At 34.3% G+C, this 72,089-nt stretch overlaps 4 protein-coding genes and 1 pseudogene across 5 annotated transcripts; 4 read left to right on the forward strand and 1 right to left on the reverse strand.

The window, feature by feature from the left end:
* The first annotated feature begins 17,816 nt into the window (after positions 1 to 17,816).
* Positions 17,817 to 20,670, forward strand: LOC145630987 (protein WHAT'S THIS FACTOR 9, mitochondrial-like). Its single transcript, XM_081683099.1, has 2 exons — positions 17,817 to 17,936; positions 18,650 to 20,670. Exon 2 carries the CDS (start codon positions 18,846 to 18,848, stop codon positions 20,079 to 20,081), a length of 1,236 nt encoding a protein of 411 aa, XP_081539225.1. The 5' UTR covers positions 17,817 to 17,936; positions 18,650 to 18,845; the 3' UTR covers positions 20,082 to 20,670.
* Positions 20,671 to 24,746: 4,076 nt separating this feature from the next.
* Positions 24,747 to 28,063, forward strand: LOC145630988 (G-type lectin S-receptor-like serine/threonine-protein kinase SD3-1 pseudogene; annotated as a pseudogene).
* Positions 28,064 to 33,185: 5,122 nt separating this feature from the next.
* Positions 33,186 to 34,266, forward strand: LOC145633105 (protein MAINTENANCE OF MERISTEMS-like). Its single transcript, XM_081685398.1, has 3 exons — positions 33,186 to 33,563; positions 33,641 to 34,057; positions 34,138 to 34,266. The coding sequence occupies exons 1-3, from the start codon at positions 33,186 to 33,188 to the stop codon at positions 34,264 to 34,266; spliced, it is 924 nt and encodes a 307-aa protein (XP_081541524.1).
* A 1,113-nt stretch (positions 34,267 to 35,379) lies between these two features.
* On the reverse strand, positions 35,380 to 36,804 carry LOC145633106 (protein FAR1-RELATED SEQUENCE 5-like). Its single transcript, XM_081685399.1, has 2 exons — positions 36,733 to 36,804; positions 35,380 to 36,300 (listed from the first exon to the last, which is right to left on the reverse strand). Exons 1-2 carry the CDS (start codon positions 36,802 to 36,804, stop codon positions 35,380 to 35,382), a joined length of 993 nt encoding a protein of 330 aa, XP_081541525.1.
* A 17,861-nt stretch (positions 36,805 to 54,665) lies between these two features.
* LOC145630989 (nuclear transcription factor Y subunit A-4-like) lies at positions 54,666 to 59,150 on the forward strand. 2 transcript variants are annotated; one of them, XM_081683101.1, is made up of 5 exons: positions 54,666 to 54,870; positions 55,498 to 55,747; positions 56,233 to 56,354; positions 57,735 to 57,896; positions 58,670 to 59,150. In XM_081683101.1, exons 2-5 carry the CDS (start codon positions 55,528 to 55,530, stop codon positions 58,793 to 58,795), a joined length of 630 nt encoding a protein of 209 aa, XP_081539227.1. In that variant the 5' UTR covers positions 54,666 to 54,870; positions 55,498 to 55,527; the 3' UTR covers positions 58,796 to 59,150. The 2 variants fall into 2 exon arrangements, with proteins under 2 accessions (XP_081539227.1, XP_081539226.1); XM_081683100.1 differs by having other exon boundaries at positions 54,666 to 54,866.
* The last annotated feature ends 12,939 nt before the right edge of the window (positions 59,151 to 72,089 follow it).

Raw genomic sequence — 72,089 nt, forward strand, 5'->3', positions numbered from 1 at the left:
ATCAATTAAACTCATAACCCAGAAAAATCAATTAAAATTATTCCCAAAATTTTCGAAATCAATTAAAACTCAGAACCCAGAAAAATCAATTTCGAAAATCAATTAAACGCAAAAAAAATTCAAAATCATCCCAGAAAATTCAAAAATCAATTAAACCCATCAATTTCGAACAATATTACAACAATCAAACCAAAAAAAATCAAGGCATTTACCAAAAATAATCAAACCCAGAAACCCTTACCTCGAATATTAAACCCAGAAACATGCAGGTGGCGGCGGTGGTTAGTAAACCCTTACCTCGAATAATAAACCCAGAAACAGTAGGTGGCGACGGTGGTTAGTAGCGGTGGTACGGTGGGAAAAAGACAGAAGGGAGAAGAAAGGTCGGAGAAGAGGGGGGGAAAGAAGAGGAGAGCGAGATCAGACAGAGAAGGAGGACAATAGAGAAGAGATCTCTATTGATTTTTCGCGCGTTGTGGTCGGAGAGATCGAGAAGGAAGATGATAGAGAAGAGAGGAGAGAGAAGGAGGAGAGAGGCAGCTAATCAATAATAAGGAGAATGAAGCTGAGTTAGTTCTCTAGGGTTAGGAATACAATTATAATATAGATAAGTTGACCGTTTTTTTTTTTTTTTTTTTAAATCTAACAAGGGCACCGGTTCAAACCGGTGCCTTTTTGATTTTTGGCACCGGTTCAGGCTGAACCGGTGCCTTTTCTCTTTTGGTAAAAACCCGCCCAATTCTAGACCGGTTTTGGGCACCGGTTTAGGCTGAACCGGTGCCATATGGGGGGTGCCTAATGCTTTTTTTCTACTAGTGTATTATGGAATTCTTATAATCAATTTTATTCAAACACAAATTTTAAAATGGTTTAGACAATATTATTTATTACTCCATACGTCCCCAAAAGAACGACCCATTTGGGTTGATTACGCGGGTATTAAGGAAATTAAATAAAAAGAAGTAAAAGTATATTGAAAATATAAATTTACATGGGGTTTGTAAAAAAATAGAGAGAGAAAGTAATAAAATTACATGGAAAATCAAATTTTTATATAGGGAAGCTAATTTTGCACAAATATTGTTGCAAATTGGTGGGTGTTTTAATGCAAATGGGTCATTCTTTTTGGGACTAAAATTTAGGCCAAATGGGTCGTTCTTTCGGGGATGGAGGGAGTAGGTTATAACATCTTTACATTGATAAAAGTATATAAATATGTTGGGTGTGTTATTTCAAAACATTGTCAATATAGACTAGGATTTTGTTGGATACATGTCAATTTATTATTTTTATATTTCTTTTGTAATAAGTATATTGAGATATTCAAGTTTCAGTAGTGTATTGAAAATTATGCAGAAAAAATAAACAAATTAGACAAATAAAAAGAAGGAAAAATTGCGGAAAATAATACAACCTTTGGCCCGTTTTTTTTAATAATACAACCTTTTGATTAATTCTTAATAATATAACCTTTGGGGGGTGTCAATTTTAAACAAGACAAAAAACTTGTAACCTTTAAAACCGGTTACCCATGACACGTGTTGTCATGTAATTGGTCTGAATATTAATTTTTTAAAAAAAATAAATAACTTTTAATTTTTGGTTTTTAACAAAATATTTAAAATTAAATTAGTTCCTAATTAAGACAGTAATTGTAATTTATATTATTTAAGCAAATTAAAAAAAAAACCCCACCCATCCCCTTCCTCTTTACGACCCAGCCAACCACCATATCTCCCACCCTCGAGCCACCTCCTCTCCCCTTCCCCCACACGCAACGACGACCTCATCGGCGCCGCCCAGCACCATCCCTTCCCACCATCCCTTCCCAGACACACGAGCCTCACCGCGACGCGAACACCACACTGATGCAGGGGATTTTTTTCGATACAGGGGAAGTGGAGGGGGGCGGTTTTCGAGCAACGAAAGGGGAGGGAGGTGGTTATCGGGATCGGGGAAAGGGATCGAGTGATTTTTGTGGTGTTTCAGGGGGTTTTGTGGTGGCGGCTGCGTGGATTAGGGTGGTTTTTGTGGTGGTTGGGAAGGAAAGGGGGTTAAGGGGGAAGTGGTTTGCGTCGGGGTTGGGTGGTTTGGGGTTAAGGGGGAAAGTCGGGGTTTAGGGAGAGGGGAGAGGAGGTGGCTGGGTGGTGGTGGTTGGGTGGTTTGGGGTTAAGGTGGAAATTCGGGGTTAAGGGGGAGGGGAGAGGAGGTGGCTGGGTGGTGGTGGTTAGGTGGTTTGGGTTTATTTTTTTTTAAAAAATTTCTTTAATAATAAAAATTATTTAATTTATTAATTATATTGAAAAACCAATAAAACAATGACACGTGTCACAGTTACCTTCAAAAACAGGTCACCAATAGGTAATGTCTTGTTTAAAATTGACACCCCCCAAAGGTTATATTATTAAGAATTAATCAAAAGGTTGTATTATTAAAAAAGAACGGACCAAAGGTTGTATTATTTTCCGCAATTTTTCCACAAATTAAGGTAGTAAATAGTCTATATACAAATAATGTCACAATGTTTATTTTTACCATACTCTGTATTACTCCGTAACTTTTTGTAGTTTCTAGCAACATATTATTAGTGATCAATATTAATCATCAAAGTTTACATTAAAATACCCCTCGTATCTTACCTTTAAATAAAATTATCATAGTTTTATTTTGGTAATATAACAATTTATCACATTTAACCTTAAAAAGGGATTAGCAAAATTTTGAAAAAAAAAAAAAAAAAAAAAAAAAAAAAAAAAAACCCAACCAATTTGATTTTTGATTTTTATTTGATGTCGGCATAGCACATAAAATAAAGAATCTTAAAGGTAGAATAATTAATTCCAAATTTTGGATATTTTTACTCCAAAACTCCAAGCAACTAAACAATCTACAAGCTAGTCTTGAAAAATTACTTTACTCGATAAAAAAAGAAGAAGTCGGTAAGTAGGTCATTTTATGATTTAGTTAAATAGTTTGGTCGAGCCGTTTGATTGGATGTATATGTATAAAAATAAAAATAAAAATTTGGTTAGTACAAACAACAGTTTTTTAAGAGCCAAAAAGTTCTTTTGTTTCATTTAGTTGAATATAAATGGTATATTGTCTGTCCAATAGAATTAGAAGACATGATAGTTTATATATAATTTTATATAAATAAATAAAAATTTGTTTAAGCACGTATGCAGTTTGTCGTTGTCGCTTTCTTGCATTAAATTTTTTAAATCTAATGTGTATTACTCCCTATATTTTAATTTTTATTTTATTTTCTGGTGAAAATCTAATGTGATTATGTCTACATTCTGAGTTTGTACCAATCACTTGTCGCATGCATGCGTATGATTGAGATAGATTAATTCAGTGGCTACTAGCTAGTTTTCGGCTCCGAGCAATACCTCATATAGTCATATTACTAGTTTAGGTACGTGCATATTACTAATAAAATATATGAAAATAAAATAAGTTTTATTTTATGTGACATTTAACTTAATTTTTTCTATATAATTTTTCAAGAAAATAGACCAGTAACTTATAAATCAAAATAGACCATTGAAATTTGTTAAAAATGGAAAAAAGACCTATTGAATTTTTTTACTTTACAATGATTTTATTATTTCAATAGAGAAATAAGATCTTTAAAATTTGTATGCATAAGATGTACTACCTTCGTTTTTTTTTTAAGTTGACACCGTTTGACTTTTACATTATTCACACACTACACTTTGACTCGTTTTTGTGATTTATAGATACGATATAATATAGTCGTGTGGAATATTGTTTGAATCGTCTCAATGTATATTTTATTAATATCCCTTTTTTTTTTTATAATTTTACAATGTTGATAATTAGAGATAGTAAACGTTAAAAATATGTGTTGGCAAGCGTGATAATAGAAATGTGTCAATTAAAAAAAACGGAGGTAGTATATGTTTGTTTCCATTTGCCATTCTCATAAAATTGTCTTCATAAGCAAATTCGACTAAAACTTGAATAACAAAGAATATTAACAATTGATTGTATCATGCCACCCAAATACATAAAATGAGAAAATTATATACTTATAGTGGCTCAATTTTGATTATTTATAATCTATTATTATAATTTCATAGTAATAACAAAGAATTTTAATAATGGATTGTATCATGCCACCTCATACATAAAATGAGAAAATATTAGTAATACTTAAAATATTTTTATAGCGGTTCAATTTCGATTAGATTATCTAAAAAAAATCTTAGTTATTTTTCCCAAATATTCCCTACCACATACAAATACGATAAATAAATATGAAAATATATGTTGAGTTGTTAAGGAAGAAATATGGTTGCAAAGTAGCACAACTTGTTAAATGCAAAGTATTTTCTAAGAAGTCTTGACCCAAATAAATTGTGTGAAAAGATATGTCTAAATTCATAAATTGTACAATACATTTTTCCAAATATACATCATACTATATAATATAAATGATGTGAATAATATAAAAGAATATTTAATTTAATATATATGGTTAAAATACATATGTCTGTAAAAAGTAATATAATATTGTGTGTATATATGTAGAATATATATTTTCTCAAAAAACTCGACAAAATAAGATTTGTCATATCGTTTTTTAAGGAATAGTTACTATATTTTTAGATTCTCTAATATTTGTATCTCAGATTTTTAATTTTAATTTTTTTTCTTCATTTGTCTAATTTGTTGGTGTGTATTTTAGTATATAGTATTACATGTTCATTGCTGGGTGTATTTTAGTATATAGTATTACATGTTCTTCATTTTCCGTTTTCAAATATCATTTGTAAGAGCTTGTTGTGAAATAAAATTGCGCACTTGCTCTAATATACAACATAGCTTATTGCATAATTTTCTAGTTATTGAACTTGCGGTTGTAGATTCAATCCTTGTATTAAACCATTACAAATTATAAATTTAGTGGTGTCAAAATACTCAAAAGCTGAATCGAAATTGATTCGATCCAAATTTTGAATTACATGGACATTGGACATGATTATTAACTTATTTTTATGATCTTAATTGTTCTTGTTGTTTTTTTTACTAAGATCCTATTCTTTTGAGCTTATAGGCAGAGTAGAGCAGGAGTTAGCAGAACAGAGCAGATTAGAGCCAAGTCGAGCAGATTTGTTTATTATTATTATTATTATTATTATTATTATTATTATTATTATTATTATTATTATTATTATTATTAAATTATTATTATTATTATTAAATTATTATTATTATTATTATTATTGTAGTAGTACTATTATTATTATTGTAGTAGTACTATTATTATTATCGCATTATTATTATACAATCCATTTTGCATGCACCCGGTGTACACTATTTTTTACTATACATCGGACATTGTGCACGTGCCACTCATTTACTAGGTTTTTTTTTTTTTTAAAAAAAAAAAAGCAAAATCGCGAAATTTAATACCTCAAAATTAAAAAAAACGCAGACAACAATGGAGGAGAGAGAAAGTGAGAAAACGCAGCTCTTGATCATGAACTGAGGAGAGAGAAAGTGAGAAAACGCAAAAATTGTAGAAATCGATCATCAATTTAGAAGAAAAAAGGTGAAAAACACACAAATTAAAAATTTCGATCATCAATTAAAGTAGAGAAAGTGAGAAAACTTACAAATTGAGGAATTCGATAAACGCAAAAATTGGAGAATTCGATCATCAATGGAAATTCGACTTTCGATACCACAAATTGTAGCAATCTCATCCACGAATTGCTACAAAAACAGAGGCAAATTGAAACTGAATTTGAAATCGATTTAAATCGATCGATTATAGAAGAAGAAGAAACAAAGAGTTTTGGAGATGAATTCGTACCAATACTCAACAATATAAACAATGTAGACGATGCAGAAGAAGCATATAACAATGCAGAAGAAGCAATTGAGAATGCAGAAGAAGCAATTGAGATTGCAGAAGAAGCAATTGAGAATGCAGAAGAACCAATTGAGAATGCAGAAGAACCAATTGATAATGCAGAATATCAAGTGGTTCCTGGCAAATCAATTGATTCAAATTCAGAACAAACAACCAAATCAAATGCAACTGAAGGTAATTTCTATAAACATTTCAAATTGTATGCAAAAAGTAACCTTTTGTATGCCTTAAAGTTACCCTTTTAACAACACAAAGTTACCCTTTTAACAGCACAAAGTGACCCTTTTAACATCTCAAAGAGACCCTTTTAACATCTCAAAGTGACCCTTTTAACATCTCAAAAAGACCCTTTTAACATCTCAAAGAGACCCTTTTAACAGCATAAAGTAACCCTTTTAAGAGCATAAAGTGACCTTTTATATGCATAAAGTGACCCTTTTATATGCAAAAAGTTACCCTTTTAACTGAAAAAGTTACTCATGTAACAACATACAGTAACTCTTTTAACAACATAAAGTCACCCTTTTCATGCATAAAAGTGACCCTATTTTCGAACAAATGTTACCATTTTGTTTCCTCTAAATTGAATTATATGTTGCCTCTAATTATAATCTGATATATCTGTATTAAATAACAGATACAAATCCAATTCATGCTTCTGGTTTAGATCTTAGAGGTTCATTTTTTGGTGTGGTAAGAGAAACTTTTGAAGAAATTTTGGAATTGTATGAAAAACATGCTGCTATACTGGGGTTTTCAATACGAAAACATACAACTAGATACCAAACACACACAAAAATAGTAACTGAGAAAAATTATGCGTGTTCTGCTGAAGGAAAGAGAAATTCAGGTTTCAAGAAAACAAAGTTAGTTGAAATGGTTAATGAAAAGGATGTGAATGTGAAAACAAGAAAGCCAAGACAAGTAGCCATTACAAGATCAAATTGCAAGGCATGCATAAGAGCAAAAGTGAATAAAGAAGGAAAGTGTGAGGTAGTGGCTCATGTTATTCAGCATAACCATGAGCTAACAAGGTCACAGTGGCATTATTTGCATCGTTTTGAAAGAAAAATGACAGAAGAAAAAGCTGAAGCAATAAAAACAATGAAATCTTCAGGTCTAACTACAATGGACACTTACAATTACATGGCTATAGAGGCTGAAGGAGAACAGAATATAGGTCATAGTGTTGTAGATCATCTGAATTTTTGCTCAAGGTTAAGAATGGAACAAATTGAGGCTGGAGATGCTCAAACTTTAGTGAACATTTTAAATCAGGAACAATCAAAGGATCCAAAGTTCTTTTTTAGAGTTAAGTTTGGCAAGGATGGAAGAATTTCCAATATCTTTTGGAGAGATTCAATGATGTTAGAAAACTATAGGATATATGGAGATGTGCTTGTCTTTGATACAACATATAGAACCAACAGATATAATCTTATATGTGCTCCATTTGTTGGAATAAATAATCACTGGCATAATTGTATGTTTGCATGTGCTTTTATTGGGGATGAAAAAACAGATTCATTCGTTTGGCTACTAGAAACATTCTTGAAAGCTATGGAGAATAAAAAACCAACTTCAATATTCACTGATCAGGACCAAGCAATGGCAAATGAAATTGAGCAGGTAAAAGATTTATATTTACATTTTACAGATTTTAAATTATGACAATAATGTTTTCCTTTTCCCATAAAGTTACCCTTTTAAATGCATAAAGTTACCCTTTTAACAGCATAAAGTGACCCTTTTAACAGCATAAAGTGACCCCTTTATTTTCAATGTAGGTGCTTCCTAATACAAGGCATAGACTTTGTATCTGGCATTTGGAACAAAATGCTATAACCAGATTTGGAGCTCTTAAAAAAGACAAAGAATTCAAGTATGCATTCAACCAGTGTTTAAAGATGTGTGTGACAGAACAAGAATTTGAAGCAAAATGGCAAGCAATGATGCAAAAATATGAGTTGACAACACACTCTTGGTACCAAAGAGTGTACGAGTTGAAAGAGAAATGGTGTCCTGCCCTTAGTAGAGATTTCTTTTCAGCAGGAATCTTATCGTCACAAAGGAGTGAAAGCACTAATCATGCAATAGGATTCAGAGCAAGTAAAGCAACTACCTTGACAGAATTTTATACCATATTTAAGAAAACAATCAATCATTGGAGAAGCACAGAGAAATATGATGAGTTTACCTGTAGCAAGTCAATAGCATTCACTTCATTGCCACTGTCTGGAATGCTAAAACATGTTGCTCAGGTAAAAAGTTAACTGATAAGTACATAATTTACACATAAATTATACCAGTTTAAATGTAGCTAAACAATTTTGGTGAACAGGTTTTCACTTTGTCACTCTTTAGAGATTTTGAAGAGGAGTTTGGATATTCTATGGCAACAACTGTTCAAATGATTGGAAGAAATGAAGAATGCCTACTCTATCAGGTAGCCCTGGAAGACAAGCCATGGTCTTCACATCAAGTAAACTATATACATGAGAGCCGGAATGTATGGTGTACTTGCAAAAATTTTGAAGCATCTGGATGGTTATGTTATCATTGCATCAGAATTCTACACTTGCATTCAGTAACAAGAATACCAGACAAGTATGTTTCAAAAAGATGGACTAAGTTTGCAAAAACAGAGGCATGGGATAGGTTGAAGAATCAGGATCCTACACATCAATATATTCCATGGAGACAAACAATGATAAGGAAATACTACAATCTAATCTTAAAGAGTCAAAAAAATGAAGAAACAAGAGAATTTATGGAAGAAAGTTTCAGAAACAGTCTTAAAATGGTGGATGACTTACTTGCTAGTGCTGCCAGAGAGAAAGTGCAGAAGCTGCTTCTAATGTTCCTGATGTGGCAGACATCAATCACCGCAATGATGATGTTTCTTCGGCATCGAGTACAAGCACAAGTGTACCAATAATACTTGATCCACAAAGGGCTGTAACAAAAGGTAGAAGCAAGAGAGCAAAAGGAGGTCTTGAAAAAAGCAAGAGAAAAAGAAAACCAGCACTGCCACCTCCACATTTAGAATTTGGATCTAAAACACCTAATTTGAGACTCTTTTAGGAAATTTTTTAGATCATTTTTTTAAAAAAAAAATTAATGTAATTTGTATTCTAAAACTATATATTTTTTTTTACTATGTGACTAGTTTAGTGAATATGTGATTGACACTATTATTAGCATATCTTTATTTAGTTAAACGTTTAAATTAAGAGTGACCCTTTTAACAAAAGCAATGAACCTTTTTTAAGCAAAAAGTGACCCTTTTAACAGAAAAAAGTGAACCTTTAATTTACTGAAAAAAGTGACCCTTTAAACATAATAAACCATTTACATAAAAGTAATTCTTTTCATGAATAAAAGTGATCCTTTTTCTAAATAAAAGTGACCCTTTTCATAGCTAAAATTACCCTTTCTAAAAATAAAGTCTACATTTTTCTTGTTTAAAAGTTACCCTTTTTCTGCATAAAAGTTACCCCATAAAAAACAGAAAAAAAACCCCTGTCCCTTTTAATTTACAGAAAAAGTGACCCTTTTCACATAATAAACCATTTACATAAAAGTGAACTTTTTTATGAATAGAAGTGACCCTTTTTCTACATAAAAGTGACCCTTTTCATAGCTAAAGTTACCATTTCTAAAAATAAAATATACCTTTTTCTTGCTTAAAAGTTACCCTTTCTATAAATAAAAGTTACCCTTTTCTGCATAAAAGTTACCCCATAAAAAACATAAAAATAAAACTTTTAATTACTTTATGTATTCACATACATCAGAATTCCAAAAACAACTAAAGACTTTAAACTAAGTTTAATTACATCGTTGAACTTAATGTATGCACATACATTAAGTTTTTTCATTGTTTAAAAAAAACCCCTGACCTAATCAGCTAACAACAATAAATTATTTCACTATTTAGAAGGAGTAAACTTTTTTGCCTTTTTTCCTTTGGTCTTTTCCTCTTCTCCCTCTGCCTTTGCTTCTGCTTCTGCTGCCATTTTTCTTTCTTCTGTTTCTCTCTTCTTCTTCGCAGCAATTGCAGCCTTTAATCTTTCTTCAATTCCATTGACATAAGCATGATCTTTCTTCTTCTCATTGAACTTGTGTAATTCTGACAACACATCGTTCCTAGATTCATTCAAATCACACAGCACCAGTGTGGTACAAATCTCTCCTCGTAAAAATTTCCTTCCATTAATCTCACAACAGCAAAAAAAAATTATCAATATGTAATTAATAAAAGCATTAGAAATGAAAAAACTACAGAAACTATATAGATAATTACTGTTTTGAGTTCATTTAATTTGAACGATTCGCCAACAAAATGGAGCATGTGATACATGACAAAGACCCCACAGTCCAAATTGTCAACCTTTTCTTTTCTCCATTCCAACTCAACAACTTCAAAACCATAAGAAGGTAGCTGAGAACTCTTTGGATGATTTCTTTTGCCAAGAAAAGCACCCATTTGAACACACTGACATAAAATATAAAAGTTTAGAATACATTAAAATCAAAAAAATTAAAATGGAAACAATGAATCAACAGTAACATAACAAAAAAACAAACACAAACATACCATTTTTGAACACAGTTCTTTTGTATAAACAAGAGCAGAATCAGTCCAGATAATGTTGTCAAGATAATATACCAACTCTTTTGTATGATCAATAACATACAAAATGTAGTGATTCTCAATAAGAACAGGAAAATAGATCTGAAAGAGAAAAATTAAAAGAGATTTAAACAGAGCATATCATAAACAGAACTCTTTAAAATTTATTACATTAAGTTTAGAATAAATATACCAGATCAGCATCCATTATATCACATTCTGGATTCTCATAGCTAACCCAACCTTCCCATAGGCCGTGCAAATCCTTAACAGCACTAGAAATGTTACCTTTGCCAATATTGTCACAAACATGCAAGAATGCAAACTATTAAAGTATAAGATCTCAATAATATATATATAAAGTAAATGTGTTAAGATATAAAAAAAAAGAATGAAATAACTTACACTCTGCCTAACACCGAAGAAGAATTTTCGAGGACCAGTAGCCTGAAAACATGCCTTCTCATTCAAATACAGACAGAAGCAATCAATAACGCACCATCGAATCCTGAGTGGAGCAACAAGGGACACCATGTCTTCTCTTGGAATTAAAAAGTTCATTCCAAAAGTAACAAGGCTCTCACTGAAACAATAAAAAATAAGATCAGCATTAAAAAAAAAACAAAAAAATATAAGAAAAAAAACAGATAAAAAAATAATTATAATAAAAATGGACACTTAAATTCCTATCCATTGAAACATCCTTCAGCAAATAATAATCGAGAATTTCCAAATGTAACTGAGGCAAATTCTTGAAAATCCGAGCATTGCTCTTTACAAAAAGAGTTACAAAAGGCACCTGCACACCTACTGGTCCACAGTCCAGAGAGCATAGAGATTTATTTGCTTTGAAGATACGTCGAGGAGGTTCATTTTGATCAATATGCCCGACAGGAATATTTTCAGTAGGACCAGGAATGATAGCAGAAGGTCCAGAACCATTAAGGCCTTCATTAACTATTTTCCATGACCATTGTCATCATCCTTAGGAATATTTTCATTGAAAACTTGTGCAGGTTCTTTTTCAGGAACAACATCTTTGTTACCTTCTGTAGGTTCATAAAAACCGCGAAACAAATCATGTACAGACTTCATTTTATTACATTCATCAATTAAACCATCTAAAATCTTCAGATAATGAGGATCATATCAGAGAGTAGCAGTTCAGTTTGAGAAACTGAAACAGAATCATCAGAAGATAATGAAACACTTCCGCGAGAAGTAATCAGATCATTCAAGGTTTGAAACCAGTTGGCTGAACAAATAATAAAACATCCACATTTCTTTTAAACAAAAGAAACGTTTCATGAACAACCTACAAACATATGAACAAAGAAAAAAAAAATGTTACAAATAAAAATAATAAAATAAGTAGGAAATCTAAATATATGCTAAAAGTGACCCTTTTAAATGCATAAAGTGACCCTTTTAAATGAAAAAAGTTACCCTTTTGTATGAATAAAGTAACCCTTTTAACTTAATATTTAAGATAACTTTAATGCATATAAAGGGTAACTTCGTTGCAAAAAAAGGGTAACTTTGGTACACAAAAAGGGTAACCTTGGTACACAAAAGGGTAACTTTTGTACACAAAAAGGGTAACTTTTGTACACAAAAAGGGTAACTTTTGTACACAAAAAGGGTAACTTTTGTACACAAAAAGCAATAATAACTAAACATATAAGAAAACAGAACACTTACATCAGTTGAAATTTTTTTAATTTCTTCATCAGTCATAATACCTTCTGGAAGCTCAAATGCAACAATGCGACCAGTGGTACCACTTGTAGAAGCACCCTTATCATAACACAAAGTAGGAGCTGGCTTAAAAATAGTTTCCCTAAAATTAAGCTGTGACACAGGATATGTAAAAGTATCCAACGGTCCCTGCCCATAACCACCAGCTTTGATCTCTAACTTAATCCGCTTCTTAATCTTTACATCCGTCCAATGTTGAATCAAAGGAAGAGTACTACTTTCCTTTTCACCTTGAAAATTTAGACGATGAAAATACATAATTTGCAAAGCCAGCAAACAACCACTAACATTTTGAGCAGTTTCATCATCCTTATACTTCTGAACAGCCTTCTTTAACTTCTTCAAAACATATGAACACCAATCGAAAGTTTTAATTTCATCAACTTTTCAACAGCTTTCAGCAATTTTAATGAAACAGTCCTATTATTAGTAGGAGCTAAAAAGCTAGACATAGCTTGAAGAACAAAACACCTCTTAAATTCTTCCCCTCCATCAACCAAATCAACCATCTGAGACTCCAATTTCGACAAATGAAGAGGTTGCTTACCAGAAAGACCATAATCAGATCTCCATGCCTGAATAATACGTTTATCTACACTTTCATCTTCAGAATTTTTATTAAGTTCAGGAACACAAATATCACTCAAAGGCAAGCAAAACACATCGCATATATCATTTCTAGTAACAACAAATTCTTTACCAGTAGTGATGGTAAACATGCAGCTACCAGGATTGAAGTTTTCAACAAGCCAAGGTAGCATTTGACGATTAAGAGTTTTCAATTTAAGATGTAATAAACCTCCAAAACCAATTTCTTCAACAACCTATTTTTGCTCAGGACTAAAGTTCTGCAGCAAAATTTCCAATGAATAGGGTCTACATCTTGCAATCAAGCTTCTTTGCTCCCTAAATAGAAAAAAAAAAAGAAAGAAAATGTAATTAAAACAATATAAAATAAAAACAAAATATAATTAAAAATGTAAAAAAAAAAATATGTATACTTACACAAAAGATTCAGAATCAGAATCAGAAAGCATTTCATAATCAGAATCTTCCACTGTATTAGCTTTCTTAGGTACAATTTTGGCCTTCTTAGGAACTATTTTGGCCTTCTCAGACTCTGGTTTGTCACTCTTAGAAATAATTAAGCCCTTCTCAGAAATTTTAACAGCCTTTTTAGGTACTGCTTTGCTCTTCTCAGGAGCTATCTAGGTCTTTTTTGGTACTGGTTTAGCCTTAGCAGGCTCTTTAGGCTTTCCTTTTCCTTTTGTAGGCATTTTATAACGATAACCACCTATTGAGCCAACTGTATTTAATTATTACAATGAAATAATTACAAAATCAGAAATTACTCATGGAAAAATATAGAATAATGTGCATAAATGACACTTTTAAATGCATAAAGTGACCCTTTTCACAGCACAAAGTAACCCTTTTAACAGCACAAAGTGACCCTTTTAACATCACAAAGTGACCCTTTTAACAGCATAAAGTGGCCCTTTTATATGCATAAAGTGACCCTTTTAACAGCATAAAGTGACCCTTTTATATGCATAAAGTGACCCTTTTAACAACATAAAGTGACCCTTTTAACAGCATAAAGTGACCTTTTATATGCATAAAGTGACCCTTTTATATACATAAAGTGACCCTTTTAACAGCATAAAGTGACCCTTTTATATGCAAAAAGTGACCCTTTTAACTGAAAAAGTTATTCATTTAACAACATACAGTGACTCTTTTAACAGCATAAAGTCACCCTTTTAACATCATAAAGTGAACATTGTCAAAGCATATAAATGACACATATGCAGATATGCCTACTATACTCATAATCTAACTAAAACATAAAACCTAAACCAATAATCAGTTTAATTAGCATTCTCTGACTAAAACCTAACATACAAAATTTGAAGAATAATAAGCAATGAATAAAATAAAGTTCTGAAAACAAACATGCAAAATTTGTTTCACATATAACAACACCACAACACATGTATAACAAATTTTGAACCAATTATATACAATGAACAATAAAATAAAGCAAAATTAAACATAATAACTTCAAAATTCAAATTCAATTGATTTGAATGGGCCGAGTCTCCCGAGGTACATATGGCCGGCCCTTCGGGTGTCTCGATGATACAAAGACGAATTCCAATCACATCCCCTATTATCATAATATGCATAAAAAATCAACTGAAAACTATAAAAAATAACATGCAATACTAATTCGATATATATAAGCGAAAGTTCAATTGAAAAATTTGAAAAAATGATGAAAAATTTAAGTAAACACACCTTCTTCAGCATCTACATCCTTCTTTGTAATCTTCATCTTCACCATTGCAGAATCAAACACTACGAAAATCGAAAACAAAATCAAAATAAAAAAACCTAAAAATCGAAGAATCAAAACAACTTAAACTAACAAAAATCTCAAAAAAATAAGTAAACGAACCTGAATTAAGCAAATAACAACTTCACAAGTGGAAGAGAAGAAAGAAAAAGCTCGAAAATCAACAATGGAGGAGAGAGAAAACGCTCGAAATCGGAAGTATTAGAGAGAGAAATCGCCAATTCCGAGTAAAAACGAGGAGAGAGAAAGAAGCTGGTGAGTGAATGAATGAGGAAAAGAGAGAAAGTGCTTTTTGTTGGCAGTTTTATTTTCGCAATCATGAGTTTGCACGTGCGGGACCACATAATTGGCAGTTGTTGGTTTCCACAACTTCCGCCATTCACTAATTTATTGTACACCGGCTTTAATTAAACATTTGTGATTATTATAATAATTAAATATTAAATATTATTATTATTAATAAATATTATTTATTTATTATTAATAATTATTATTATCTTTAAATATTAATCTTTATTATAAAATCAATTATTAATAATTATTATTATCATCACCGTAACCTCACGCCACACCCAACCAGCCACCACCCTAACCTCACGACACCACCCAACCAGCCACCACCCAACCTGTAGTTGTCGTGCTACGAGCCACCTCCCCTCCCTTGTTGCTGCATGTAGGTCACCACCCCCCCCTACGGCAGCTCTGCTACGAGCCACCACCCATCCTCTACTGCTGTCCTGCTACAAGCACCCTGTAGGGGTGTTCAAAAAAACCCGACCCGATTGTCCCGACCCGATTTCCCGATGACCCGGTAAGTACCCGATGGGAAATTCGGGGAAAAAATCTATTTTTCCGGGACGGGTACCCGACCCGAGAAGATTGTCTCTTATCCGGGTCGGGACATGGGGCAAATTTTTTAATTATCGGGTACCCGTTACCCGATAATAACTTAATTTTTTTTTTTTTTAAAAAAAAAAACCCTCCTTCAAAATGAGCCCAGCCCATTTATATTTTACTAGTTTATTAACTTAGGGTTCCTGATCTCTCTTTTCAATTTTCACGCCACTTTCATCTCCCCCTCTCTCTCCTCCCTTATCTTTCTCCGCCTCTCTCTCTCCTCCCCTATCTTTCTCCGCCTCTCACCGCCCCTATTTTTGTTATGCGAATCGAAGCAACAACAACCGCAACAACGTTCTGCAAATCGAAGTAACAACAACCGCAACTACAACACCGAAGGGGAGGTGCGGTGGTGTATGTGCTTGCTTCAATATGGTGGCGGCTCCACTTTCATCATTCATGCTCAGATCTACAAGAAGATTACAAGTTTCCAATATTAATAATGAAGTATGTTTGTTAATTAATTAGGGATGAATATGTATACCCATTTTATTGTGGGTTTTAGTGTTTTACAAGTTAATTAGTACTAAATTATTTTTAATTGTGTTTGGAATTCTGGATTAGTATAGTCATTCATGGATTTGATAGTAATAACGTGATAGTACTCTTTAAATTGGGTTTTTGTTGGGGTTGTATAACTTGTTCTTATTATATTATACTGATAAGAAAGTTGTTTTGTTATTTGTTTTTTTTTTAATTTATTTTATACAGCATATTGTTTTTTTTACAAGAAATACTAGTATAATTATACGAGATATTTTATACTGGTATACGTATAAGAGAAATAAACATTAATTTTCAGAAAGATAAATAAACCTTTAAAAAAAAAAAAAAAAAAGATCCGGGTACCCTATACCCAGACCCGAATAATTCGGGTACCCGGAACCCGGGTACCCGAGATATTCGGGTCGGGACATGGGACAAATTAACAAGTACCCGAAACTCCGGGTACCCGGGTTTTCGGGTACCCGAAAACCCGGGTACCCGGATTTGAACACCCCTAGCACCCTGCTCAGCCATGGCCAGAAGCGCAACCAGCCGGCAGGGAACTCCACCGTACCAGCCACGTATTGCTTTAAATCTAGGGTTACAATCGTCGATCGTCATTTCCTTTCGCATGAAACATTGGGTGCAGACGTCCGCACCCAATAGTTTGTGAAAAAGTTATATGCCCCTAGGTTCAAGATGCATCCAAAGGTATTTTCTGCTCATTTGATATTTTTTTATTAATTTTAAATATTAAAATAAGCAAATAAAATAAAATAAAATAATCAAATGAGCAAAACAAAAACTACTCTAGGTTGCACTTACCTCTATGTGTACCCATGTATAAAAGGTGTTGGCATTTTCCATTTTAAGAATTCCCCTTTAATGATTACGTTTCAATTATATCTTTGATTAAAATCATATTTTATTTGCACATTTCTCTCATACATGCAACTTCCCATGCAACTATACGTACCCATTTATCAAAATATTTTCATAATTCAATGACCAAACATAATATTTTACCTACTTTCAATGCAACTATTCTCATTTTCAAAGTTAATTTTAATGTCTTAATACTTAATATATCATATATGTGACATTTAATCATTGCTTTTCATAATCTTATTTTCTTTACCAATCATGAAAATCACAAGCAAACATAATCTTCTTTCAAGAACGGAGGGAGTGTTTTTTTTAAAGGGTATATGTAAGCCATTAGGGCTATATATAAGCATTAAATATACATTATAAAATAGAATTAAGTTAGGAATTCACGACAAAATCACGCGCAGATCGGTGTAATTAATATTACTTTACCCTCAATATTTCTGTAGCTTCTTATACATAGCCTTAAGGGTTATGCTTATAGTATCATTTTTCTTTTTTTAAAAGTGAAACTACTTAATGTAAAAATTAAAATCTCTAATTCTCTCTCTCTCTCTCTCTCTTTTTAAAGAGAATTCTCTTCTCTTAATTTAAGGTCCGTTCACTTCAACTTAATTTCAGTTCAGTTTAGTTCAGCTTCAATCAGTTCAGTTACGTTCAACTCCTAATTTCCTTATCTCATACAATATTCATTTCAGCTCTATTAAGTTTAGTTCAGTTCAATTCAGTCCAGCTCCAATCAATTCAGTTCAGCTCCAATCAATTCAGTTCAGCTCAGCTTCCAAAACATGATTCGAGTATGAACTAGACCTGACATAATAAGACTCAACCCAAATCCTATCCAACGACCCGAATGGGCACCTCCAGACTCGAGCTGATCATTTTGGCCCGACTCGAGCTGATCATTTTGGCCCGACCTAACCAATTTGCGTTTCTACCCCCTCTTTCCTCCATTGAAGCGTACTCTGAATTCTTCATTTCTCTCCTCCATTGAAGCTGCTTCTGAGGTACGGAGTATGATAGTTTATAAATCTAAATTATCGAATATCAGTTTCACAATCAGTTCTACACTTTCGTTAGTTTGATTAATTGTTAGTATAGTTAATTTAGGGTTCGGATTATTGAATAATTACCCGACCAATTTAACTTAATTTTTGGAGTTTACTTTGATAACTAGGTAATTCATATTTTGTTGCTAATATGGTGTAAGCTTTTGTTGATACAGGCCTTTAATATCAATGTTTTGGTTTTGTTAATTTTTAATTGAATTTACTGATTTGAGTTCAGACATTGTATAATGTTTATTTGATAATTTGTTCTTGATTTTCTTATTATTTGAATAATTTTTTTTCGCAATACACTATACACATAATGACATAAATGTTGTGAAGTGGGTAGATTACTCTTATAAATCAAACATCTTTGAATTAAATCTTGGTCAGTTTGGGAGTAGGAATTTCATTTCAAATTATGGATTTGGATTAATTCATTTGTTTGGAAAATTCAAGAATTTGCATTTGTATTTGCTTCAATTCCCTGACATTGAAAATTGCGACAAATTTAGTGGATTTCAAATTCTTTGTGAAATCCTGTCATTTACAAATCTCGTTCCATGAGTTTAATTTCATTTCTTTCCTTACTAAGATGATCTTAATTTGGTGTCAAACTAATTTGTACCTTTAGAAATGATTACTTCAATTTATTTCATTTGTTTTGGCAGGAGATGGCAGAATTTTTCTTCAGGAATACGATAGGTGAAATTAGGCCAACAATGTTTTTGAGTAAAATATGTTTGTGGGTTCTATCACTTGCTTCAGATTTAGTTTCGGGTTAACATGTCCTTTTAGCCCAGATTGCATTGCATTGGTTTTGATCCTGTACTCGTAAATGCCTCACAAAACCCTCGGTACAAAAAAATGTTTTCCAATTCTCTCTTTTCCAAAATTATAAAACAATCAAATTCCTCGTTCTTCCATCATCTACTCCCACAGTTCACACTTCACAGGACATTCATTGATGCCAGAATCAAATGGGTTCGAGATCCATTCCTCGATTTTGCAGTTGAGCGAGAGAAAAACCTCCGCCATTGTTGCTCCCTCAAAAATCTTCTCCTTTCTTCCCCTTCTTACTCTCTCCCTATCTCCCTTGCCTCCCTCCATAAGTCTCGCTTAAATCTCCCTTCACACACCACTGCACTCTACTTCTTCCATCGATACCCTTCTCTTTTCACTCTTTCTCCTCCCAATGTCAAGCTCACCCCTCAATTTCTTACCCTTCACAAGGAAGAGCAGGAGATTCATGATTCAATGTTGCAAAAAGAATCCGCTGTTCAGAGGTTAGTGAGATTTTTAATGATTGCTCGAAGTTGTAGAATTCCTGTTAGTGTTATTGATGATTTGAAATTTGATCTGGGTTTGCCTGATAATTATGTTCTCGATTTTGTTTCGTATTTTCCCGAGTATTTTAGGTTGTGTAAGTTAAAATGTAGGGAAATTGGTGACGTGGGTAGTGATAATTGTGAGAATTTGGGGGGTTTTGAAGTTGGATTGGAGTTGATTAAATGGAGGAAGGAATTGGGGGTGCCGATGATTTTGAGGAAGGAGTTTGAGGATGATTTGGGGTCTAAAAAGAGGAGGATTGTAAAATTTCCATTAAATTTTCCACCAGGATTTGATTTGCAGAAGAAGGTGAAGGATTGGGTTGATGAGTGGCAATGTTTGCCTTACATTTCACCTTATGAGGATGCATTTCATTTAGCGCCTCGAAGCGATCAAGCTGAGAAATGGACTGTGGCTGTGCTCCATGAGATTCTGAGTCTATTGGTTTCGAAAAAGACTGAAATGAGAAATATCTTAAGATTAGGGGACTATTTAGGTTTTGGGCTGAGGTTTAAAAAGGCAATTGTTCATCATCCGGGGATATTTTATGTTTCAAATAAGATTAAGACCCAGACAGTGGTTCTTAGAGAAGCTTTCAGGAAAGATCGGCTGCTAGAAAACCATCCTTTGGTGGGTATGCGGCACCGGTATATTTACCTTATGAACAAATCCAGGAAAGGAAGAAAACCTGTTAAAAACTTAAGTTCTGGATACGGCTTGCAGATGAGTAGGTCTGATTCTGACAGAGGCACGAAATGTGTTTCAGAAGAATGAGAACAACATCAACACATGTGACAAATGTGTTTCAGAAGAATGAGAACAACATCAACACATGTGACAAATGTGGTTTGAATGTTGGATATTGGTTATTTGTTATTGATGACAATTTTATCAACACAGGGGTGGGAGTGAGGTGGAGTGCATAGAGGTGAACATATGCGATGACTGTGGTTTGAATCTTAGATATTGGTTATTATGCCAATGTTATCGCCGCAGGAGTGGGGGTGGGGTGGTGGAGTGTATAGTGGTGACTGACGTAGATAACATGGATGTTACAAGAGGCCTATTTACTTATGGAGTGTAAGGTGGTAGTCAGTTATGCTATGGCCCTGGCCTGAATTGTTTACGTCTGAAATGGGCAGTTTTTTCTCGATAATAGGGCATGTTACATACCAAGTTTTTGGTTTTCTGGTCATAGATGCATGTCCATTAAAGTTACATTCAATACACAATTACTACCTCAGCTTCTTGTTTGTTGAACTTTTGTACAGTTTTTAATGAACACCTTTGAACACAACTATCTTCAAGTACGAATTACTGTATACAAAAACAAAATTAACATTTTGAAAGCAAATGAAGAAAACCAAACATGATTATGTTACTACATTCAATACATGGTCTCTTGCTTGCTTGCTTGCTTGAACGCTTTAATCCCAAAAGTGGGGTCGGCTACATAAACCAACACGAGGACTTTTCAGGATGTCATCCATCCTAGTACTATTCTTAATCGTTGTGGCTCATGTCAAGTGATGTGGCAAAGTTATACACTAACTATTAGCGGCTTACCCTCCTCCTTTATTCAGGATTGGGAAAATTCACTGACGGAGTGGCTTACCCTCCTCCTTTATTCAGGCTTGGGAAAATTCATTGACGGAGTTATATATGGTCTCTCCTCAAATAAAGATAATGGGACAAACAAAGAAAAGAGAAAGTAATAGTATAATATATCGTTGAAATTATCTAATAAGAATAGCTTTAATTTTTTTTATTAACCTTTCCACTTAATTAGCACCATCACCATAATACGTTAATGGTAGATATATTCTTAAAATCTCAGACAGTGGAGGACAAATCACTTATGATAAAGCACAAGTAGATCTTAAACATTAAGAATCGATCTCATTAAGGTACAAGTACAACTTACATACAATTAGTAGTTTTTTTTTTTTTTTTTTTAAAGAAAGGAAATTAAAGCATATATTTTTCTTGTTTTGATGATAAAAAAAGTGGCTTTTACTTTATATTAAAATCCATAATCAGTACAGTACTAAAAATTTAGCATACGAGATTACAAGTACACACAATGACTCAATGAGAACTTTATTCATATTGTCAACTTTTCTCAACCGATTGTATGGGGTATATTCTCAAATGAACATGCAAGCCATTCACAAAGAAGTCTCTAGGAAGAAACTACTCAAGAAAAGGAAAAAGGTTATAGATAGCCTCCTTTTAGTACACCTACTATATTATTGTTCATAAGGGTGTGAACACAATCAACAATGGAACTTATTTATATGTATGCCCATCTTATTGTACTACTTGCCTCTAAAGCTGAGCAGGGCCGGGGTGGGTCACGCAGATCTATGTGTTATTCCTAAACAGATCAAGGACTACATGTCATGTTCGTGGTTTAACCCAGTGTGTTTGTGTCAAACTTCGAAAAACTAGTCATGCATGCACAACCCATAATCCATTGCCGCCTTACGGTTTGTGCTAGACTTACAATGAGTTCATGCTAAGTCAAGCTAATTTCTTGTTGGGCTAAGTGATCTGCATGCTACAAGCTTGATTCATATCCAACTCTACTTGCCTCACTTATCATTTTCAGTTTGCGTTTACTTCACCTTATTATCTTATGTAAGGTATGATAAGGGTTGATATGTGTAAATAAGAAAATATAAGATAAGATAAATACTTGCATACAATTATCACCCTCATTAAACATACAAGTATATATGAGAAATGTTAAAGCTTTTTGGCTATGAAAAAAGCCATTTCCAAGAGCAATAACCTCGGCAAAAAAGGTTGAGCAAGATCTAAGATCTAATACTTGCATACAAAAAAGGTTAATTCGACTAGCTAAATGGTCACCCAAGTGGTCACTAGTGACTACCCTAACTGCTCTGAGTATGAACAAGCATCTTTCCCTCTAACAAGCTTTTTACAAATATGGAGTGACATCTTTTGGTATGAACAAGCTTGACGTCTTCTCATGCGCTCACTTTGTTGTATACCTAATGGTTTCAATAAAAAAAAATAATAAAAAAAAACCTACAGAAATTCTAAATTATTGCCTGGAGAGAAAATTAATAGACATCATGAGCATACCCAAAAAAAAAAATAGGAATCAAATTGGGAGAAAAAGTCAAAAATTGAAAGAAAAAAGAAGTTTGAGCAAACATTTTGTGAACTTTAAAACAATCATTCCCTTTTCATTTCTTATCATAAATGGGCATATGACTAGTTGTTTGAAAGCTATCAAAACAGGGTATCTTCTTTATCTTGAATTACCTCAAGATCAGTTATATATAGAGAGATATAAGCATTAAAATCATCCCTTTTTCACTTCTTCTTGATTTCAACTCACAAACAACAATTGGTGACTCAGTGTGTTGGATCAACGGTGTGCTCTAGCTAGGAAAGGCTTGTGCTCTTGTTATTGTCGTGCAAAACCTCTTTTCTTGGATCCTACTAGTCTGAGATCTGTATTCGACAATTTATGAAGGGGTTGTTTAATACTCTAATCTCAATAAATTTATAGAAAATTTGTCAAAAAAAACCTTTTAAATGCCACATTCTGTAAGAAAAAACCTTTTAAAAGGATCTTTGTTAAAAAGAAAAAAACCCACCGCGATCACAACTTTTTTGTTTAATGAAACCTCTCCCCTCTTTTCCGACATTGACTCGAATTTTCAGGCGTTGACCCCTCATTTTCCCTACTTACATCCAGCTCTTTTTGTATTTGCACTCCCTAGTTTTATTTCCTTCTTATTTTCCCTCAAAAGTTGATGCCCTCTATATTTCTCTCCTTCCTCCATGGATGCTCTCCTCTCGCTCCTTCCTCCATTATTACTTTGCTCTACAATCACATCAATTTGGGTTTCTATATATCTCTATGTCCTTTGGTGCAAGCCATTAATGTTGCTACAGTAAACTACGGTAAGAGTTAATAACATAATTCAACAAATTATTACTGCAAGTAGTGTAAAAATTGGGGCTTTGAACTCATTTAATTATTCACTATGTAAAGTCACATCTGCAATAATTCTTCACCATTTTACCTGCAAAATTAGCAACAACAACACAAATATTGGAGAACAGAAAGCAACGCACAAGAAGAGAAGTATTAGAGAAGAGAGGAGAACGCGATATTGAATACTACAGTGGTGAAGTAAGCACTGCAATTGTGGAAGAAATAGATTAAGAACCCTAATTTACCTTTCAATTGATTTGATTTGGAAGAGATTTGCCCTAATTTTTCATTGGAGTGATTTGGGGAGGCTTGCCTTAAGTTTAATTACCCAACAATAGGTTGCAAGTAGGTAGAATAAAGGGTCAACGCCTGAAAAATCGAGTCAATGCCGGAAAAGAGAAGAGAGGTTTCATTAAACAAAATAAGTGATCGTGGTGGTTTTTTTTTAACAAATATCCTTTTAAGGGGGCGTTTGGTTCGCAAACTGGTATGAGGTTGGAATCAGGAATGAAACCATAGTGGTATGGGTTTAGAACTTGATTCTTAGGGCCTGTTCTCATTGACTGAACTGAACTGAAATGAATATTTTATAAGAGAAGGAAATTAGAAGCTGAACTGAACTGAACTGAATTGAGCTGAACTGAGCTGAGCTGAATTGAACTGAACTGAGCTGAGGTGAACTGAACTGAACTGAACTAAACTAAATTTCAACGTAAGAGAACAAACCCTTACTACCATATGTTTGGTATAATTATAAAATGCAATGTTTTTCTTTTATTTAATGCATAAATGTATGAGAATGAGTCAAACCCACCTCCCCCAAGGTTTCTAAACCCCATACTTTGGGGGTTTGAGGTATGGGTTTGAAACTCATAAAATCATAAAACAAACATAAAGGTATGAGTTTAAACCATTCTAAACCCATACCTTATACCTTAATTATGTGAACCAAACACCCCCTAAAAGGTTTTTTCCTTATAAAATGATGCATTTAAAAGGTTTTTTTTTTTTTTTTTTTTTTTTTTTTTTTTTTTACAAAATTTCCTGGATTTATTTTTAAAAATAAAATGAAATAATCTAATGTTTCAAATATCCAAAAAAATCTTTTAAACAATCAAAATTCAAAGTGAAAATTACTAAACATCCAATTTGAAAAACCCAAAACATAAATCCAATTCGAAATTTAAAATTTTGAATTAGACCAACCAACCCACAAATCAGTTCAACCCGATCGACATAATCGTATTTTTTTTCCCACCTAGACAATTATGATAGTCCGACCCGGTGCCATCTTTACCAAGGAATATCGGCCATATTATGAATTATTCGGTCATGCCTAGTTCAAAGACAGGCAACATTCTTCAAAAAAACAAAAGTCTTAAATCCCTCGTGGGTCTTCGTCTTCTTCCTGGGTCCAACTTTACAAAGCTGACAGCTGACTCCTCGAAAGATAACTCGCCTACTTTTTATTAAAATAAAAACTTGAAAAAAAATCAAAAATAAAAATCAAAAAGTAGAACTGTACTATACTACTACTCTACTAGACTCTGCTTTACTACACTTGAGTAATAATGCAAGTCGACGTCCTTCATCCTTTTCTCTCTCCTCTCAAATTCACTCCACAAAATCTTTGCTATTTTTTCGTGGATTTTTGAATAGTTCATCATAATTTCTTATCTGGGTCAAATTTGTATGGTTTGAAAATAAATCCCATTGCCCAGATTTTCGTATTTTTAATTGATTTTTATTGGGTCCACATTATTAATTTCCAAAACCCCAGATACCAAACCCCATCAACAAATGAAATTTTCAAAAACCCAGAAAAAATTCTGAGAAAAAACCCTAGATTTTTGCTTCAGTAGATCAATTTTTGCTCTAAATTTGCTTCATTTCTCATTGAGGAATTTATACAAACAGTTGGTGGGCATTGTGTAATTAATTACTCCGTTGAAAATTTCTGGGTTCAGATGTCATTTTCAGGCACACAAATTCTTCACCAGTACAAACTTTTTCCTCTTTAGCTGGTATGTTTTTTCTTATTGATTGTACATCTTATTGCCTAATTTATTTTGGAAAAATATGGCCATTGAAACCATAGGTTATATGATTTGATTGGGATATTGTCAATCTTAGTTTGCTCAACATTATGCTAATGAAAAGCTTTTACTCCAAGTACAAATTAAGTGTACAACATCCATTGTAAATCTCAGAGTAATTTGTGCCATCTTTAATAGTAAAATGCTCAATAGTTGCATTTTTGTGGGTAGTTCACCATTATTGCTTTGCCTAGTTCTTGTGTCATTGCTGTTTTCAGTTGCTGTGTCAGAAATTTATCTGGGTTCAAAGCTTTCTGTTTCTGATAATAGATTGCGGGTTTCTCCAAATGGGGATTTTGCTTTGGGTTTTTTCAATAATTCAGATCATGTAAATCAGTATAGTTTAGGAATTCGGTTCGATTCGGACACTATACCTATTGATAAGAAGGCTGTAGTTTGGGTTGCTGGTGCAGAACTCACTGTTAGTAATCAATCCTATTTACAACTCACGCAAAGGGAAGGATTAGTTTTATTTGATCCTTCGAATGGTGGAGTTGTATGGAAGAGTAACACGGCTGGGAAGCCTGTTGCTTCTGCCTCCCTGCAGGATGATGGAAATTTGGTTGTTTTGGATGGAAACAAGGATTTGGTGTGGCAAAGTTTCGATACACCGTCTGATACACTCTTGCCAGGCCAGTTTTTGTCTGTCCACAAAACTCTTCGTGCTCTGAGTGGAAATTCGCTTTCCAGTCACTATAGTTTATATTTGAATGATTCGAGGCAGCTGCAGTTGAGGTGGGAAACCGATATGGTATACTGGGTAGGTGGAAGCCCTTCAAATGGGTCACTTAGGGCTTCCCTAAGCGCAAATGGTTCCTTCCAACTTCTTGATGAAAGATCTGAAGCTTTTTGGTCTGTGTTCGCGGTAGATCACAATGACAATGTGACATTCCGGTTTCTTAGGTTAGATGTTGATGGAAATCTTCGAATGTACTCGTGGGATGAAGATTCAGTATCATGGAGATCAGTGTGGCAAGCTGTTGAGAATCAGTGTAATGTTTTTGCCACATGTGGTGATCATGGAATTTGTTCCTTTGCCAATAATAGCCTCCCTACATGCAAGTGCTCATTTGGGTCAACAATGCAGTCAAACTCAAAGTGTTCGGCTCCCTATCAGCAGATATGTGACACTAATGTTAGTATGGTGGAACATATGCACACTTCAGTTTATGGAATTTATCCGCCAAACGATACAGTCAGTGTAACCAGTTTAGACCTCTGCCGGAATTCTTGTCAGAAAGACCCACTTTGCACTGCTGTGACATACTTGGAAGACGGAAGTGCACAATGTTGGATTAAGAAAACACGGTATATTACTGGTTATTCAGATCCATCCCTGAGTTCCATATCCTTTGTCAAGACATGTCAGGATCCCTTACCCGCCAAGCCTAACTATCCTGCTGCTGCTTCTCTGCCGCCGCCTTCTTTCTTGCCCTCTAATAACCAGTCAAGTAGAAGCCATATTCGTTCTGTAATTGATGCCGCTTTGGTTAGCTTCTGTCTGTTTTGTATGCTTCAGATAGCTGTTGGATTTTGGGTCTGCAAAAGAAGAGTGGCAAATGTCAGGAAGCAAAATAGTTTGCCTTCTCATGGTTTATTTTCTGCTGGCTTGGTCAGATGGACATATGGTGAAATCAAGGAGCTAACTGGGAACTTCAAGGATCAATTAGGGCCACACTCATATAAAGCCGTGCTTCAAAACAACCAACTTGCACTAGTCAGGCGGCTAGAATTACAAATTGAAGAGAGGAAATTTAGAGCAATGGTTTCATTAATTGGAAGCATTCATCATAAGCATTTGGTGAAGGTGGAGGGTTTTTGTTGTGATCCAGGGCACCGATTTTTGGTGTATGAGTTTCTAAAGAACGGCTCACTAGAAGACTTCATGCATCGTCCTGCATCATTCAAAAAGCTTACTTGGAAAAATAGAATGTTGATTTGTCTCGGTGTGGCAAAAGCCTTATTGTATTTGCACACTCAGTGTAGGGATTTTGTAAGCCATGGGAATTTGACTTGTAAGAATGTGATTCTGGATGAAAACTTGGAAGCTAAGGTCACAGAATTTGGCCTACAGAGACTAGATGGAATTGACACTTTTGCTGAGAAAGATGTGGAAGACTTTGGAAAGATGGTACTGTATCTCATATGTGGGCGCCAAGAAGTCCATGAAGACATTTGTGAGTGGTCTTACAACAAATGGGTTAGCGGATATGGATGGAGAGTTGTGGATAAGAGAATTGAAGGTGACGTTGACTTTGACGAGCTAGAACGTGCTCTTAGAATTGCATATTGGTGTTTGCAAGTCGATGAAAGAATGAGGCCATCAATGAGTGAGGTTGTGAATGTTTTGGAGGGCACATTGACAGTTGATCCTCCACCCCCCCCATTTTCTGACTCTAGAGCTTTACTGGAAGACAGATCAACAGATTCAGAGGTGGTTTAAAGATTATTCTCCTGCCAATTCCATGTATAGCAGCACTAACTTTGTGGCAAGGAAACTGTAAAATTTTAAGGATTACATTGGTTAGGATAAATCTTTGATCACATTTAGGGCTAACAAAATTTGTTTAGTATTTGGTCAGTGAAAGACTGACAATTGATAGCCTTGGTATGTTTAACACTCATCTTCAATAATCATTTTTTTTTTTTTTGAAATCTAATTCTTTTGTTCCCATTGCCTAATTCCTCTGCAGTAGTTTTTGATACCTATTATTTTGCTTTGTGTTTCTGTTTGTTTTCCTTTCCCTTTGAATCTTTGCTTTGTGTTTTTGTGCACGCACACACACACATAGTGTCTATCATTTAGGGCTAACATTCTGTTGTCTATCATGTTGGCCATACTTGATTTGGTTCAAAGAATTAAGGGGTTAAAAAATACCGAGAATGAAGATGGTTGGTGTGGTCGTAGACAGGTGTTTGAGGGAGGAGGTTGGGTGGAGGTATTGTTACCCTTCTCACCAAACTGTAGTTTGCTTCTCACTTAAAATTATGCACTTGTTTTTCAACTTTTAACCAAGTATGTCCCTCATTTGATGGCATCCCTCAAGTTCCATCTGTTGCCTAACAATAAAGCCACTCCAAGTCCAACAATCTTGCCTAACTCAGTTAAGCAGGGTGAAATTCCAACATTTTGAAAGGTCACATTTGATAAATGATGTTATGTTTGTGCCTGATTCCTCCTTATTTGCTAGCGTGAATTCCATGAAAACTGACTCGTATGGAATCAAAACGATTCATATACAACTGTTGTATACCAATTGCCTGTTGGTGCTATGGTAATTGGAGCAGCAATTGGTAGGGATAACTGTGTGTTCAATATTCAAAACCAAGCCTTGAATCCAAACTAGCCCAAAGGGTGAACCGGTGGAACACTAAAAACAAAAACAATTATTTATGTTAAATGCAGTACAAGGCCGGTTTAATAAATTTAATTTAGTAGAACTAGAAACATCATTATGCGACAAAACTCGTTTACCATATGCATAATCTATAGATTATAGGCAAGCTGTTGGTCGGAGACCCGTGAAGAGTAGTTCTGTACTGTTGTTGTACTTATTGAGAGTTACAGTACAAATTCTGGTTGATGCAAATTATTGTACTTGTACTAGTAATGTTATGGCTTCGATGATTCTAGTTATTGTACCTTTGACTCCCATTTTTATTACTCTATATTGGGTAGTTATTTAGTTAAGTTTTATTGAGAGCTGAGGTATTCAAATCATGGCCACAAACTGCTTTTTACTTTGATAGTAGCTGAGCAGCACTAAGGGTTTGATCTAGGGATGACAATGGATCTGGACCCGACCCGGATCCGTGGATCTAGATCCGTTTTTCACGGATCTGGGTCTTCAAATTTTGGACCCGACGGATCCGAGTCCTGCTGACAAAAACGGATCTGGATCTGGGTCTGGGCCCTAGACCCGGATCTAGATCCGTGGACCCTTTTTTTTTTTTTCCTATTAAAAAAAACTAAAATTGTTTGTTTCTTTATTAAAAATGTATCAATGTTAGTAGATTAACCCTTTCAAGAGATGAATTTTGGATGCTCATAATATATACATCAATCGTTGTTTTTTCACTAGCTCATATGTAACATCGTATTTTTTTGTTGTTTATAATTTTAATTCAAAATATGAGTGTATAAGTTGGTTAATTTGGGGTTGAACTTAATAACCAACAACGTAAGTTTGAAATAAATTTTTTGACCCGAACATTACATTTATTGCAAAATATTAGGCAAAATATATTGGACCCGTTTTGGACCCGGATCCGTTGGACCCGACGGATCCGGATCCAGGTCTTCATTTTCTAGATCCGACGGATCCGGGTCGGATCTGGATCCTATATACAAAAATGGATCTGGATCCGGGTCTATCCGGACCCGGTCCAGATCCGACCCGTTGCCATCCCTAGTCTGATCTGATTGACTGAGCTGAGCTGAATTGAACTGGACTTATTAGAGCTGAACTGAACTAAATTTATTGGAGCTAAACTGAACTGAATATTTTATGAAAGAAGAAAATTAAGAACTAAACTGAATTGAACTGAACTGAAAATAATCTAAAGAGAACAGGCATTCTCTTCAGCTAAATTTTAGTTCAGTTCAGTTCAACTTCAGTTAGTTCAGTTCGGTTCCTAATTTTCTTCTCTTATAAAATATTCAGTTCAGTTCAGTTTTGTTCAAAACATACCCTAAGGTCTGATTTATAGGGAAGAAAAAAATTTTAAAAAAAAAACATTAAGGAAAATATTTGGTAACCATAGAGAAGGTTTCGAGGATTAATAGGTTGTTCAGATTAGGTTCAAATTTCATTACAAACGATACTAACCTTACAAAGTAATCCACAATAATAATCACTAACTTCAAAGAGAATCAGTAAAAATAATTTGAGTTCAATAAAATTAATTTCGATTCAGTAAAAATAATTTAAATTCAACAAAATAGTTTTAGTTCAGTAAAAATAAGGCAAAGTGAAGATACCGTACTTTCAGATTGGTTTTGATTGGGTTGGGTAAATTTTGAATCATTGCTTATGCTTAGATAGATTAGTTTTGGATCATAATGGCCTGGGTGCTTATTAATTTCAAAATTGATTCTTATGATTAATATTTAAGTTATTTTTGACATGACTAAATTGAGAACAAATTGTTATTAAAGGGGTTTTTGTAATGATGCACATGGAGTATATTGAATCAACTTAATCTTACTCCAATTATTGATTACAGGAAAAAAAAAGTGGAAAGCTAAACGACGCCCTCAATTATCTAACTAACGCCCGCAAATTAAACTAAAATTACAAAATTACCCTTGTTTGATAAAAAAAAAAAATTACCCCCAAATCAGAATTTACCCTCCCAACCCTCACTTCTTATTCACTAACATAATTCTCTCTCCAAATAACAACCACCACCACTGCCGCCGCCACCACCACCACCACCACCTCTTCATATTACCCACCAATACCTCTACCATCACGATCTACAAGCCATGATGCCGAGGAAGGGAAAAGAGAAGTCGGTCGCCGGCGGTGAGAAGGTCATTTTTTTTTTTTTTTTTTTTGAAATCAAGTGAAACGCCCGTTTTTTTCGCACAACCTAGGCTGAAACGCCTAGTTCGTGCGAACAACCATGCGGCTGTTCGAGAAATCTGGGCGGTTGAGGTGAAATGCCCAGATTTTTCGTTCAACCACACGGTTGAATGCCAGATCTAGGCGTTTCAGCCTAGGTTGTGCGAAAAAAACGGGCATTTCACTTGATTTTATTTTTTTTTTAAATAAAATCGTAGTTTTGGATTTTCCGCAATTGGGGTTTATTGTTATTGTGTTTTTTTTTTTTTTTTTTTTTTTTTTTTTTTTTTTTTTTTTTTTGTTGTATGTTTAGATTTGAACATTTTCGTTATTGATTATTTGGTTGTATGTTTAGATTTAAACATTTTTTATTTTTTGAATGGCTATTTCTTTCACTTTCATAGATTGTTATGCTCTAGTGTATAAGCAAAACCATTACAGCATACATTACTTCGTGTAGTATTACTTTCAACTTGAGGAAAAAATTAGTTGTGCTCTAGGCTACATAATTTTCAAAATTATCATCAATTTAACACTAATTTAGTTAGTGAAAAAAAATTTGTCAAGTAATATTGTGAAATAAACTATCAAAATATATTAGTTTTCTTCTATATATCAAGTACATTATTATTAAAATGAAACATGGATCGGATTATCAAAATAGAGTCAAATAGCTAAATATTTTAAATATAAGCACTCCATATATGAATTTAGAGTGGTAGAGCTACAAGAAACAAACTTCAAAAAGAAACACAACCTGCCAAAAGGAGCAGAAAGCCCCCAAAATTGGAGAAAGATACAAGGGAGAAATGTTTAAACTGTATTTAAAGTAGGCATCAGCTTTGCCACTATTTACTTATCTTTGACCAACTAATACATAAAGTAAATTTTATTACCTATAATATGTTATTGGGTTGTCTTTCAATACATCAAATTTTTTTATCAATCAATGGTCCTGTTTTCAAAGTATGCAAATATGAAAGTTAGAGCAGTAAGGAATCATGGCAGAATACAAAATTATCAAATTAATTGTGAGGGCCAAACCCGTGCAGTGAAGCAAAACTTAACTAATATTTCTGTTGGTTTGTTTTTTTTTTTTTTTTTTTTTTTTGAGTTATCCATTTTTTAGAAAATTAAATTAGCTTAATATGTAACCTAGTTTAATTTTTAGAAAATTAAATTTATGATTTAGTATTTGGTTGAAAGTTTAGATATTTAGGTGTGATTTATTAGAAATATTGTTTGGTCGAGCTTGTTTGTTTTATATCAACGCCATTTTAAACTCATTAGATTAAAAGGCACAAGTATTAATTCCATTTTATTCTAAATTTAGAATGTAGTCGAGGGTTTTGGTCCACGACATGCTAGATCACGTGATATTAATGCATCGATTAGGAGAGATAGGGGGTCGGGGATTAGTATACGGGAAGTTAGTTCGGTACCAGAGCGCGACAGAGAAGTGGATGAGACTTATTTGGATGAGCAGGAGGGAGGCGGTCCTAATGCTTTGTTGAGGACTACTGGTTCAGTTTCGGGTTCGGGTTCGAGATACGAGGATGATGGACCTGAGGAAGATGAGGTTGAGGCTGATGTAGATGCAGAGGAGCAGCCGACTGTCGTGACGAGAGGTCCTGATGGGAGATTTACGAGTTCACGACCACCTCGATCTGTAGCGTCTTGGCTTGTTCAGGAGCCGATGGACGGTGGACCCGAGGTTGGGACCATTATTCCTAGTTTTGGGGCCTATGTTGCTCGATATATTTGGGATGGGGAAGATCGACGGTTTTTGCGGTGTCATACTAGAGCTGGTGTGTGTAGATTGTTGATGGAATGGATAGAGGATTTTACGGCAGACACTACTACGCGAATACGACAAACTGGGTTGTCGCACGTACCGAGCATTATGCACGACCACCTTGATTTTCCGCTGATTTCTGATTTTGTGGAGAGATGGCAGCCAGACACAAACACATTCCACCTACCTTTTGGTGAGATGACCATCATGTTGCACGACGTACACCACATACTTGGTATTCGGGTTGATGGGGATATGGTTGCCGATGATCTATCTAGTGACCAGTATAGGACATTTGCAGCCGAGTTGTTATAGTTGACTACGGAGGAGCTACAGGTGAAGACTCAGACTGCCATCTACAGGAACGGTGGCGTCCATACTGACCAGATTATATCTAGATGTCGTAGTGTAGAGCAACTAGAGGCGACTCAGGTCATTGGTTACATGTGGGTCCTTTTGGGTAACACACTCTTTACTGACAAGAGCGGTTCTCGTACCCACCCTTCTTTTCTCACTGAGTTGTTTGTGGAGCATAACTTGGAGAGGTTGACGAGATACTCCTGGGGTTCAGCCACACTAGCGTACTTGTATCGTCAGCTCGGGCATGCCACCCGAAATGGATGTGATTCTATCGCGGGTTGTCTAACTCTTCTACATGCTTGGATATACGAGTACTTTCCATGTTTTCGGCCTCACCAGGGTGTGTTGACGCGAGACGTTCCATATGCACGTGCAGGGTTATGGGACATTGGTATGGCGCGGAAGCATCAACAGCGTCTCGTGTCCTTTCGTACTCGACTTGACCAGCTGGGTGACTATGAGGTATAAAACGATACGTAATACTATTTGTTTTACAATGCTTTTATTTATAGTTGATTTACACCTGTATTAATTTGTAGGTATGCTGGTTGCCGTACGGAGCTACTCCTGCATTGAAGGTGCCTAGGACTGCGTTTACCGGATGTATTCGATATCGAGGCATCATAGAGCCATATATGCCCGGTCGAGTTGTTCGACAGTTGGGGTTTATACAGGAGATTCCCGGTGACATGATTAGCCCCGATGATGCTCAGAGACCAATTAGTGTTAAGTCTTATAGGGTCAGTTTTTCAGCTCAGATGACTACTCGCATGTGGAATGGATTTGTTCCCGGTGCTGCGTTCAGTCTTCTGCTAGGTGGATATACTAGAGTTCCACCTGGCGGACATACTTGTGCACCTAACTACCTATCATGGTTCAGGAGAGTTAGCCATCCTATCGTCACTCCTAATGTTGAGGATGATCACGGTCTTCCTGAGAGGACCAACGTTGATTACGTAAGTTTTTTTGTTAGTTGTTTTTTTTATTTATTTTTTTCCTATTACTAAAATTAATAAAATTATAATTGTTTGTGCAGTGGGTAGGACGATTCATGGTTGCAACACAGCGATCACTTAGTGAGTACCCTACACTATCGAGAGACACCAGAGCAATGTTGGCGCAAGTGATTGATGATTGGAATGCAATAAATGGACTTGCAGATTAGTTCTAATAAGTATTTTTAGCTTGGATTTTGTTGTTTTATTAGACTATGTTTTGGATGTTGGACATTTAAGTTTTATTTTCTAATTATCTAGTTGACATTTATGTATGAGTTTTTTATTTTCTAATTATGTAGTACTTGATTAATATATTTTAAAAAGAATTGCTTAAAATAAATTAAAAAATAATAATGTTTATTACGATTACGATTCTTGGGTGGTCGTCCCCTTACACGGGGGTTGACTCTAGGCTCCTGAAGGTCATCGTAGTTAGGATCCATCTCACCCTCAATAACTCGTGACACGTGCCTAAGCATCACAGGATCGCTGGCAATAACCTGATCAACAAGGGTGCGGAAATGAGCTCGATCCTCATCATTTTCATCAACTATATTAGGAATATCGACACCATCTCCAATGACAAGGGTCCTCCAAAATGGATGAATGTCCTTCGAATACAACCCCTTACCTGCAGCAATCGAGTCGTATATTTGGCACGCACAAGGTAAGCCGTGGGTAGTACGTAGAGCACACCCACAGCGTCGATGGATATCCGTACTCAACCCTCGCATCCTGTTCGTCTCATCGAGAAGAATCGACAGACAATAGTGGGATACCTTTCCGTTCAGCTGATGCAAAGGCTTATGCTTGTACTTCTGACCATGACTTGTTCTACATGCCTCCAATCCATTACGAATGGATATGATCTTATTCTCAATCGAGCAGTGCACTTGAGCCCAAACCGTGTCTAAAGAACCTGTTGAACTGTCAATCCAACACTTCAATGCTGAATGCTGGCTCTCAACCCTGCAGTTGTTAACATTGCCGAAGTGTAGTACCTGGTTTGTCCAAAACAATACAAACTTCTCTTTGTGTACGAGCCAAGTGTCCACAACATATTCAATCACTTTCGGCCATCGACTCCACTTGGTTTTCAACACTGCAAGTTCTCTTTTATATGCCTCTTCAGATGTAGCATTAATCACAAGCCTCCACCTCCCATTTTTAAACTTGGCACCAATCTCCTTATTTTTTTCAAACACGGAAGTAACCTTTGCCTGAACATCTTGGTTAATATGCCACACACACAACATGTGTCTTGTCTTTGGAAACACGCTCTACAACGCCGCACAAAGGCCAAACTCCCTATCTGTCAGTAGTACCGACGGCTCTCTATGATGACCGATCAACAACCTCAAGCACTGAAGCACCCACCGATAACTTTCTTGGGACTCTGACCTCATGAATGCGTATGCAACAAGAAAATTTTGATTAGTCGGTGTAACCCCAACAATCTCAAAGAATGGCATGCCGTATCGGTTCGTCTTGTAAGTGGAATCCATACCTATCACGTACGGGTATGTGCGTAGCAAATTTGTCATGATCGGGTGTGCCATGAAAGCATGTTGCAACACATTGCTGGAATCAGTAAAAACCCAAGTGAGGTATTTGCTCTGTTTGGCCAAATGAAGCACCTGGTGAACTACTTCTCTTCCCTCAAATTGCTCCATTCTTATTTTACTTCTACAGTTGTAGACATGCCTGATGTTTGGACGGTCTTCGGGAAACTTTTCTGCAAGAGTTCTCATGATATGTCGAGGTGGAACCTGTGCCTGAGTCATGTCACGTACTACCTCCTTAGCAGCAATACTAAGACCACTAATTTGTCGATGTCTCTCAGGATAAACAACCAAAGAATGATTGTGAGTGCCGTTCAAGCAACTAAGCTTCCAACCATTTACTACTCTGACATACTCAACCTTGAGTTTGAAGGGACAATTATTTGCCTTGCTTTTGGTGTCTTTGCGTATCGCGTTCATCATGTCTCTTATCATGCCCTTTTTTCCACGTTCACAACTCACATATCGATACGGTCGACCACTTCGATCGGTCTTGTAAGAAGACTTAACTAACATAAATCCAAGCGGTCGACAAACATTTTGTGCCCATATAACAACATCTTCAAAACTCGTAAACACCTCATTAGTAAAAAAATGTCCGCTATAGTCCAGACCATCACCATCCTCGGACTCATAATCCTATATAAATATTAATAAAAGTTAAGAACCCACAAACACGACTAATAATAATAATAATAACAATTTTAACAACACAACTGATTATAAAAAAACTTAATATATTCAATGATATAAATAATAATTTAAACTCCATAATCATTCTAATACAATATTATAAGTTTATAAAATAATTTTAATAACAATAATAATTTCAGAAGTGTAAAATCCAATAACAATCAACCTATACGTGAAATAAAAAACAAACAAAAAAGAAAAAAAAAATTCGAAACCCAGGAAACGCCTAGGATTTTCGAATGACCTAGGCTGAAACGCCTAGTTTTTTCGTATGTCCTAGGAAGTTTCGAAAAAACAAGGCGTTTAAGCCTAGGGCATTCGAAAATTTTGGGCGTTTCTTGGGTTTCGAATTTTTCAATAAAAATGAACGCAACGTACCGATTCCGTACTGTTCGATGAGCCTTCGGCGAGGGTCAAAGGTTGTGTTTCTGGTATTTCGTCGTTGTCCATAAGATCTAACGAATTTGATTTTGCAAAATTTTAAAAATTTGTTTGATTTCACGGTGGTTGGGGTGGTTGTCCAATGAACGTCGGTGGCCATTGACCACTAGAGAGAACGGTAAAAAGTTTTGTGTACAGTAAAAGTGTGAAATTAAGGTAAAATTAATTATTTTTATAATCATTATTATAAGGTTAATTACGTAATTTAATTTTATTTTGCGGGCGTTAGTTAGAAAATCGAGGGCGATATTTAACAACCCCCCAAAAAATGTAATATATTAAGGGAATGTTAAATAAGAAGCTAAAAAGGAAAATATTGAGAATAATTTAGCATTAATTATGTCCATTGGTTTATAATTCGTTATTTTTTTACTTGCAACATTTAATTTATAGCTATTCATATATATACTTCATTTTGACTAATTTTGATAATTTATAATCAAGAGAAAAAAAATATACTCGTAGTCTTAAGGAACTTTATTAAATTCGTCTTGATTTATACTTCTATGATAAATCTAATTATTATAATTTCTTAAAGGTTTTTTGAAAGCTAATAGCTATATAACTCGTCAAATTAGACTCGGGTAGATTTTTTTTTGTTTTTTTGATGTTTATATAGCTACAAGGACAGGTGATGAGAATCGATCTAAAAATCGACTGAAATCGAGAAGAAAGCCCTAACCACATGAGATATCTCTCACTCTCTTAGGACTTGGGTAGATGGTGGTACCATTTACATTCAATAAATTGGGTTGATTTTGTCATGTTGGCCATGAAATTAAAGGAAATTATGTGGAAGTAGGTCGGCAAATTATAACATGCACCATGGTGCATGTTAAACTGTGTGCACCACCAGTAATAAGATGCCACGTTTTTTACAATTTATCATCACTGCCAACATTATTATATATATCGGTATTTTCTCTCTCCTCTCTTCTCCTCCCTCACACTTTTTTAATTTCTGATTTCTCTCTCCTCTATCTTCTCTCTCCTCTATTTTTCTCTCTCTTAAATTCATTCATTCATCACCATAAATCGAGATTCTTCATCTTTTCCTCTTACAATTCATAATTTCTAACTAATTTCTCTCACCTCTATTTTTCTTTTTCTTAAATTCATTCATTATTGTTGTTGATTTAATTCCTTCATCACCATTGTTGATCACCATATATTAATTTCAAAATTCGTTTTCTTCAACCTTCAATTTGAAGCTTTGTTAATGGAGTTTTTGCAAAGAAGTGAAGTTTAAAATGGCGAATTTGACGAGGAGAAGGTGTTTAAGACGACGAAGTTGATTATTTTCCAATGAAATTCCATTGTCTAAATCACTATGGCTAGATTTGAATTTCGATATATGTAGATTTCATATTATTTTAATTTTTTTTGTTAGTGATATTTGTGTATTCTATTATTAATAGATCTGTTTTTTGTTACATTTTGGTCTTTTGAACATTTTAAGTTAAAAATCTGAACGTAGGATACGTTTTCTATAAAGATATATTTTTACTGACATATATTTTTGGATTTATGAACATCTTAATTATAATTTTGAACATGTGATACATTTCTTATGAACTTTTTTTAGATATGTGTATTTTGTAATCAATTTTAAAAAATTGGTGTTCTATACTTTATAATCTATATATCTGAACATTTGATTCTTTGCATATGAAAATTTATTATGTTTTCGATTTATGAATTTTTAAAACTTTTTTATGTTTTGTAATTATAAACCGATTATGTTAGATATTTGAACATGTGTATGTTTTTTTTTATGAACAACTGATTTTGATTGATTATTTGAAAGATATTCATATATTTAATGTTATGTAAGCTGTTGAAAGTGTGTTGAATTTGATTTTTGATTTTAATTGCTATTTTTTTTTTTTATGATTTTCAGTATCATTTATAATTTAATTGTTGAATTGATACTTTAATTTGTATTTGATGAATATAATTTGTTTATACCATGTTTTTGAATATTTTTTTCATATAATTTGAGTAACGCACTTTCCATTGTATTTATTATCAAAATTGTTATTAGCAGTATCATATTATGAACATTGTTTCTATTTTTGAACATTTAGGTTACTTTAATGAATCTTCCATTTTACATAATTTTCTGAGATGTATATATGCTTTTTAGAAAATAATTGTAAACGTAATTATGAACATTTTTTTCCAATATTTGAACTTTGTTGTTTTATTTTTTAACTCCAGTAATGATTATTATGAACTATGTTTGTTTATTGCAGTTGAAACATATGAAGTTGTTTATAAGGAAAGTATGAAGGTTGAGCAACATCTAAGCAGTGTCTTTAGGTCAAGAAGTTTTTGAAGGGTGTTTTAGTGGTTTGTGGTTGGGGTTCAGAAGTTTATGTAGGGTGTTCAGCGTTTGTGGTTGGGGTTCAAATAATTTGGTAGGGATTTCAGAGGTTTTTTAGGGTGTTAAGTGGTTTGTCATTGGGGTTCGGAAGTTTTGTAGGGTGTTTAGTGGTTTGTGGTTAGGGTTAAGAAGTTTTTGTATGAGGTTTAGAATTTTTTGTAGGGTGTTCATTGGTTTGTGGTTCGGGTTCAGAAGTTTTTGTAGGGTGTTTAGTGGTTTATGGTTGGGGTTCAAAAGTTTTTGTAGGGGGGGTTTAGAAGTTTTTGTAGGGTGTTCAGTGGTTTGTGGTTGGGGTTCAAAAGTTTTTGTAGGGGGTTCAAATGTTTTTGTAGGGTGTTCAGTGGTTTGTGGTTGAGGTTCAGAAGTTTTTGTAGGTGGTTCAGAGGTTTTTGTAGGGTGTTTAATGGTTCGTGGTTGGGGTTAAGAAGTTTTTGTAGGGGGTTCAAAGGTTTTTGTAGGGTGTTTAATGGTTTGTGGTTGGGGTTTAGAAGTTTTTATAGGGTATTCAATGGTTTGTGGTTGGGGTTCAAAAGTTTTTATAGGGGGGTTCAGAAATTTTTGTAAGGGGTTCATTCCTGAACCTTTGTTGATTCCTGAACTTCTGGTGCTTCTTCAATCTAACCTGCTTCTTGGGAGCTTTTACTTCTTATTACTCTACTTGTTGTAGGAATTTTTTCCTTTAGGTTTTTTAAAAGGCCATTCAGAGGTGGTCTTTAAAGGGGGGTTCGGAGGTTTTTGGTGGAGGATTCAAAGGTTTCTAGGTGCTTTTCACTTGTTTCTTGGGGCTTTTTAGCGGATTTTGGTGGGTTATCTATGTATTCTGGTGGCTTTTCAATGGTTTCAGAGGGCTTTTCATTGGTTTCTAGGGGCTTTTCAGAAGTTAATTAAGGTTGTTTAATATTTTGTGGGTGTAGTTCTGATGTCTTTGGGGGCTAATCAATGTTTTGTTGGGGGTAGTTCAAATGTTTGTAGGGCCTATTCAATGTTTTGTGGGGCTGATTAGTGTTTTTTGGGGCTGATCAGTATTTTATGAGGGTAGATCAGATATTTCTGGGAGCTGATTAGTGGTTTGTGAGGGCAAGTAAGTGGTTTGTGGGGGTTGTTCAGTGGTTATAGTGTGTTGTTCATAAGTTTCTGGTGGTTGTTCAGTACTTGGTCGATCTAATAATTAAAAATCAAACAACAAAGTGAGCAAATAAATAATATCTAAATAAATTATTACATTATACGAACGTAATTAATTGAATTTCTAAACAAATTATTACTTCATAAAGCACATAATATATGGACATAAAGCACAACGTATATGAACATCAAACAGAAACTATATGAACATAAATATACTTGTTAATTGGACTTTCTGATATTTCTTTGTATAATTCTTCCAATATTTTTTGACAAACAATTGGCCTTCCTTTAGGTATATCATCTAACTTCTTCTTTTTTGGTGTTCTGAGTTGAACATTTGGCTAATTGGACTATTAAAAAAATTTCAAAAATGAAAATTTCAGAAAAAATTGAAATTTTGAGTAATAAATTAATTACACTTCTTCATCTTCATTAGTAGGAGAACATAGTTTTGATTTTCTACAAAAAATAAATTGAAAGAAAAAAAAATTAAAACGACAATTATGTTCATGAATTTAGAAATTTGTTGAATTATATTAGCAAATTTACAGAAATTTAAGTAATGTTCACCTTTTAGAACTGTTATTTGTTTTTATCCATGGCAGTAAAACAGTTTTTTAGAGAGAGAAAAATGGAGAGAGGAGAGAGAAAATTAAAATAAATAAATGAGAAAAGATTTTGAAATTATGAGATGAAACATAATTTTTCAAACAAATTAAAAAATTGATATGGCGGTTGAGAGAGGAGGAAATAATTTTTTTTTAATAAAAATCTGAATAGTATTGGGCATGTTTTTTGGGTGGATATAGCTACTGGGCTATTATTTGGGCTTGGTGCACCTATTTGTAGGTGCACCAAGGTGTATGTAATACCAATTGCCGGACAATATACGTATATATTTGGGTTCAAGTCCCAATTACTAATTCAATTGTTGGCAGTTTGATAAAAAGGCCTACACATTTTATGAGCCTTAATTTATACGAGTACTTAAATTGTGATTATAAATCTAACTGTCTTAGTGGACTTGATTTTACGTAATGGGCTGGCGACTCTGATTTGTGTCCTATAATGAATTTGTTCCACAAAGCAGGAGGCGTTTGGTTTGGAGTTTCGGAATAGGGTAATAAAATCAAAAGGATTCTCAACTCTCAAATCTCAACCTTATTAAGGGTTTGTTTAGTTTGATGTAATATGATTTCAATGAAAATAATCTTTCTATTTTCCCTTATATTTTCACATTTTTCTTTAATTTGGTTTGTAAGGGGTGGAAAATAATTTTCCCACAAAAATGACTTTCCTATTTTCCCTCCCTCCTATTTTCCTCCGGTTTTCTTTCCTCTCATTCATCCTCATTTTTGCAATTGTGGTTTTCCTCGAAAACATATTTTATCATTTTTCATTCTATTGAAATTGTTTTACGTCAGACTAAACGAAATCTAATATTGTTTGATTAGTTTTATTGTTTTTTTTCACTCCTCTCACACCTAAAATCCTACACGTATTCCCCTTGAAGGGATTTTCATTTTCTTTTCCTAGGCTTACTACATATGCCAATACCAACACACCCCTAACTATAACCACCAAGAATTTGGACCACCCTACCGCCACCCACAACCTTATTACTCTGCTCGCGATCATTATTGTCTATAATGATTGTTTACGAAAGTAGATGACCCTCAAAATTCGAATTATTTAAATATATTCAAAGTTGGGTTTTCTAATGCGAGTAGCCTAAAAGTGAGATTATTTTATACCATTTTTTTTTCCACTTATAGCTTTAGACTTGACACATATTTTAAATAAAATAAAATATAGGATAAGAAACAAAACGAGGGTTATATTTCATCAAAAATAATAATAATAATAATAAAATAGAGTGAGGGTTATATGATATAATTAAAAGTAGAGTTGGCCTGTAGGGTATATATAATTGTTAGTGGGAGGGAGACATAATAATAGTGATAGTTGGGTTAGTAGAAGAGAAAATTAATAAACAATAATGGGCCTTTACTATATAAAGAAGTGTTGCAATTAATAGAAATGGTAGTAATGCCTTGTTCACTTCATCTTAAAAGATATAATTTCAATTCATTAAGAAACTAAAAATAATATCAGTTCAACAAAGATAATTTCAATTATGTAAAAAGTAAGGTGAGTCAACAGGGCCTAATAGGAAAATGTTGTGATTATTTAGAAACAGAAGGAGTACCAAAAACTAATTAAATCTTCATATAAATTAATAATTCATCCTTTTTTTTTTCCTTCATAATTTTGTTGTTTAAATTGATTATCCTCGTTGTATGTGTTCCTTAAACAATACTCTACAGCCTAAATTTGAAGTGAATGAAGTAAATTAAGACATATCGAGTTCACCTATATATATACATATACATACATACATATACATACATACATACATACATACATACATACATACATACATACATACATACATATATATATATATATATATATATATATATATATATATATATATATATATATATATATATATATATATATAAAATAAATTAATGTACAATATATATACTAAGGATCTTGGGCTTTATTTCCTACAAATAAAGATTTGATTGACTTAGACTAGCAAAAAGTATGTTAGTGAGAGAGAGTCCTAGTGAGAGAGAGTCCTGGGTTCCACAACCCGAAAAACCTCCGGATCCACCACCAAGTCAACCACCAAATCCACCACAACACCACCCTCCTTTAACCCCCTCCTCGACTTTTTCTCAGCCCTCACCCCCACCTCTAGCTAGTGCCCAAAACAATTTACCCCCATTACCCTCAAATCATAATATAAATCCTTGCTCCTTCAAAGAAGCACTCCAAGCAACCTCCATTTCCGTTATTACCCCTTGTGTAACCCCTGCTTCGCTAACCCCTCCTGAAGCTTTTGATGTTGCAAATGACATCTTCATCTCTATCTCCCCAGAGGAATACTCTTCCTTATGCAACCCTTGGTCTAACGCGATCATCTCAAAAGCTTATGGAAAATCCTTTTCATCAGACTACTTTATCCAAGGTCTTGAACGGATATGGAAGCCTATAGGAAAAATCTACTCCTTCCCAATTGGTAGGGGGTTCTTTGTGTCCAAATTCAGTGATCGAGCAGAGTCAGAGAGAATATTGAACTCCGGGCCCTGGTTTATGAACGAAATTTTCATTGCAACGCAGAGATGGAAAACGGGCTTCAAACCTTCGGAGGAAAAATGCTCAATTCATCCTGTTTGGGTCGAATTACCGGAGTTACCAATGGAGTTCATTAATGAAGATTTCCTCAAGAAGATAGGAAACAACATTGGAAACCTTGTAAGAGCGGTCACATCAAAAATTGAAAATGGAAATCTCCAGTTTGTTAGAATGCTCGTGCTTATAGATGATTCCCTACCACGAAAGAAATGGCTATGGTTAGGAAATCTAAAACAGAGTATCTGCTACAGGGACGCAATGCAAAAGCAAAATGCGACTCCAAACGTGAAAGAACAGGGTTCAAAGGAAGTCAAAACCTCCAGCAACATTCAGGGCGGAAGTAAAGAGCAAGATTGGGTGATTGTAACCAGAAAAAATAGAGCAACAGATCAAAACCCCCAAAAACCCAACAGTCAATTAATCCGCGAAAAATGGGTTCAAAAATCGGGCCCCACAGAAAAAATCCAAAAAGAAAATCCTTTTGAAATTTTTTCAAATGAGAAAAGCTGTGAGGAGGTGACGTGTCACACCCCTACTCATTACCCATCCTCGAGAGAATTAATTCCCATACCCAAACCATCAAATCCCCCCTTTCCTGCTTCTCTTTCGTCTGAAATTTGTTCTGAATTGAGCCGAAATTCTACCTCTTGTCACCTCCATAGCTTCCTATACCTTCCCTTGAAAGAGATGAAAATGTGCCTTTCTAAGAAAAGCAACTCACTCACCCTCAATTTAAACTTCCCAGAGTCTCAATTTTTCTCAGCTATCAAAAATTTTCCTCTCCAAATTAACCATGCTTATCCTTACTTTGAGCGAATTTCTGAACCACCGAATGAACGAAGATCCATACGAAATTCAAGCCCATGGGGGTCTGCTACGACCTCCGATCCTCCCTCCGAGAGTTATCCATCTAAAACCCTCATCTGCCAGAAATATCATCACAAAAACAAAACCCATCCTCACTTTTCCAGAAACAATGATCAACCTTTCTTCCTTCTATGCTCAGGGAATTCTCGGGGAATGGAGTGTCATTACTCCGGGGAAAATGAGGGGAATTCTTTTCCAACCAGACAAAGTAGCTCCCCTATTTGCAGATCTTCAAATGGATATGTCGGACTTCCCTCGAATGCTGATCCCAGCCCATGTGCCATCAATATCAGATGTGGGATTCATCAACAAGGGCTTGGAAGTGAACCTGAGATGGTGGATCAAGCGCCTCCAGGCCGAATACTCACTGATGGTGGTACCATGGGAGCTTCAATTTCTCATAGACCCGGTACCCGTACTTCTAGTAGAAAGAAAATTCCCATCGATTACAGACGAATGACTGGTACTCCAATCCCTCTCCTGAAAAAACAACGTCAAATTGATGCACCTAATCAGGGAAGCACAACAACTCCATCTGGGAGCGACGTGGGGGATCATGAAAGGAGGAGATGCCGAGATGTCAGGCATAAAAATCAGGAAGAACACCACTTCGGCGTACAACAACTACCTAAAGAGGTATGTCGAACTGAACACCCAAGCGTCCTATGCAACGATGAAGGAAATGTCCCTGCTCCCAACGATGAATCCTGGAATGTCTGTGCTGCTGTGGAACGCTAGGGGAATAACAAGAGAGGGGTTTAAAAGGAATATCAGGCAACTCATTAAAGATCATAAGCCTGAGATTATCATCCTGACCGAAACCAAAGTCTCGCGTTCCAACTGTGAAGATATCATTGAAAGCCTCCCCTTTATCTCCTTTGAAGTGGTGGATCCTGTCGGGTTGTCAGGTGGCATTCTGATCACGTGGAACTCAGGAATCAACAAAATCACAACGGTTACCAGAGAACCCCGTGCAATCCATGTCGTGGTTCAGGTAAACACAAATAAAACTTTCTTTTTGTCAGCCATTTATGCCTCTACTTCCTATAATGGTAGATTAGAAATGTGGGAAAATTTAAAAATTTTAAGAAATTCTGTTCACATACCTTGGCTTGTTTGTGGAGATTTCAATGAAATCTGTTTTGATCATGAGAAATAGGGGGGTAATATGCATCCTTTGCACCAGATGCGTGCTTATAAAGAAACAATGGATTTTTGCCAACTAATAGACTTGGGCTATGTGGGACATAAATTTACTTGGTTTAACAAACAAAAAAAGAAAGCCCATTTTTGAAAGATTGGATAGATTTTGGGCCTGTGCTGATTGGGCTTCCATGTTTCCTCATAATATTGTTAAAAACCTCCCAAGAATGAGTTCAGATCACAACCCTCTCCTGCTACTCCTTGAAAAAAAAATTGCCTTTCCTGGTATTAAGCCCTTCAGATTTGAACTTGTTTGACTGTCTGACATAGATTTCATTCCTTTTGTTATTGAAAAATGGACTTCAAATAATGATTCCTTGCATCAGAAACTTGCTTCCCTCACCACTGATCTGAAAACTTGGTCTGATACTCAATTCATCTCCCCTATAGCCCAGAAAAAAAATCTTCTAGCTAGAATAAATGGTGCTCAACTTGCTTTCCAAAGAAACCCTTCAAACTCCTTTCTATTTGACCTTGAGCAACAACTTCAGTTGGAACTTGACCAAATCTTGATACAGGAAGAAACTTTTTGGGCAACTAGAGCTAGAACCAACTGGCTTCTACAGGGAGATAGAAATACAAAATTTTTCCACGCCTCTGCCATCATTAGGGGTAAAGCAAATAAAATCATCTCTTTAAAGAACAATGTTAGGGAGTGGTTAGAGGACCCTTCTCAGATTCATGACCACATTTGCAACCACTTTCAGACTCTCTTCTCTTCTGAGTCCCACATAACCCCCCCTCAATGTTATTCAAACCAAAACATAAATTGCTCCTCCCCCCTCCCTTCCTGAAATCAAAGAAGTTATCTTCTCCATTGGTGCTTTAAAAGCCCCTGGGGTGGATGGTTTTCACGCTTCCTTCTTCCACTCCTCATGGCATCACATCAACTCAGATTGTGAAAAATTTGTTAATCATGTTTTCTCAACCTTGTCCATCCCTGCTGAAGTTAACAGAACTTTGATTTTCCTTGTTCCCAAATGTCCAAACCCTTCCCAAATTACCAGCTACAGGCCCATTAGTCTTGTAAATACCTCCTACAAGATCATTTCAAAGATTTTGGTGAATAGAATAAGACCAAAACTCCACTCCATTATTTCACCAAATCAAAACAGTTTCCTGAAGGGAAGGGGCACGGAGGTAAATTATGTCATAGCCTCAGAAATAATGCATTCCATGAAAAAAAGAGGGTCTAGGGGTTTGTTTTCTCTCAAAATTGACCTTGAAAAAGCATATGATAGATTAGAATGGTCTTTCATCAAGCATTGTCTATGTTTCTTCAACTTCTCTTCAAGCTCCATAGAATTGATCATGTCCTGCATTTCTTCTGTTTCCTCTCATGCACTCATTAATGGGAAAATGTCGGCTGAGATAACACCCTCTAGAGGGATAAGACAGGGAGATCCCCTATCCCCTTACATCTTCATTATCTGCCTTGAATACCTGTCTAGAATGATCCATGAGGAGTGTAATTCCAAGAAATGGAACCCTTTTAGATTTAGGGGAGGAAAAACTGAGATTTCACACTTATTATTTGCTGATGATGTTCTCCTCTTTGGTGTTGCCGATAGAAAAACTCTCTGCTCTCTCTCTGATACTCTAAACAAATTTTGTTCTATGTCTGGTCAAAAGATCAATGATTATAAAAGCCAAATTTTCTTTTCAAGCAACACCTCCTTGAATATGATTGATGAGTTTGAGCAATCCTTGAATGTTAAACAGTCCTCTGACCTGGGTGTTTACTTAGGATTTCCATTAACTGATAAAAAACCAAATAAAAGGCGATTAAGCAGCATCATTGACAAGGTCAGTAAAAAGCTGAGTTCCTGGAAAGCAAACAATCTATCTGGGGGGGGGGGGAATTGATCTTAATTCAATCTACTATGATGGCTATTCCCTCTTACCAAATGTATTGCTTAAACCTTCCAAAATTTGTCACATCAAAACTAGATGCCATCTGCTCCAATTTTCTTTGGGGAAAAGAAGAAAATTACTTGGGTGGCTTGGGAAAAAGTTTGTCGGGAGAGAGAAAAGGGGGGCTTAGGTCTTATTTCCCATGAGGAGATGAACCAAATCTCTCTTGCCAGGCTATGTTGGATGATTGACACCAAGAGTAACTGGGCTGGAAAAATCCTTTTTGAAAAATACATCCACAAAAAACGTCAACCAACCCATTTTTCTAAAGGTTCCCACATTTGGAAGGCTGTAGGGAAAGGATGGGACCTTTTTAGGCATAGTCTAAGGTAGGAAGTAGGAAATGGTGAATTAATAAATTTCTGGGAGGATGCTTGGCTGCAAGAGGAATCTGTGAGGAACCTTGTCATTGGCCCTTTGTTAAATGATTACCACACCCAAAACATCTCTTCCCTCCCTATTCACTCAAAACATGAACTTGAAGAAAGAATCCATTTCCAGATATCTGAGCACCTTTTTTCCAGAATAAATTGCACTTTCTTTTCAGATGAGATGGATTATAATTACACTGCCTGGACTAAGAGAGGTACGTTTGACAGCAAAAAAGCAAGAGATTGGGTAATAAGATCGAGAGAGGCTCTCCCTGTTAAAAATTCTCAATCATGGAACTTCATTTGGGAGTTGAACGTCCTTCCAAAGATCAAATTGTTCCTCTGGCAGGTGAACTGGGATAGACTTCCAACTTCCTCAAACCTACACATCAGAAAATGCTCACACTCAAACACTTGCTCTTTCTGCCTAAACCAACCTGAAAACTCCTCTCACATCTTCATGGCTTGTCCAAGAGCTGTTGAATTTTGGGAAATGTTAGCCCCCCCTCCTTGCCTTGACTTGTCTCAGTATCAGTCAGTTGCAGATTGGTTATTGGCCAATTTAACCTCAAATCATCCCTCCCACAACAACATTCCATGGAAAATTATCTTTGCGTTTGCTTTATGGTCTATTTGGCTACGAAGAAACGTGTGGATATTTAAACAAAAAAACCAACCCTTACAAAAATCTGTATCCCAGTGCATTTGGTCTGCTAGTGAATGGTACCACTCTACTGTAGACCCCACTCCTAGAACAAAGCCCATCTCCCCCACTTGGGACCCTCCCTCTCCTCCCTTCTTAAAAATAAATGTTGATGCCTCTTACCTAAATCATTCAAAAGATACAGGGTGTGCAGCTGTATGTAGAGATGAGAAAGGACATTGGCTGGGTGGAATTCAATGGAAGGGCTTCACCCCATCCATACTTGATGCTGAAACAACAGCAATCTACTTGGCTATGAAATGGGCTGAATCGAAAGGATGGCAGAAATTCATCTTGGAATCTGACAGTAAACAGGCTGTGGAGCAACTTATTGATCCATCCATCTTGCCAAATCTAACCCCAAATTTACATAAATGCAGGGAACAGCTGCAGCTTCTACCTGAGATGCGTCTAAGCTATGGAGAAAGAGGGAAGAACAAAGTAGCAGACTTCCTGGCAAAGAATGCAAGAGGAGCTCTAAATATTTTGAATCAGATTTGTAATATAGAACAACCTCCTTTGCAATGTATTAAACTCCTTGATGACCATTTATGTTCTGTTCGTAGGACTACTAGTTCCCACCACCAAACTTCGATGTATGATGCTAACTTAATTAATTAATCTTACCCTCTTCTTCTCAAAAAAAAAAAAAAAAAAAAAAAAAAAAAAAGATTTGAATGACTTGGTTTTTTGGAATAATCTTAAGAGCCAACGTGATATTAGACTACAAGTTCAAATCTCATTCAACTCAAATCCTTTTTTTAAAGTGGTTGAATCGATCATCTGATATAGAGTAAAAATACTCAATATATATATGATTAATGTGTATTTCTATTTCATATGAAGCTCAAAGTACATCCAATTGATCCAAATATATATTGTTGAACATTATAATGACAAACCAAAAAGAATGAATTAGGAAGTCTAAATATAGAAGCATCATTTTCGGATAATAAAAGCAAAAGAATGTGAAAGGGTGGGTGATTCATTGATATCATTAAACCAAAGTGCCCCATCTCCCAAAGCCCTTTTGTAAGTTAGTATGAGGTGTCCCTTTTTTTTTTTTTTTTTTTGTACACTTTTTCTTACTGTTCCCTAAATTAGCATAAGTGCGACAACTACGTGTGTTAATTCTAGGGGTTCATTTTTATATGTCACTTTTTAAAGTATCACCAATTTTCCAGAACTTTTGGACACGTGTATTCTTTTTAATTGGCTGATCTAATTTTGCAACGACATTGCCATTAACAGCCACATCATGAGACTAACACATGGGTGCCTCTCAATGGCAGGTACTAATTTGTTTTTATTTTTTTATTTTTAATTTAAATTTTAATTTTTGCATGGACACGTTGCTAGTTTGATTTGTTGATTTTCTATTTACTTTATTCTAGTTACATTTTTTGAGGTTGCCCTAAAGTGTCATTAGGGTTGATAATAACCCTAACCTCCAATCCTTGGGTGGTTGTTAGTTACTTGAGCTCAATTTGACCAAAACTTGAGCATAATTTTTTTATTATTGTAGATTAATATGTACCTCAAATTAACATTGATGTATACTTATCTCTAATACCGGCTCTACTTTATTTGGTAGGTTTTTAATTTCTTTTCACTTATTCTCCTCCTCAGCTACCGCATAAAGTTTAACAGATACTCAAATGTTTTTAAAAGTGCTCATAACATGGCCCCTGATATAGATAGTCGTGATAGTATATCTCCATTATGTATTACAACTACACCGTGCTAAGAGAATAATTGGCTCAAGCAAAGAATGAGGAAAGTCCATTATTTGAATCATATACCATACATAGTGAAAAGTAATATCGATCAAACACTTGGACTTCTAATTTTTGATGAATTAAAATTAAAAATACTTTATTGTGTTAAAAATTGACCTATCTAAACTTATATAAATTGATAACTTGTTTTATTTATTTGAACTTGTTGAAGTTCTATATTGGATTCATTGATTTTTACAAAATAAGTTGAATAACGCACATTATTTAGAATAATTGTCTTGATGGAAAACTATGTGATTATGTTTCTATGTACTCTTTGTCATAAATTAAATGACACACAATTTTTAAAATTATACTATAACCAAGATTTTTAATATAATATCCTTTTTCGTCTATTTTAGATGAATAACTTTGACACTTGGACAGTGTACATTTAATTTTAAACCAATTAAAAATATATTTTCATAATGGCTCATCTATTGTACCATGGAGCTCGATCTTATTTTGGTCGACCGAACAAAATTAGTCGGCCAAATTGTTGAATTATCGTCTCTAATTTTCAGAATTAAAACTCTTATGTTTGCAATTTACTATTGGAGTTGGTAGTAGATATTACTACATTTATGAAATATTCCGTATTAATTAAGTTCGAGATAAAAAAGACACCTATAGTTCAATTCCATGAATGTTTTTGATAGGTTGTATTTTGTTCACCAATAATAAACGGTACTTCAAACCTAACTCCAATACTAAACATATAAAAGTTGTTTACTAAATATGAAGCAATTAAATAAAGCATATTTTTGTACTAAGATTTTAAATTATTTCTTAGAATATGTAAGACATATTAAATTCATTTACTTTAAGGGTACGAGCCCAATTCATATGTAGCTCAGCTTAGAGCCTTTGGATATAATATTAAGTCATATATCCTACACAAAAGAAGGAGACATGAAACCCGAATAAGAATAGGAACTACTACTTAAAGATTGGGAGAAAATTATGTCTCGATGTATAGTTATAATTAGAGAGTTCTAAACACGGAGTAAACAAGAAGAAGGACAATCAATCATCATATGATCGATCTGATCAAATTACACTTTAAGTTTCTTAAAACTTATGAAGGACAATCAATCATATAATCAAACTACACTTAAACTTTCTTAGTTTCTTAGTTCCTCAACCTTCTAAGCTTAGTAGCCTAGATTAGTGTAGCAAAACTAGCAAAGTTTGTGATAGAAATAGAATGTTGTGAACTCTTAGAGCAAGTAGCAAGTCTTTGATTGTGATTAATCATGGAGGTAACTCTTCCTCCTTGGATTTAATTTATTTGTAATCATCTTTATCTCTACTTTAATTTCTCCTACTTGCTTGTGTTGTATTTCTGTTTAATGATCAATTAATTTGTCTTTAAATTTTTCCTTGTTGCATTGGTAATCATAAATGACCCGTACACTAACGAGGCCTCAAACTCAAGGGCTTGTTGTATTTTTCATTTTCATTGACGGTTTAAAAATGTTGTAGTAATTTGATAACAGACTTCAGCATTGGAACAATTTAACCTAAGAGTGATTGTTACCAACTCATTATAATTATGACACACTAAGTATATGAGTTTTCAAAACGATCACATAAGTCACATTAACAAAAATAAATCTTCAAGAGATTCGTATATACACACGAGTATATGATGCATTTAAAGGTAGTTTTGGTTCACTTTTTTTTTGACGGGAGTTTTGGTTCACTTTAATAATTATTTCTTACTTAATTAATTCTAATAATCATTATTAATTAGCAAAACATAAACTTGAATGCACATCTGGTTCGTATAAAAATCTTCACAAATCATGCATCCTACAAGTGTAGCTTAGGCACCGTATTAACACAATTTAATAATTTTTTTAGAAAAAAACAAAGTTCATATATTCTTCTTAATTTTTTATTTATGATTCAACCCATAATCAATATAAATATCAATCCAAGACGTCTTATTATAAAATGACAGCAGTGATGAACATTAAAAAAAATTCGTGGCTAATAACTATCGTTTGGGATTTAGTAATGACTAATGAAGTTTAATTTGATGTAATAATGTGTGACATGTGACACAACTAAAACACAATAACAGTGAAGAAAACTCGAGCGTATAAAGACTATGTACGGACATTTCTTTCGGTGGTTCGGCCTTCAATTAATCACATATTACGATCTAAAAAAGAAACACCGTACCATAGTTATATTTAATCTAATAAGTTGTTACCTCAAACAAATAACACAGTAGGTCTAAAATATTAATTATAATAAACTTAGTACTATTTGTACGACAAATAAATATACGGAGTTTTTTTAGATAAAATAAATTAAAGTACCTATTGAATTAGCATCTCGTTGCCAGTGGCGGATCCAAGATTTTCGAACTTATGAGTCACCATCAATAATTGATCACTTGTTCAATCCAAAAATTATATAAAAAAACTTATATTTCACCAAAATGATTTCAATCCAAAAATAGGATATAAAAATACATACTATTAAACTATTACATTAAACTAACTTTATGATTTTTTACTTAAAAACAAGAATTATTAAAAAAAAAATTAGATAACTTAAGAGACCGGTTATTAAATATAACAGGTCTCTTTAATGAAATAATGAAAGCAGCGGCTAAAAATTATTCTAATTCAATGGCTGACAAAAAAAGACCTGTTTTCTAGATAACAGGTCTCTAATGACGTGGTGGCAATAGCAGCAACAAAGAGACCACCTATCTGATATTTTGATAGGCGGTCTCTTTGATATTTAAAAATCTGACAGTGGGCTAAATTAAAAAAGAACCAACAAAGAGACCGCCTATCTGTAATATGCGGTCTCTTAGATTTTTTTTTTTTTTTTTTTTTTTGTGTGCTGGTGAGTCACGTGACTCACTGTGCACCGTGAGTTCCATCAAGCAAGCTTGGTTAAAACTAAATACAACTATAAATATAAAATCAACTTTTCTTGTACAAAGTTTCATATGTAGTTGGTCACACCGTGATAACACATGTTAATCTGTTGATTAGAGGTTACTCAATCGGTCAGAGGTTACCCGTTTAGTGTTTTGGTGTGCGTCAGTCGGCCACACGGTGTGGTTGTGACAGTTGTCAACCACATAGAAAACGGGCTGCTTTTCTTTTAGTTTAAATATATTGTATGTATTAAAAGATTAATAATGTATTTCCTTCAAATCTTTCATATTTTATAGCACCATACCATTTAATTTGGTTGTTAAGTACTTAAAATAAATGTTTCAATTAGACTTTTGCACTATTTACATATACATATACCGTTATTATTGTTGCTCTATACATAAGAATTATAAAAATCGTCTCACTTTGTATCCTCTATATATCAAAATTTTAAAATAATCTATACTATTTAGTTATTATATTGGTCAAAGTTTTACATTGATGATTGTGTCAGTCAAAATGGGACAAATGTTTAGAAACAAAGGGAGTATGGTCTTTTCTACTCCCTCTGTCCCTAATTGTTTGCTCCACTTTCCTTTAAGGTGTCCCCAAAAGATTGCCCCATACTACTTTTGACATGTTTTCCCACTTGCACTCTCTCTATCTCTCTCCTCATTGATATATGTGTCAACCCATGTGCACCATTTTTTGCCCAAAGCCTTAATAAAGTAAATTTATAGTTTGGGGCAAACAATTGGGGACAGAGGGAGTATTCAATTACCAGACATACCCTAATTTTTCAATGGGGGACCAATTTTTACTTGTCGTAATTCATGTGATTTTCACTTAGGCCTTGTTCACTTCACCTTTAAAAAATATGTTTAGTAAAATAATTTCAGTTCAGTAAAAATAAGTTCTGTTCAGTAAAAATAAGTCCAGTCCAGTAAAATTAATTTAAGTTCAGTAAAAAACAGTAACTTTAAAAAAAGAAATATAATAGAAATTATGTAAAAATAATTTCAATTCAATAAAAATAATTTAGTTTAGCAAAAAAAAAAAAAAAAATTGAATTCAGTAACAAAAATTTCAGTTCAACAAAAATAAGGTGAATGAACGGAGTCTTACAATACAATCCACATATATGCATACCTTGCTTTTTTCTTTTGAAATATTATTATGCCATAAAAATGTTACAGCAAAATAGAAAATAAATTATCAAAAATTTTAATTAATAGGTTTTGTTAGCATCTAATACAACAAACAAAAGCAACCTAAAATAATTTGTAGTCCACACATTGAACTAATTATTGTCTCACTCCTCCAACGTAAGATGAACGTCATTTCCTCACCCTAGCCACACCACCATACCCAAAACAGCCGGGACCATATACTTTACTCAACCCACCCCACATTAAATTAGAAATTAAACACCCCCAAAATACAATAAATAATAATAATATATGAAACAAAAGGTTTTAAATAGTGAAAATAAATCAAGTTTATTATTCCCTAAATTAAGGTAAAGGTTTCAACGTTGTTGCCTTTGGTCTTTGGAACATCTACACACAATCTTAAGGTTTCATCGTTCTTCTTAAGCCGCCGCTCATAGTAGGTTTTCTACTTACTCTCTTAAGCATCTTAATTGTTTTCATGCTCCTTGAATTTAATTTATTTTTGAAGTATAAGATTTTATTTTCATTTTTTTTTATGTATCCATTTTTTGTTGTCTAGATTTTACCCAATAGTACATCTATTTGTCTTTTATTTATTTTATTTTTTTTATTTGTACTAATTTAATAGGAAGAATGGCTTCCATCCATATAGGATGCGGAGTAGTAAATATTGATTAAAACTAATATAATTCTTATTCAAAATAGAGAACTTTAATCTCGATCTTTATTTTTACATAATTTGATGTATATCTCTTTACATTACTTCGCCCTTTGGTTCGTTTTGTCTTTCCACTTTACAAGATTTACTACTTATCAGTATATTTTTTTACTTCGGACTCCAAATGGTGTTGATACATCAAAAGTTTGTTATAACTATTACTCCATTCGTCTTAATTTCTATATGATTCTTACTCTTCATACTGATTATATTTTTGTTTCTCGTCACCTTTAATTACTATGCAAGCAACATGACTAATCATTATTATTGAACCGAAATTAATTAGTTTCATTACGAGCTAAGCCAAACAAGCTAATTAGTAGTTTACCATATATTATTGTATTTTCAGGTACTTTATCTCAACTAGAACTAGCAAGAAATGAATCAAAAGTCTCAACAACAATACTTTGGCAACAAATCATCAACAAAATCTCATCATCCTAAAGTGATTTGTTGGTCATCAGATAATTTCTGGCAAGATCCTTCATCATCCTCTGATCTTTCAATAGAATGCAATTCAAATCATCATCACTATAATTATCTTGAAGATTCCAACAACAACCTCAAAGAAGAACAACAATTTCTCATGTCGCCCTTAGGTATATTATTCAAAGATTATGTAAGTTTATTGCTTATATTTGTTATTATTAATTTTTCTTATATTAATTAATTAATTATTTTTATGTGTATTATATTGTTATTATTATATTTATCCAAATCAGTGTGTCACATCCTTTCACTCCAAAAAAATATAAAATGTGTCACATAATCAATCATACATATTTGAATCATATTGTAATCTCAATGATTGATAAAATCCCTTCATTTTAATTAATATGTCGTTTTCATTTTTATTAGTTTTATTTATTTATTTATTTATTTATTTTGATGGTAGATTGCTCTTCTACTATGTATGTATATTGTCGAAAATTGCTTGCATAAATTTTAAGAATATGATTTGAGAAATAATTTATGATTAATTAGTTCAATCATTTAAATATGTAGTGTAAAAGACACTAGTTTAGTTTAAAAACGGATTTGCACAATAATACAAAAATGGCTCGATTAATTATGTCATTGGTAGGTAAATATGGTGAGCAACAGAAGCAAGAACAGCATGGTGTTTTTCCAATGGATCATCATCAAATAATACATGATTACAACATGCCAATCTCTCATCAAACAGGACTTCCTCAACATAATACTGTAAGTAATTGTTTTATTGTGTATAATTTTTTTTGTTTCTAACAAATTACAATTTTTTTTTTTTTTTTTTTTTTTTTTGACTAATGAAAGATAATTGGATGAAACATGTAGGGTGTAAATGGTTATCCTTTTATTTTATTTTATTTTTTATTTTATTTTTTAATTACATACCATATCATATTAGAAACAACAAAAAACCAATGTAATAGAGGCCACAAGTTTCCTCAATCAATTTTTCATATATTCGAATTTAGACAATATGATGGTTATGATTCACTATTATCTTATTGTTAGGTACAATATTTATAGTACCCTCTTACACGCACTTTCTTATAATTTTCATCCTACACGTGGATGCGATTCAACACCCACTCACTTACTTCCACCTATATTCATATGCATAGCATATGGAGAGGAGAATGTTAGACCATCTAAGATGAACAATTAACTTTATATCCTGATTAAAACTTTTTTTTAACCTTTGATTGTGAAAGAACTAACTAGTTGTCTAGTTGTACAAAAAACTCAAAAGTTATAACTACCTCATACATAATTTGTTGTTTGAGAGGCCCAACCAAAGGTTATATTTTACACTTTAATATATTAAATGAAGGCCCACAACCTTTTTTTTTTTTTTTTTTTTTTTTTTTTTTTTTTTTTTACGAAAATTAAGGACAAGAATAAAGTAAAAGGAGCACCAAGAATATATAGTAGTAGTACGTCATTCTTTGAATTGGTTCTGTGATAGTGCATTGTTCAGTCAATTGGTTTTGTGATCCAGCCTCCTCCTCTAAAGTATCCCAAATCTCATTCGAGATTTTTGTAAAATTTAGCATGGTATCAGAGCATTTTATGGGTCTTTTCTAAAAACTAGGTTTTTAATCAAACTTCTAGTTAGGGATTTAGCATTACGTTTGTCATTGATCGATAGATATTTTGTTTTGCTCTACAATATTATTAAGAGTATTAACAATGTGGAGTGTAGGAAACATTATTGAATCATCATATTATAACATGTGAGCTGTCCTATAAGGCTATAAGTACAAGAAGAGACATAACACATCTTATAAGCTTGAGGAGTCGCATACTCTACCTCATTGTCAATTAATTATGGGTGAATGAACACTCGTTTAGGTTTGTAAGTAGTCCAAATTATATTCTTTCTTCTTAGGCAATTCATCCATTTCATATTCAACAATTTTTCCTTGAAGATTTTGTTTCAAATGGGAATTGGAAGGAAATTGAGTCCATACATTACCCTTCATCGGAGCATTATCAAGAACTTAATGTATTACAAATCAACATAGAAATTGAGTTTAGTATTATAAATTAATTAGCGATAATTAGCATTATTTAGCAATGATCATGATCACAATGCAGGGTTACTACGAGGGAATGCATTCCAACGGAGTACCTCTTCCCGGGGAAGCAGCAAATTATGAGCCCATTTATGTAAATGCAAAGCAATACCATGGCATTATGAGGCGAAGGCAATCCAGAGCTAAAGCCGAGCTGGAAAATAGGGCTGTTAAAACCAGGAAGGTAACCCTTTCGCCCATCCTTTTTTGTACTCAGTTTATTTTTTAATCAAAGATTAGATTCAATGACATCTACTAAATTTCACATGAAATATTGAAAATCTAAAGATTAAAACACAAGGACTTTTGTATATACTTCTTCGATAATGAATAAGTTGCATTGTCATGTTGTTTTTAACCTCTAACACTAAAAAAAAAAATTAAAATAAGGATACACTAACATCTATCCTTATTGCAAGAACATTAATCGAGTTGTATAGAAATCCAATCATAAATCATCACCAATTTTAAAAATGTGACTACTCTTTTTCACATTTATAATCTATATAGTAATATTAGGTTGTGGACGGGTTGAAGAACATTACATAAGATTTCATTCAGACATTATTTTGATCAATTGGTAATATAGGCAATATTTCATGTGGAAACAATCATTCAAATTGAGGATAGCATGCATACATAATTTGTTTGTTTTTTTTTTTTATATTCTAGTGATTCTGCCTTGTAAAAGTTTAAAAAGAGTACGACCATAAATATTTAATTACGTATTTGTTCTAGATAATATTAGAAGACCCTTCTCATGAGGAAAATGAAATACATACATTGTTTTAGTCCTCTACATATATAAACTTGGAAGTGTTATAAAAGAGGGTCTAGTTTAGCTAACCAAAAAAGAGGTTATCATTGCTTAAAGCAATGATACATGATATCCATCATCTGAGCATGTCCAAGCATAATAGGCATAATAATAAGGCCAGGGAAAATGTGAATATGCAGCCATATCTTCATGAATCGCGGCATCTACACGCGTTGAGAAGACAAAGAGGCAGTGGTGGTCGTTTCCTTAACACAAAGCAATCCGATGGCCCGACGTCTTCCAATTCTAGCAATCAATCCTCCTAGCTAGCTCATCTCTGGGACATGCAACAACACTACTAGCTACTGAGTGAGCTCGTATTTCTTTTATTTTCAATCTTTCGAGGGGAAAACAAAGGCTTTTGTGTATATATTAACCGAGAGGAACTACCCATATTTTGCTTTCAGAGCTTTTACTTTCTTATGGTAGCTTTCCTTAAACAATCCCATTCTCCATTCACCCAAAAAAAAAAAAATGTTTCTTTCTTTTCCTTTTTTTTTTTTTTTTTTTTTTTTTGGGAATGCCAAAAAAGTTAAAAAATTACTCTTCACATTATCACATATCATGCATAACAGCATAAGGTTTCAATATTGTATGATTTGGTTGTTGAATGTTGATCAAGATGAAGTATGGTTGTTACCTTTGCTACTATTGTATGTTCATGATTATAAAACACATAATTAATGGATGATATTTGAATACACTTCGTAACAAGTTTTTCACACTTTTACTAATTAAGGGCTTGTTTGACATCAGTTTTGGTTTTTTGAAAACCAAAAACAGGAAACTAGAAAAAAGTGTTTTCACTTTTCTATTGTCGGTTTTCAAAATTATCATGATTTTAATAAGTTAAAATAATTTTTGATTCATTATGAGGCATATATCATATACTTTTAAAAAACAAAAAACCAAAAAACAGAAAACCACAGTAATGTCAAACGAACCCTAAGTTCCTTGTGTCGCAATTTGATTTAAAATCTCACTTGATAAACGTTTGAATATATAATTTAACGCTTCACTATATTAATTTACTATATATTGATATATTTTACACTCTTCTTGCCGTGTTGCAAAACCAAATTAAGAATAGTGAAAAGAGATCGAGAAAAGACATCTCAAGTTTTATTTGAGGTTAGCCCTTCCAACTAGGCTAAGTGACCAAGGCACATGGTATGCGCGTTTGGTTTATAATTTTCTCAATTTAATCTCAACCCATCCAATGCATTTTGGGTATTGTTCCCCTTGCTTTCACAAATAAATTAAATGTGGTCATACTCATCCATAGTAGTATGTGTAGTATTGGACGAGCCATCTAATCGCCACCACATTCTTACTAAATGAAGCTTAACTAATATGGAGTATGAATACTTTCAACCTTATGATTTCACCTAATAAATTATAATAGTTAAATTGCAAAGAAAGGAAATGGTTTCTTATTAGGTAGTTTAGGTTTTTTTTTTTTTTGAACGAAAGTTTCTTATTATGTTAAGTCAAATAGAAGTATTTATGTTTGAGTAACCAGGATATGATGCCAAATTTTAGACTTTGGGACCATCATCTCCTTGGTTCTTTCATATATCTCTTCTCTTTTGTTGTAGTTGGGCCTTACTTTTTGTTTATATTCTCTAGCCAACTAAAGTATATTTCATTTTCTCTTTCATTGGGCTAGACAAGCTCGTTTTGTGAGAGAATATGATCACTTAACAATACATGATTCCATTTAAAAACAAATTAAACTAGTGTGCGATATGGGCGATGCATCGGGTTTTGTCTTGAATATCAATAAGTAAATTCTAAACTATAAAATATAAACTATATACTACCTTCGTTACAAAATATGTGCAACGATTAGACATTTTCCCTCTTTGCTTTATGTCAAATCGTTGCACATACCCTGTAACGGAGGTAGTAATTAAAAATAATAATAACTAGGAAAAATTGACATGAATAATATGACCTTTGCTCGGTCTGCCAAAAATAAAATCACCTTTTGATAATCCCCCAATAAAACGACCTTTGACATGCATCTTTCAAAATAGGATAAATGACCGGTAACCTGTTTCTTTGATGAAGACACGTGTCTTCTTGTGATTGATTTGGATTTTTTAATTTTAATTTTAACATATATCTTTTTAAAAATATTCTTTTTAAAAACTGATTTTTATTTTTTTGAAAAAAACTTAATTAAAACAACTCATCCCTCCAACCTCCATCCCTGATCTCAGCCTCCCTTGCAGCAGCCACCGCCATGACACCATCCACCGCACAACACCCACCAATACCCTCGGTCAACCCCCTCACAGCGCCACCAAAGTGCATCGTCCCGACCTTTCCCTTTCGCGCAACCCCAACCCTTGCCAAACCACGCAAACATCCCCATCTCCAACCTCGACCCCAATTTCGATCCTCGCCAAACCGCCAGAACACACAACAAACCATCTTCTCCTTGACCCTTGGCTACTCGGCTAGACCCTAAACCATCCCGCCCTGACCCTCGCGCTAGATCCCTAAACCACTCCACCCTGACCCTCGCTCAAATGCTCAATCCCAAACCATCTCGCTCCTTTTTGAGGGGTTTCGATTATGGTGGATGGTGGTTTTGGTTTCGGACCGGTAGTGAGGTGGGGGTTTAGGCTGGTGAGCGTAGGGTAGGATTGCTGGAGAAAGGTGAGGGTGGGGCCGGTGATAAGGTTCAGGGCTAGTTGGGGTGGACTGGTGGTTGAGTGATAGTTGCTGATGGGTGAGGGATGTTTTGGTTTTTTTTTTTTTTAAAAAAAAAAAAAAATTTAAATCAATTTTATTAGTATAAAAAAATTGTGGAAAAAAACCAATCTACCAATTACAAAACGACACATGTCACACGAAACCTATTAAACAGGTTACTAACCGGTTTCGTTCTATTTTTGAAAGATGCATGTCAAAGGTCGTTTTATTGGGGGATTATCAAAAGGTGGTTTTATTTTTGGTGGACCGGGTAAATGTCATAATATTCCTGTCAATTTTTCCTAATAACTATAAAACTAAATATGTGCTCTCAAATTGATGTTTTATACAAAATATTTAGTACATTATAATTGGATATGAAACATAATTAAAAGATAGTAAAGATGGTAAGAACATTTATTCATTTTTTATATCTTGTGTTCAAACCTTATGATAAACATTTCTATTGTCGTGAAAACATATTTATAATATAATGAATGATATGATATACAATACATGAGAAAAGTGATGTGACATACTTCTAATACATGTGAATAATGCCACGTGACACATATTCTATTTTAGGAATGCTTATTAATAAACAAAGTATAGATGCTAATAGATGGAGTATTGAATTTTATATGTTAGTCATCAACTCATCTTTCATCATCTTTTTTCAATATGAGATGATTAGTTGTAAATTGCATGTGAGTTTTCCTTAACAAATTGAAAACATTAACTAAGGGCATGTTCACTTCAGCTTAATTTTAGTTCAGTTCAGTTCAGCTCCAATCAGTTCAGTTTAGTTTAGTTCAGCTCCAATCAGTTTAGTTTAGCTCCTAATTTCCCTCTCTCATAAAATATTCATTTCAGCTCAGTTCAGTTCAGTTCATTTCAGCTTAGCTCCAATCAGTTCAGTTCAGTTCAGCTCCAATCAGTTCAGTTCAGTTCTATAAATGTGAACAAGCCCTAAAACATTAAATTTGAGCCTTGTACTAAAAAAAAAGAATGAAATTACGTATGCACATAACTTGTTTGTTACACTTTTTTATATTACTTTCTTCCAATCCTTTTTTGTTGGTCATTGTAACATCCGGACATCCCTACTTTCTATCTAATAATTAATTAAAAATAAAAGAAAATTTGTAAAAAAAAAAAATAATAAAATTTAAAGGCACAATTTCGCAAAAAAAAAAAAAAAAAAAAAAAAAAAAAAAAAAAAAAAACTTTTTAGTTAAAAAAATCACTACATTTATTATTTTTTTTGAGAGGAAACCTATTTCCGTAATTACCCTCTAATTTTTTCCAATTAACCTCTAACCCACCATCTCACCCCCTCCCCTTCCCTTCCCTTCCCTCTCCCTTTACCTCTTCCCTTCCTCTTCCCATGGAATCAACCCCCTCTCCCACCGGACCCGCTTTTCGGATCCCCCAACAGACGACCCTCCCTTTCCCCTAATCACCGCCCATCAACCATCACCTTGATATATTTTTTTAAAATTTTATACATCTTGATTGCAATTGATGCTTGTTTTGGCTTTGATTATGTATATATATGTGATGCTAGGATGATTTAGAAGCAAATTGCAATGATTTGGACTTGATTTGAGCATGCTTGAGTAAATAAGATCCAAAAATTCGAAGGGAGGTGGTGGTCGTCCGGTCCATCGGCGGTGGAAGTAGATCGCCGGAGGTAAGGGGGATCTGGGTGGCGGGTCCGATGGGTGAGGGGGAAAGGGAGGGAGAAGGGGAAAGGGTGGTTGGTTGGTAGTTGGGGTGGTGGTTTTTTATTTTTTTATTTTTTTATTTTAAAAAAATTATGTATAAATTAAATCTAATTATTAAGTAATTGGGTGGATTAGAGGTTTAGAAGAAACGGGAGAAAATCAGAGTCTAATTAATTTAATTAAATGATAATTAAGGAAATAGGTTTACTCTCTCGCAAAATAAAATGAACATGGTGGTTTTTTTTTCGCAAAATGGTGCTTTTGAAAGATTTTTTTTTGCCAAAATTTCCAAAAATAAATAAAGGAAACCTAAATTAGCGCTACACTTAACAACATATCAAGTACTTATGTTGCAAAGTCTCAACTAATACATCTTAATAAATTAAGTAAGCTATTAACACAATTGTACAAACTCGTTATAACATACTAATCAAAACTCTTGAGCTTCTCTACAGTCTTCTTGGTGCTAGATCTTGATTGCTCACCATTAACAACAATGATGAAATGGATCGTCACAACTCACAAGGCCACCTTAAAGAAAAGATATGGCCATACATACACAATGGAAATAATTGCACACAGGGGTAGCAAAAAATTGAGTAAAGTAATACTTTGTTAAATACTTCAATTAATATCAGCGGTTCATTTAAACAATGCAGTTGTAAACTATAAATACACATATATCTTGAAAGTAATTTTTTTTTTTAAAAGTAAAATTAACTTGACTCTCTTTTTATAATTAAAAAATTATTCATATCAATATATATTTTTTCTGTTTTTTTTTTTGTTTTTTTTTTTTTATTTGTATCACTTCTCATTATATTTGTAATTATCAACAAGTAAATATTATAAGTATAAATTAGGCCCTGTTCATTTCACCTTATTTTCACTTATTTCAGGGTTAATAAGTTCATGAAAAATAAGTTCAGATAAGTTGTGATAAGGGTTAATCAGGGCTACCTAAGTTTAATTTATAAATAAAATAAGTTCTAATAAGGGATGATAAGTTCAGATAACTTAAGATAAGCTCAGATAAGTAAAAATCAGGTGAATAGAACACACCTTCTCTAAAAAAAAAAAAACCAAATCTAACAAGGATTTACATGATTAATTTTTTTTTACCCTAGGTATAAATCATTAATATTAGCCGAAGTAGAGTATGTAAATAGTGTAAAAGTCAAATTTTTACAAATAAAGAACAGGAAAAGTTTTTTTTTTTTTGGAAAATTTAACAAGGATAATCTTACCTTTGCTTCGTTCTCCCAAAATGCACCAACCTTCAAATTTGCCCAAAACAAACCTAAGTTTGTAATTTTTCTCCTGAAGCAATCCACGTGTCATGTCTTCATTGGTTAGTTTTTTTAATTTTTTATTTTAAAATATTTTGATTTTAGAAAAAATTATTGATGTTTGTCTTATAAAATTCTGATAATTAAAAAAACACCTCCTTTTCCCCACCATTGCTAGCCCTCCTCCCCTACCAACAGCCGGTGCCCAACCTATTCCCCCAGCCACGTCCTCCCTCTCCTGCTTACGCCTAGCCCCAACCCAGCCCCCAACACTGGCGACCCCACCTGTAACACCCTAGATATTCCTTTCCTTTAAATTACTTGTTTTGCTTTTTTTTTTAAACTCAAAATAGGAAAATCTAAGATATTACTGTCACCGTGAAAACGGTTAAGACAATTATCAAAGACACACAGCGGAAGACTATCTTTAAAAACATTCAAACAAGTCGACTTAAAAAGTCAACCAAACAAAAGTAAAGTCAAACCAAAGTTAAACGAAGTCAACCTACAACTTGGAACCATTATAGGCCCGTATTAAAACCAAATAAAACTTAAAAACCTTTGCATTAGTCTCATAAGCATAATAATATTATAATCAATAAAGCAATACATACATTAAATCACATCATAGTCTTATTGAAACTAAGCATGATTCACTCTTCACTCATGCCCATCATGAACATGCTTCATTACCTGAAAAACTTCTTTCTACTTGTCCCCACTACTCGCCATTAGAAATGGGTCGTCATAGGGCCAAAGTAAAGACAAGGCCAAACAAACATATATATACAAACACACAATCAGCAATACTGAGTACGTAAGCGTAAATAAAACACCCTAACATGCTTTCACTCTATCATCACACAACTTACCATGTTGCACCTGTTTACAAACACATAACATACGACATGACCATCCAATAAATAAATAATTTATTTATTTATTTAGCTTGATTACTCATCGAACGGGTTTTCCTCCTAACCTGCCCCAATAAAGGGGTAATAACACGGGAGCTAACCGTGCCAGTATAATCGAACCACTCGTAAGTGGCGGAATTCCTATGCATAATAAAATGGAAAGTATAGCGTCCTGTACCCCTAGTAGAAGTTATGGTAAAATATAAAACCCCATAACTCCCCTCATATTTTCATACTCAAGGTATATACGTTACAAGAGTTTTGGTGCGTAATCTCTTTCACTTTACGTTATTTACATATTATTAGACCTAGTGATGAATCTCAAACCATAATACAATCAATCATAATAATTATCAAACAATTAAATATACCAAATTAATTCTTGAATGGTTAGTGACCAAATAATATTAAATGTTGAACCCTTTTTAATATACCTCGGTGTCAAAGACACTTTAAACGCATAATGCGCCACAATTCATATCCATCGGTGTTAGAAAAACCTTAAGTGCACTAAGACACCAAAATATAATTTATTCCTTGTGTACAAAGACACTTAAATAGCTCATTCTTCATGCTTATAGCATCAATAAAAATTATATGAATCATAATAAAATTCCTTTTCAATATTCCAAACCAAATTAAACATTTAGTTTGATTAAATAAATCTTCAAACATGCCAATAATAAAAATATGGTTCAATGACAATATTCTAATATCACCAATTCTAATAAGTAATTTATTTTTACCAATCATGCTTCACAAATATTTCACCAAAACTATTCTCAATTCGATCAATCCAATTCAAATCACCAATCTCATTTCAATTCAACCAGCAATTCCTAGCATGACACTAACTTGGAATTAATTAAGTAAATCCTAGCATGTTTCTACACACTTTATAAATTTCTGAGTACGCGTACGTACTTCAATTAAGCCCTTAAAGTGGCCAAATACACTACAACAACCTCTCGAACTAAGTCTCCTACACAAAGGGACAATAATACTACATTAATTACCCTTGTATACAAAATTTCCAGCAACTTAAACTCACTTTAAACAACTTATAATAATCTGAAAATTATAGTAAAACCCTTAATTAATCTCTTCCTTAATGGGTAATTAAACCCTTTTCATAGAACCATCAAAAGTAGTACTTTGGGCAAAATTCCAGCATTATAATTTAATCAAAAACCCATTAAAACTTCATAAAGATTCAATCTTTAAGCTTTATTATCACTCACAATCAATGGGTATATAAAACCCCCAAATCAATTGCAAGTTAGAACCCTAAAAAACAACACTTTAATAATCAAAACCCCAACTTTTAATACTTTATAAAATCTGAAAATGAAACACTTTATAATCTTAAATTTTCAACCTTTAATCATTAAAACATAATTATAAAACATACTAATCATGTTTAGACCATTAGTAAATTAAAAACAAGGAGGAGTGAGGAGGAACCACCATGGGTGGTGGCCGGAGGCCGGGTGGCGGCTGACCGGTGCTTCACCAGCGGTGACGTGGCTACAAGGTGGTCGACGCGAGGTGGCTGCATGGGGACTCATGCGTGGGGTGGGTGCATGGAGAACCATGCGTGAAATCCCACGCATGAATGAAAGGAAAAAAAGAAAGAAAGAAAATAAGGGAAAGAAAGAAAATAAAAGAAAAATAAAACTTACCCCTTTTGATTCTTGTGTAGGGGATTATAGGTACTACAGAGCGGAAATAATCATGAATCATATTCATATAGCACCTAACCAAGGATCTCATGCATAACACATAAAGAGTAAGAATTATACCTTTGAAGCGTGATTCCACTAGCAATCGAGCAAGAACAAGGGAGACAAAGAACCTCAAACGTGATTCCTCTACTTGATCCACAGGCACAGGTTAAGACCTCCACTAATGCTAGTTAGTCGCGATCGAACTCTTCAATCGACCTTCTACGGAGAGGTATGAGCAACGAACTAGTCACGAACCACCGTGAACACCACCAGGGGTGGTCGGCCGCAAGTCCAGGGGGGGGAGAGGGGTGCCGTGAGAGAGAGAGAGATGAGGGAATTGGGATTTTGGTTGCCTTGATTCACACTTCACTGTAAGTTGATTGTGACTCTTCTATCTGCAACCCTAGGCACAAATCTTATTTATAGATCATATCCATAAATAAGAGTCCATGACCAAACCCAATTCCTAATCCCAATCAAACTACACTAGCCCAATCCTATTCATGATTAGTTAAATACTCATAAGGCCCAATAATGGGCCTCTTACTTGCTTAACCTAATACCTTTGTGTGTGACCTCATAGGATCCATTCTAGCGGGCTTTAGGCTATTTTACTAGCCCAAAGATCATCTCTCATAGTCTAGCAACAGATGATGACGCCCCAAGAGAACGAACTTATTATCTCCATAATAGTGATCCTTGATATATCTAGTAATTGCACTTATCGAAGACATAACTCCTTCAATCTCCCACTTGTCTGAGACAAGTGCGCAATATTCAAATTCCTTAAGTCAATGTGTGCCGATTTGATAATATGATTGCATCTCATGTCGTGATCATATTAGTCCACAAATCTTTTCTTGAAAACTGAGTGAGAATTACAAAACAAATGATTACTGTGTAATCCATTTGAGCACGGCCATGCATTTTCTGAATTCTCCCTCTTCAAGGGGCCAAGACACATTCCTAATTAAATAGGTAGACTCAATCCAATCTTGTGGCAACCAAAGCTCCCACTCAATTTCAGAATTAACTCGGAAACACCCTTTATAATCTCCAGTTACGGGCAGACGTTTGAGTGTACCACAACCATAACATCCATTGAGTGAAATCAATGTTCCACTCATGTCAAAGGAATCCACTTATATATCCGAAAGTTCTATACTTGAACTTCAAAGTAGGTCTATAGTTCGATCATGCATTATTCATGCATATCCATGTGATTGACCGAGCCTCACTAATCAATCTTACATGCTAGTCCATTATTAGAAATCATTTATGTCCAATTTAATGATTCTAAACTAGGAACTTAAATAATACATGGATTTTGTTCACCTGTGGGGTTTCATTCACTAGGTCATCAACCTGATGAGCCCATCAATCTATAATTATTTTGGACATTTTATTTAATTTTGAAAACCATCATTAAATAAGAGAAATAATAAAATTTCTGATTAAACATAATTCTGCAAATGAGTGTATTACATATGTAACTTATTTTTCTCCAAAAATAAATACAACTTCTAATTACATCATTTGCTTCAATCCAGCTTCACTAGCATGTTTCTCATGCTTAGGTAGTGGAAGGGGTTTGGTAAGAGGATTAGCGATATTCTCATCCGTATGAACTTTGCACATCTTCACATCTCCTCTGTTAACGATTTCTCGAATGAGGTGATACTTCCTCTCAACATGTTTGGATTTGAAATGTGACCTTGGCTCCTTTGATTGAGCAATGGTGCCATTGTTGTCACAATACAATTCAATTCCATTTTGAGCACTTGGTACGATATCCAGCTCAGTTAGGAACTTCTTTATCCAAACTGCTTCTTTGGTTGCCTCAACCGCAGCCAAATATTCTGATTCTGTTGTAGAGTCTGCGACAATGCTTTGCTTCGAACTCTTCCAGCTCACTGCTCCTCCATTCAGACAGAAAATGTACCCAGACTGTGATCTAAAGTCATCCCTGTCCGTTTGGAAACTCGCATCCGTATAACCTTTGACAACCAACTCATCTTCGCCACCATAAACTAGAAACATTCCTTTCGTCCTTCTCAAGTACTTAAGGATGTTCTTGGCAGCTGTCCAGTGTGCATCACCTGGATTTGCCTGAAACCTGCTACACATGCTCAGAGCAAATGCAACATCCGGCCTCGTACAAATCATGGCATACATTATCGATCCTATTGCAGAAGCATAAGGAGTGATAGCCATACGTCTCATCTCATCCGGCATAACCGGACATTGAGATTTACTGAGCGTAATGCCATGAGACATGGGGAGAAATCCTCTCTTGGAGTTTGTCATCTCAAACCTGTCAAGAATCTTATCAATATAAGTCTCTTGACTTAGTCCAATCATCCTTCGAGACCTGTCTCGATGGATCTTGATTCCCAAAATGTACTCGGCGTTACCTAAGTCCTTCATGGAAAAACAACTCTTCAACCATTCCTTGACTGACTCAAGCATTGGTATGTCATTTCCCATGAGTAGTATGTCATCTACATACAAGAATAGGAAAACTATGCTGTTCCCACTAGACTTCTTGTATACACAAGGTTCCTCTTCACTTTTGAGAAAATCAAACTGTTTGATTGCTTCATCAAAACGAAGATTCCAACTCCTGGATGCTTGCTTCAATCCATAAATGGATTTCTGAAGTTTGCATACCTTACTAGGATTTTCTAGATCCTCAAAACCCTTAGGTTGTGTCATATACACTTCCTCTGTCAAGAACCCATTCAAGAAGGCGGTTTTGACATCCATCTGCCAAATTTCGTAATCGAAAAATGCAGCAATCGCTAGAAGTATCTGAATGGACTTAAGCATGGCTACTGGGGAAAAGGTCTCATTATAGTCAATACCATGAATTTGTCTGTATCCTTTCGCAACCAGTCTTGCTTTATGGATGTAGACATTTCCATCCTTGTCTGTTTTAATTTTGTAAACCCATTTGCAACCAATAGGTTTTACCCCATCAGGCAAGTCAACTAGGGTCCACACTTCATTTTCAGACATTGATTCCATTTCGGACTTCATGGCCTCAAGCCATTTATCTGAGTTGGGGCTCGCCAAATCTTGCTTGTAGGTAGTAGGTTCTTCATTCTCCAGTAAGAAGATTTCAGAATCCTCAGTTATCAGAACCTCAACAAACTGTTTGTTTCTGATTCTGGTAGACCTACGAGGGGTAGGAGCAACAATAGAAATATTCTCTCCAACTCTTTGAAGTTTTTCGCAAGAACTAGGTTCAAGTGGGACGATAGGAGTCTTGATAGTCGAATTAGCTTGCTCCGACGCATGATTAATCGATTCATACGCCCTCGCCTCTGATGTGGTGTTATCCACATCCATTTGTTGCTCGTCTCGAATTTCTTCGAGAATCACTTTACTCCCACTTGGCTTTCTAGACAGGAATTCCTTTTCTAGAAAGACACCATCGCGAGCAACAAACACTTTGTTATCTTCGCGATTATAGAAGTAATACCCTTTTATTTCTTTTGGATATCCCACAAAGAAACACTTGTCTGATTTAGGTTGTAGTTTATCACCTTGTAAACGTTTTACATAGGTTTCACAACCCCAAATCTTGAGATAAGACAACTTTGGAACTTTTCCAGTCCATATCTCATATGGTGTCTTCTCAACTGCTTTGGACGGGCTTCTGTTTAGTACTCTGGTAGCTGTTTCTAATGCATATCCCCAAAATGATATGTGAAGATCAATAAAGCTCATCATGGACCTCACCATATCAAGTAAAGTCCTGTTCCTCCTTTCTGACACACCATTCAACTGTGGCGTTCCTGGAGGAGTTAATTGTGAAATTATTCCACAATTAATCAGATGTTCATCAAATTCTTGGGTTAAATATTCACCACCACGATCTGATCGTAATGCTTTAATCGTCTTCCCAAGTTGGTTTTGTACCTCATTCTGGAATTCTTTGAACTTTTCAAAGGATTCCGATTTGTTCTTCATTAAGTAGACATAACCATATCTACTTAAATCATCAGTAAAAGTAATAAAGTAGTTAAACCCACCCCTTGCTTTTGAACTCATTGGTCCACACACATCCGTATGTATGAGTCCCAAAAGATCACTAGCTCTTTCACCTATACCCGTGAAGGGTGACTTAGTCATTTTCCCAAGCAAGCATGACTCACAATTTTCAAATGATTCATAATCAAACGAAGAAAGAAGTCCATCCTTATGTAATTTCTGGATGCGCTTTTGGTTTATGTGACCAAGCCTACAATGCCATAGGTAAGTTGGGTTCGAACCATCTGTTTTCTGCCTTTTTTGATCAATATTGTAGACATGGGTTGTATATTCTAATACATACAAACCATTAATTAATTTGGCGTTGGCATACAACATATTTTCTTTCGAAATAAAACAACACTTGTCTCTTATTTCAAATGAAAATCCTTCAGAATCTAAAACAGGAACTGAAATAATGTTTTTAGTTATTGTTGGTACATAATAACAGTTATTAAGCACCAAAATAAGTCCAGAGGGAAGTCTCAAATGATAGCTTCCAATAGCAAGTGCAGCAACTTTTGCTCCATTTTCTACTCGAAGCGTTACTTCCCCTTTTGCCAACTTCTTACTTTCTTTCAAGCCCTGCACGTTATATTAACGATGTGAGCACCACATCCGGTATCAAATACCCAAGTGGAAGATGAAGTAAGATTAATTTCTACAACGAAAACATCAAGTAACTCTTTACCTTCAGTTTTCACTGGTGTATAGTGGGGACACCCTGGTGTATGGCATGGCCAACTACCGCAAAAGAAGCATTCGCTTCCTCTCCTCTTCAGGAACTCCTCAGCATGGTTAAGCAACAGATTGATCAATGTCACCGAAGATCCCTCATCATTATGAGTGAGCTTGACAATGTCAAAACCATCATGGAGTGAGAACAAAATAATATCATGAGCAGAGTCATCATCGATCGGTTTCCCAAGGACATCCATTTGATTGAACATTTCAATCAATTCCCTTACATGGGCCCTTACTGACTGACCAGGCATGAGTCTTTTAGCCATTATTTTACAATGGACATTGTAAGCCTCATACCTTACACTGTCAGTCCAGGAATAGTAAATCTGAGGGATCGAGTTAACGACCTCTCTTACATTTTGATCATTTATGCCTCCACTGCCTAGTGCTCCTATGCCACCTCGACAGATAGCACGAA

The sequence above is a fragment of the Chenopodium album genome, chromosome 5, assembly GCF_948465745.1.
Source record: "Chenopodium album chromosome 5, dcCheAlbu1.1, whole genome shotgun sequence".
NCBI lineage: Eukaryota > Viridiplantae > Streptophyta > Magnoliopsida > Caryophyllales > Amaranthaceae > Chenopodium > Chenopodium album.

Excerpts from the sequence above, each read along its gene's own strand:
- LOC145630987 (XM_081683099.1), top strand. The coding sequence starts at position 18,846 with ATGTTTTCCAATTCTCTCTTTTCCAAAATTATAAAACAATCAAATTCC.
- LOC145633105 (XM_081685398.1), top strand. The coding sequence starts at position 33,186 with ATGTGGGTCCTTTTGGGTAACACACTCTTTACTGACAAGAGCGGTTCT. Across the intron at positions 33,564-33,640 it reads ACCAGCTGGGTGACTATGAG|GTATGCTGGTTGCCGTACGG; the intron begins GTATAAAACGAT and ends ATTAATTTGTAG. Across the intron at positions 34,058-34,137 it reads AGAGGACCAACGTTGATTAC|TGGGTAGGACGATTCATGGT; the intron begins GTAAGTTTTTTT and ends TTGTTTGTGCAG.
- LOC145633106 (XM_081685399.1), bottom strand. The coding sequence starts at position 36,804 with ATGGACAACGACGAAATACCAGAAACACAACCTTTGACCCTCGCCGAA. Across the intron at positions 36,301-36,732 it reads CATCGAACAGTACGGAATCG|GATTATGAGTCCGAGGATGG; the intron begins GTACGTTGCGTT and ends ATATTTATATAG.
- LOC145630989 (XM_081683101.1), top strand. The coding sequence starts at position 55,528 with ATGAATCAAAAGTCTCAACAACAATACTTTGGCAACAAATCATCAACA. Across the intron at positions 55,748-56,232 it reads ATTTCTCATGTCGCCCTTAG|GTAAATATGGTGAGCAACAG; the intron begins GTATATTATTCA and ends TGTCATTGGTAG. Across the intron at positions 56,355-57,734 it reads GACTTCCTCAACATAATACT|GGTTACTACGAGGGAATGCA; the intron begins GTAAGTAATTGT and ends ATCACAATGCAG.